At 45.5% G+C, this 72,089-nt stretch overlaps 1 protein-coding gene, 1 long non-coding RNA gene and 1 other non-coding gene across 5 annotated transcripts; 2 read left to right on the top strand and 1 right to left on the bottom strand.

Annotated features, from left to right (window-relative positions):
* The first annotated feature begins 1,748 nt into the window (after positions 1 to 1,748).
* On the top strand, positions 1,749 to 3,279 carry LOC124013734. Its single transcript, XR_006834920.1, has 3 exons — positions 1,749 to 1,918; positions 2,780 to 2,868; positions 3,224 to 3,279. It is a non-coding gene; the product is annotated as an uncharacterized LOC124013734 (long non-coding RNA).
* Positions 3,280 to 12,938: 9,659 nt separating this feature from the next.
* Positions 12,939 to 49,620, top strand: LOC124013629 (D(4) dopamine receptor-like). Of its 3 annotated transcripts, none has more exons than XM_046327966.1 (6): positions 12,939 to 13,427; positions 26,701 to 26,888; positions 34,534 to 34,865; positions 35,106 to 35,218; positions 39,501 to 40,211; positions 48,512 to 49,620. In XM_046327966.1, exons 3-6 carry the CDS (start codon positions 34,581 to 34,583, stop codon positions 48,720 to 48,722), a joined length of 1,320 nt encoding a protein of 439 aa, XP_046183922.1. In that variant the 5' UTR covers positions 12,939 to 13,427; positions 26,701 to 26,888; positions 34,534 to 34,580; the 3' UTR covers positions 48,723 to 49,620. The 3 variants fall into 3 exon arrangements, with proteins under 3 accessions (XP_046183922.1, XP_046183924.1, XP_046183923.1); XM_046327968.1 differs by having other exon boundaries at positions 39,501 to 40,207; XM_046327967.1 differs by lacking the exon at positions 26,701 to 26,888.
* On the bottom strand, positions 46,805 to 46,881 carry trnaa-ugc. Its single transcript has one exon. It is a non-coding gene; the product is annotated as a tRNA-Ala (tRNA).
* Positions 49,621 to 72,089: the final 22,469 nt, after the last annotated feature.

Consider the following 72,089-nt stretch of genomic DNA (forward strand, 5'->3'; position numbering starts at 1 on the left):
GAGAACAGAGAGGAAAGGGGGAGGGGAGGAGGGAGGACCTAAGGGGACAATTGGGGGTCAGTGAGGGAGGGAGAGGGGAGAATGAGAGAGGGGACAGGATGGGGAGGAGAATGATGGTGTATGCAGTCAGTGAAGACTATTAGAGGTGAGGAGGGTTGAGTGAATGAGCACATCAAATCTGCACTAAATCGAGAGAGTGAAGCAGAATCTACTGCGGTTGCCAAAGGGTCAAGTTGGTTTTATTCAGATGTTATTCAGATTGTCAAATTTGAGAACCTTCTTGCACATCAAGGACACAGAGGTCAGAGCCACAGACGACTGGCACATGATGTGAATGCTGAGAAGTGATTTCATTGTGAGAGTAATTTCACAGAGAGGTGAGACAGAGGAGATATAGAAAGAAACGGAGGACAGAGAAGGAGAAACAGATGGAGGCAGACAGAGAGAGAGTGAGAAAAGAGAGATAAACTGAGTGAGGAGGAGAACAGACAGACCCCTGAGATGCCACTGAAAGTTTGCTGGTGCGGAGAGAGGATGGAGGAAGCTTGCCCCGAAGCACTGGGCATCTTGTTATGACATGCATTATCTGAATTAGGCCCACAGAATTATACCTACGGAAGAGCAGCTTCTATGGAGGAACTTTGAATGTCTTTTTAACGTTGTACCACAGCAAACGTTAGCTAGCTAACAAGCTTGTGTGTGCAGAGCAGAACTAGAATTAAAAACACGTCTTACCTTTTGGGAGTTAATAAATCCAATGAGAAATCGTATCCTTAACTAGCATTGAAAAAGTGAATCCATTCTTTTAAACATCTATCCCTAATTTCTGAATCATGCTTGTAAAGTTGTCAGTAGACTACAGTAAACTATGCTTCAAAGGGGAAGGGCTGGTACCCTACATACTCCCACTGGGAAAGATTTCCAGCTGGCAGACAGACACTGGAATATGTTTCTGAGTGACAGAGTGAGGGCTTTGCATAGGCGCTTTGTTTGCGATTTTTGTGGAACTGGAAAAAAATGCCTGGAACATAAAAACCCAGTTATTAACCCCGTTCCCATGCTTTAAAATAGCAGTTAGGTTCCGGAACAGTATACTTTCGTTTCCGATTCGGGTTCTGTTCCTCAAATAACGTCGTTATTTTCCTGTTTTCGGGAGTGTTCCCTGAACCGGTTCCAACCCTTGCAATGGACCGAGGAGAAATAAAAGACTGAATGTCACACCCTGATCTCGTTCACCTGTCCTTCTGCTTGTCTCCACCCCCTCCAGGTGTCACCCATCTTCTCTACTTATCCCCTGGGTATTTAGAGATGTGTTTTCTGGCTGTCTGTGCCAGTTCATCTGGTTTGTTCAAGTCAACCAGCATTTTGTCTCAGCGCCTGCTTTTCCCTAGTCTCGTTTTTTTCCTCGCCCTCCTGGTTTTGACCCTTGCCTATCCTGCCTCTGAGCCTGCCTGCCGTCCTGTGCCTTTGCCCCTACTCTGGATTACCGACCTCTGCCTGACCTGACCCTGGGCCTGCCTGCCGTCCTGTACCTTGCCCCACTACTCTGGAATATCGAACCATGCCTGCCATGACTTGTCGTTTGCCTGCCCCTGTTGTTGTGATAAACATTGTTACTTCAACACAGTCTGCACTTGGGTTTGACCTGAAACCTGATACTGAACCGCTCAGCTGTCAGCTCCGACACCCAAGGGTAACCATGATGCCAAAGTCTCGACGCCTTCGCCACTGGAAGGACATGAGAACAGATGTAGGCCCAGGGACAGTGATCAATGCAAAGAGATGTGTGGCACTGTGTGTGTGTATACTGTATGTGTGCGCACGTGCATGCGTGTTAGTAGTAGTGTAGTGAAGAGAGGGGATTTTAATCCACTTTTTCCATTCAGCCGCGGCACACGACGTAAAGGCAGAGAGAAAGGTCAGTATCTAAGCAGCTGCAGAAGACAAAAGGTTGAAGGCACATTTATATTTAAACTGTTTATATAAATGTATGCTTCTAAGAATGAGAACACATTTTTAGCTCCAGTACTTCTCTGTGGAAATGTGTTGTGCCTTAACACAAACACGCAGTGCCATTGGTATATTTGAGCTGGTACTCTATCTGTAACCCAGTACGAAGCCTACGTTGCATCGGCTGTATTCCAGATTTGACAGAGGTTTTGATACCTCCATCCGTCAACTCTTCGTTCTACCTTATGAATGGGCATAAAAGCCCCTTTCGCTTTCATCTCTCTCTAAATGCAAATGCTAGGCAGAGCAGAGTGCCGTGTTCAGGGTGCCTTCAGAGCTGACCATTGGCATTGCGACTGTCACCGCGGCCGTGCACTCTAATAGAAACGTTCTAAACGGTGATAAAAAAAGACAGCGAAGACACAGATCAGCAGGAGACCCTCTGTAATAAGACAGGTTAGGACAGAATGCAACCTGACTTCACACAGCCTTCACATAAAGCTGCAGCAGGTATAAGAGTGAGTCGACTTGGCACATCTTTCTTGGGGAATCAGTGAGGAAAAAAATAAGGATTTGGATTCAAAAGCCACCGACTAAAAGGGAGGGACTCTGCTTTGGAAAATGATCAAATAAACAGAAAGAAAATGATTCTTATTGACACAAGACGAATTGATTTAAAATGCAGCCGGTGTGAGTCACTGAACACACACGACAACAGCAAGTAACAGTGTTCGTTAATCTCTCAAAGAAGGACCCTGATCTCTCCCCCTCTCCCTCTCTGTGGCTACAGATCTCATCTCCTCCTTTCTCTTTTTATCTGCCTGAACAGACAAAGGGAAGCGGCTGCCAGCCTAGATCAGAGGACTTCAACCACACAACCAGCCATTCAATCTGAGAGAGCTACAGTGCCTTCGGAAAGTATTCACAACCCTTGACTTATTCCACATTTTGCTGTGTTACAGCCTGAATTCAAAATGGATTAAATAGAATTTTTTCCTCTCACCCATCTACACACAATACTGAAAAAAGTGAAAACGTGTTTAAAAAAAATGAAATACAGAAATTTCATTTACATAAGTATTCACAGCCCTGAGTCAAAACTTTTAAGAAGTATTTCTGGGTACGTGTCTAAGAGTTTTGCACACCTGGATTGTGCAACATTTAACCATTATTCTTTTTTAAATTCTAGCTCTGTCAAATGTGTTGTTGATCATTGCTAGTGTCACGAATCCTGTTTCCTGAGTCTGTTTTTTGCCTGTGTTCTGTCCTGGAGTGTTTTTTCCGGCGTCCTGGAACGCACCCTGTCTGGTTGCCGGGCAATGTAGCCAGTTGGGAGTTCTGATTACCCGCACCTGTATCCCATCAGCTATCTGCACACCTGGTCATCTCTCCTCTTCATAAGCCCGGACCTGACATCCATTCCCTGCCGGATCGTTAGCCATGAACAGTATGTTGTGCCATAGTATCAGCCTCAAGTTGGATAGAATTTGTTTTGTTGTTTTTTACGTATTGCTTGCCTTAAACTTACCTCCGTTTGTTCTGTCTTCAGTTACTCACCCGGATCATTTACCCCATTCCCGCCTGGACGTCGGAGGATTCCGCTACCCCATTGGATCCACCTATTTACTCCCATCAACTCACCACCGCTGCCCGCTACGCCACCTGGATATATCTAGCCATTCACTTGTAAATAAATACTCACCTTCTTCCTACTCTCCTTGTCCTGGTCTGCTTCTGGGTTCGATTTTGAAAGAACGTGACAGCTAGACAACCATTTTCAGGTCTTGCCATAGATTTGTACGTAGATTTAAGTCATCACTGTAACTCGGCCACTCAGGAACATTCACTGTATTCTTGGTAAGCAACTCCACTGTAGATTTGGCCTTGTGTTTTAGGTTATTGTCCTGCTGAAAGGTGAATAAATATCCCAGTGTGTAACTAAGCGGGCTGAGAGTCGGGAAGCTCAGGGAAGTTCAGGGAGTGAGGGATTTAATCAAACAAAACAAGAAACACGAACAACGCACAGACATGAAACTTAAACTAAAACAATAACGCCTGGGGAAGGAACCAAAGGGAGTGACATATATAGGGAAGGTAATCAGGGAAGTGATGGAGTCCAGGTGAGTGACGACTTGAAGCAGTGCCTAACGGTGGTGACAGGTGTGCGTCATAACGAGCAGCCTGGTGACCTAGAAGCTGGAGAGGGAGCACACGTGACAGTACCCTCTCCCCGACGCGCGGCTCCAGCTGCAGGATGCCGACCAAAATGACGATCCCATGGATCAGGAGCGGACCGGTCACTTCTGCTGAGGCATGGGAAACCTTTCAGTCCGGCTGAGACGCGGGAGCATGGCGACCTAGAGCGCCGGAGAGAGCATACGCAACGGTATGGGAAGGAACCAAATGGAGTGACATATATAGGGAAGGTAATCAGAAGTGATGGAGTCCAGGTGAGTCTGCCGACTTGCAGGTGTGTGTAACGATGGTGACAGGTGCGCAGCATAACGAGCAGCCTGGTGACCTAGAGTCCGGAGAGGGAGCACATGTGCCACAGTGTCTGATCGCTGAACCAGGTTTTTCTCTAGGATTTTGCCTGTGCTTAGATCCATTCCACCTTTTTTTTATCCTGAAAAACTCCCCAGTCCTTAATGATTACAAGCATAACCATAACAAGCATACCCATAACATGATGCAGCCACCATTATGCTTGATAATATGGAAAGTGGAACTCAGTAATGTGTTGTATTGGATTTGCCCCAAACATAACACTCTTTATTCAGAAAAAAAGATGCTTTACTGCATTGTTTGCAGTTGACTTTAATGCCTTGTTGCAAACAGGATGCATGTTTTGATTTCTTTTCAATTCTGTACCGGCTTCCTTATTTTCACTCTGTCAATTACGTTAGTATTGTGGAGTAACTACAATGTTGTTGATTCATCCATCCTCTGCAATTACAGCCATTAAACTCTAACTGTTTTAAAGTCACCATGGTTTCCTTCCTCTCTGACAAATGAGTTAGGAAGGATGCCTGTAACTTTTTAGTGACTTGTTGTATTGGTACACCATCCAAGGTCTATTTAATAACTTCACCATGCTCAAAGGGATATTCATTGTCTCTTTTGAAATTGTATCTATCTACCAAAAAGCGCCCGTCTCTGCGAGGCATTGGAAAACCTCCCTGGTCTTTGTGGTTGAATCTGTGATTGAAATGCACTGCTCGAATGAGAGACCTTACAGATAATTGTATGTGGGGTACAGAGATGAAGTAGTCATAAAAAAATCATGATAAACACTATTATTGCACACAGTGTGTCCATGCAACTTATTTGGTGACTTGTTAAGCACATTTTTACTCCTGAACTTATTTAAGTTTGCCATAACAACAGGGTTGAATATTTTAACCTTCTCATTTTTATTAATTTGGAGGAGAAAAAAATATGAATGAAAAACATATTTCCACTTTGATATTATTGAGTGGAGGCCAGAGACACAAATCTAAACTTAATCAATTTTAAATTCAGGCTGTAACACAACATGTGTAAAGAGTCAAGTGGTGTGAATACATTCTGAAGGCACTGTAGGGGGTGGGTATCAGAAGTAGCAAGATGTATGAATTTATCTAACTAAAGCAAAGGGTTTATAAACTACTGGTAATTTACCAAAGTTACTGGAACTTTCAGTAATTTAGGTAATTATCAGGTAATCTATGGCAATCAATGGTAACTTTTGTAATGTATAATAATAATAATGTATAGTATTCATTTTGTACATGTGTCCATAATTTCCATGAGTTTCTAATGGACAGGCCATATGGTTCAAGAGAAAATGGCCTAATTAATGAAAAAGCATCTAATCAACAATGGAATTTTCAATGAACTCTGACACTCTTCCAACTACTGATTTTTCACAACTGCCACCAGTCTGGCGCCAGCTTTGTCATTCTATGTGTTGTATTTAAAATCATCTTATTTGCCTCCCGGGTGGCGCAGTGGTTAAGGGTGCCAACTGTGCCATCAGAGACTCTGGGTTCGCACGCAGGCTCTGTCGTAACCAGCTGCGACCGGGAGGTCCGTGGGGCGACGCACAATTGGCCTAGCGTCGTCCGGGTTAGGGAGGGCTTGGTCGGTAGGGATGTCCTTGTCTCATCGCGCACCAGCGACTCCTGTGGCGGGACGGGCGCAGTGCGCGCTAACCAAGGTTGCCAGGTGTTTCCTCCGGCACATTTGTGCAGCTGGCTTCCGGGTTGGATGTCTGCTGTGTTAAGAAGCAGTGCGGCTGGTTGGGTTGTGTATCGGAAGACGCATGACTTTCAACCTTCGTCTCTCCCGAGCCCGTGCGGGAGTTGTAGCGATGAGACAAGATAGTAACTACTACAACAATTGGATACCACGAAATTGGGGAGAAAAAGGGGTAAAAAAAATCATCTTCTTTGATTATTTTATATATTTTACATGTGATAAGGCCACACTGAGGGCCAGAGTTAATTACAGACAATCAGAAGTACCCCAAAAGGCCACCAGATATCAAGTGATAAAATTCCATAAACTTGAAAGTTATCAAAATTCTTGAAAGTTTGCAATCCTAACTAAAGCATAAAACATGGATGGAGCAATTAAAACACTGAAAAGAAATTCTAACAACATGTAAGAAGGAGAGAAGTAGAGGATAATGAGCTTCTAAATGGCTTTTTGCAGACATTGTGGGAGCCACTAATTGGAGTAAAGCTTGGTAAAGCAGGATGGCTTTGTGATGTGGCAGTCAGCGTAGCTGACACACACACACACACACACACACACACACACACACACACACACACACACACACACACACACACACACACACACACACACACACACACACACACACACACACACACACACACACACACACACACAGAGAGAGTTTCTAAACACAACAAATACACCCTAAATTATATTCAACATGAAAAGAACATCTGGAGTACACTGTTCAAATTGAATTAAGCATTTGGTAGTCAATGGATTCTGAAGGGTTCAATTACACATCACCTGTTCTGGGATATCAATGTTGATGAGACCAAGTTTTGGCACTTAATCATATGCTAGCCAAGGATGTAGTGTATTCCATTCAGATATGAACTGGCACCCATCTGACCATGGCCGCGGGCCACTTTAATAAGGAGCAGGGAGCCTGTCCAGGTGAATAATGATTTGAGTGACACACACACACACACACACACACACACGCACGCACACGCACACACGCACACACACACACACACACACACACACACACACACACACACACACACACACACACACACACACACACACACACACACACACACACACACACACACACACAGGACACACACATACTGACACACTAGCACGCACACCACGAAAACAAACTGAGCCAATTAGTGCGGGAAGTGAGAGGTTCACCTTGTAGCTGAGTAGACAACTCCATCACGTCCTACCTCATATATGTACAGTGTACCATTAGAGGGAACACACACGGAGCTGGTGCCGATACTACAGTGCAGAACCCATAGGACCAAAACAAATGCAGCAGAAGAGCTCCTAATACATCGTATTACGTGACCCTTGTTTCACAGTGACCTGCACAAAATGGACCGGGTTGTAGCATTTATCATTATTGAAACACAACGACCTTGAAAAAGCAATATCAGTAGAGCACCAACAGTGAACATGGTTGAAAATAGGTCGGCGTGTGGGAGGGGAGTATAGAAGGCAAAATATAGAAGGAGAAGATTGAGAAAGAGACGAGACGCGGCAGAGACACAGAGAAACAAATATGTGGAAAAGGGGACGTAGACACAGATATTGAAAAAGAAAGTAAGGGCAGCAAAGGACGGGAGAGAAAATGTCTGAAACAGAAACTATGACAACCATCAAGGGACCCAGGGAGAGAACTAGAAAATAAGAAAAAAGACACACATTAGCTATGTTTCCCTTTGATTGGCGATAGATTATCATGCAAATATTCTCAAATCTGCATAAAACTGAATGTACATATACCCCCCAGAGATGTTTTTCCATCAAACTGATTTATTGTGGATAAAAAGTTGTACGTGATGATGTATGCACATCACAGCATTTTTCGCAGAGCTCTTTTGCAGTTAAATTCCCATGTACCGGTTTTTAAAAAAGGTGTTAAATGGGTTTCCATCGCATTTTCAACTCAACTGACGGTCAAAAACTGTAGCGTTGTACACTGTGTACAAAACATTATGAACACCTGCTCTTTCCATGACATAGACTGACCAGGTGAATCCAGGTGAAAGATTTGATCCCTTATTGATGTCAATTGTTAAATCCACATCAATCAGTGTAGATGAAGTGGAGGAGACAGGTTAAAGAAGGGTTTTTAAGCCTTGAAACAATTGAGACATGGATTGTGTATGTGTGCCATTCAGAGGGTGAATGGGCAAGACAAAATATTTAAGTGCCTTTGAAGAGGGTATGGTCATAGCTGTGGGAAGTAGGGGTGCTGAGGTTGCTGCAGCACACCCTATTTATTTGTTTCTATATACTGTACATATTTATTAAAAATAAAAAAAATCTCCACAAAAGTAGTGCACTGGGCCTTTACTAGTCCTGTGTTAGCAGACTGATATAGCTGTCTGTGGAGTGGGGCAAAACAAATTCCTCTGCAAAGAAACCGAGGCAGGAAGCCAGGCAAGAGGCAAACAGACAGACGATAGAGAGCAATGGGGCAAGCCAAACACGGGCAATCTCTGTGGAAATGGCTTCAGCGGAGAGATAAAAGGGGTGAGTGAAGAGGTGGAGGAAGAGGAGGGCTCTGAGCTCCCCTGTCTGAGTGTGTGTGTGTGTGGGGGGGGGTCTGCAAGAGGATGGGGAGAGAGGTGGGTGAGCATTTTTCGCAGCTATGGAAGGTCTTCGCTCTCAACTCTTCCCCACATACAGTTTACATTTACAAGTAGTCGCATGAACCCTGCTCATCCCTCCATCTGTCAATTCAAAAGCAGAGCTCTTTAGAAGGGCAGGAAGTGATTTAACAGATCAAACACACTTGCCTGTCACTTTTACTTCTTCTATCTCTCCTTCTTTCTCACTCTCGCTAATTAAACCTTAAAGATGTAAAACGGCAGCGACGCGCGCATGTAACGTAACCTCCTGGCAGCCTCGAGCTGTGATAAAGACACTCTGGCGCACATTCATCTTCACACGTCATCCTTCAAACCAGAGATCAAAGAAGGAACAGGAGCTGCTGTTTGAAGTCTAATTAAACTATCGGTCCCCCCACCCCCACACCCTGGCTTGTGAGCAGCTGCCGGCCAGCAACACCGTTATACTACACAGAACAGGGCTCCATTTGAGACACATCCATTGTGTAGTCAGAGCGACAAACACACAGACCAATCAAAAACCAGACCCTGAGCCAACACACGGCGAGCAGAGAGGACACTGATAAGTTCATCCGACACAGAACAGAACAGAACAGAACCGGGCGAACTCTCCCAGAGTGAACATTAGGTACTCACACACACAGAATAACCCAAAATCGTAGAACTCGCTGTAACCTTCCTGTCACTGTAACCTTCCATTCTACACTTTCCCAGACAGATGAAGGCAACGTGGAGTACTGCAAGGTGACTTCAATCAGAACAGCTCCCAGTTTAATTCAATTCAAAGAACTCTCTTATCTACAGAATAGCCATCACCTAGAGCGGGGATGGTCAACCCCCCTTTTGTAGGCCCGTGGATCAATTTCCAAAAACTCAGTCGGGGTCCCAGCAGTTGAGAGTTAGAATAGTAGAAATGTGGTTGTGCGTCAGCAGTTTCTCTCTTGTGATGTTAGTCGCCGACTGTCATTCAATTAGCCCATGTCAGCTAACATTTTTAAGATTGGTAAGTTAGTCTAGCCAGTTATCTAAATTTGTAGTAATCATGCTTTAAATTACCAACAAGGGTGCCCCCATTGATTGTGTTAGTCTCTCTTACTCCGCCCTGTGGATTTTTTATTACAATTGCATGAAATGAGTTATACAATTGCAAAATCTTCTCTTTGGCCCATGGCAAAAGGTGTAGCATTGCAGAAAACGTTGCCCCATGGCAAATGGGAAAAAGTACTCGAAAACTTTTTTTCTTTCCGCTGTCAAGAGGGGGACCGCTAAGATGTTGTGCTCTCAAGGTGGGAGGAGCCCCCCAACAGGCTAGGGCCAGCTCTGACTGCATGTGTGTGTATGGATGTGGAGAAGCAGATCCGCGAGCCACACGGGAGGCAAGGGGTCAGAAGAGTCATCGTGTTACAGTTCTCATTTCCCTCTGTCACGGTGCTCTACAATGACATGCAGTGTGGTTACTCCCTCACAGCTTCATCTCAGGAAGCGGCGTCTGAGCCTGCCTGACATGTCCAGGGAAGGTCTGACTCCAGAATGAGTTATGTGTGATTGCATTCCAAGGCCAGGTTGAAGAAACATTAATGTGTTGAAAATTCCAAATGGTTTGCATAGTCAACTTACACACAGCACTGACACACCCACTTACCCTACCAGACATGTTACCAGGGGTCTTTTCACAGTCCCCAAATCCAGAACGAATTCAAGAAAACGTACAGTATTATATAGAGCCGTGATTGCACGGAACTCCCATCTCACGTTGCTCAAGTGAACAGCAAACCTGGCTTTAAAAAAACAGATGAAGCAACACCTCACAGCACAACACCTCTCTCCTAGTTCACCTAAATATTTTATGTGTCTGCACTGATAGATCCCACTGAATGTAAATTTAATGTAAGAAAATATAAATAATACATACAGGCCTAGAATAGTAGGTCTCTCTGTGTTTTTTTTCTCAGTGTTGAGTCAGTATAGAATCTTTTAGTTATATTTTCCATGTTTTAAATGTATGTAGTTCTGTCCTTATCTATTAATGTTCTGCATTATGTCATGTTTCGTGTTTTGTGTGGACCCCAGGAAGAGTAGCTGCTGCTTTCGCAACAGCTAATGGGGATCCTAATCAAATACCAATTCCACATTCCATCGGGTCTGACCAAGGCAGCCAGGGAAAGGTTAGGTTATCAACCTGTAATGGATTTTGCTGCCGTTTCTCAGTGTGCTGTTGTTCCTCTCTCCAGGTCTTCCTATAAGACTCGGAGCAGACTCCCTGCTTTATTTCTGTCTGCTTGGAGTATAGGACATCCGGAGGCTGGAGGGGCCAAAATGTTTAACACCCTTTCCCAAGTCCATTTCACACATGCCTGGCTGTGTCACGAGATAAGGCTGCAACCCCCTCTAACACACACGTCAATACAGGGGAACTCGGAAGTTTACATACACCTTAGCCAAATACATTTAAACTCAGTTTTTCACAATTCCTGACATTTAATCCTAGTAAAAAATGTCTGTCTTAGGTCAGTTAGGATCACCACTTTATTTTAAGAATGTGAAATGTCAGAATAATAGTAGAGTGACTTATTTCAGCTTTTATTTCTATCACCACATTCCCAGTGGGTCAGAAGTTTACATACACTCAATTAGTATTTGGTAGCATTGCCTTTAAATGGTTTAACTTGGATCAAACGTTTTGGGTAGCCTTCCACGAGCTTCCCACAATAATTTGGGTTAATTTTGGCGCATTCCTCCTGTAAGAGCTGATGTAACTGAGTCAGGTTTGTAGGCCTCCTTGCTCGCACACGCTTTTTCAGTTCTGCCCACTGATTTTCTATAGGATTGAGGTTAGGGCTTTGTGATGGCCACTCCAATACCTTAACTTTATTGTCCTTAAGCCATTTTGCCACAACTTTGGAAGTATGCTTGGGGTCATTGTCCATTTGGAAGACCCATTTGCGATCAAGCTTTAACTTCCTGACTGATGTCTTGAGATGTTGATTCAATATAGCCACATAATTTTCCAGCCTCATGATGCCATCTATTTTGTAAAGTGCACCAGTCCCTCCTGCAGCAAAGCACCCCTACAACATGATGCTGCTTCCCCCCGTGCTTCACGGTTCTTTTGGGCTTGCAAGCCTCCCCCTTTTTCTTCCAAACATAACGATTACCATTATGGCCAAACAGTTCTATTTTTGTTTCATCAGACCAGAGGACATTTCTACAAAAAGTACAATCTTTGTCCCCATGTGCAGTTGCAAACCTTAGCCTGGATTTTTTTATGGAGGTTTTGGATCAGTTCCTTGCTAAGCGTCCTTTCAGGTTATGTCGATATAGGACTCGTTTTACTGTGGATATAGATACTTCTGTACCTACACTCGTGAAAATGAATGAGCATACAGCTGTATGCATGTTTTCAAGAACTCTCTGGTTTTCCTATCACCATAAAGTTGAGTAATCCTGATTTCAATTGAGATGAATACAGGACTCACTACTCTCCTGAGGGTAGATCAGAATGAGTGACAGGCAAGTGCTACTCACACTTAAAGTGCTCACACTTAAAGCCAGTTCTATTAAGCTGTCATATTGGTGAGACTCGTTGGGATATACGTGTAGTTCATTTTCTATGGTTGGTTCCATGGAAAATCAAATAGAGTATAGAACCATGTCTATTCTACGAGCTCTATTTCTGTAGCTGGCAAGAAGCCCCGAAGCACTGATTTAGGTGCAGCGGCAGTAAGAGAAGGGGGGGAGTCAGAACATAGCGAGACCCAGTGATAGGGCAGTAGCTGTTCTGTGAGAGTAAAGGGAGTGGCGAGGGGTGCGCAGCAGCCTTTAACTGTTAACCAATCACAGGCAAATCATGACTAATTAAGCACGTGATAGTCCCTCAGCATCCAGAGAGAGAGGGAGAGAGATGTACAGAGACAGACAAAAGTGAGGACGAAAAAAAGAAAGAGAGAGAGAGAGAGAGAGAGAGAGAGAGAGAGAGAGAGAGAGAGAGAGAGAGAGAGAGAGAGAGAGAGAGAGAGAGAGAGAGAGAGAGAGAGAGAGAGAGAGAGAGAGAAAATAGAGAGACAGAGAGAGAGAGAGAGAGAGAGAGAGAGAGAGAGAGAGAGAGAGAGATAGGGAAAGAGAGAGAGCGAGGAAATAGTCAACTTACACACAGCACTGACACACCCACTTAAGAAAGAAAGAGAGAGTGAGACAGAGATACATTTAGAGAGTGAGAGGAGAGAGTTTGTGAGTTCTAGCACACTCACTGTGGCTGAGTCGTTGAAGAGGGAGACGATGTGGGCTCAGTCACGTTGTGTCATATCATAAATGTGAAGGCAGGGGACAAGTTTCTGACAGCTCAGTCATGGAATTTCCCTTCAGACAGATGGCTCATCAATAGTAAAACTCTGCACAGTTGCAGCGCAGGAGGAGATGGACTAGTGTGAGTGTGCGGCGGAGCGAGGGTGAAAACAGCTGTTGACGGACAGTTTTGTGGAGCTGAGAGAAGGAAAGCAGCGGAGCAGACAACATCAGGGCTGACTGAGACAGTTTGGACTGGGAACCTCGGAGTGACAGGGGTAACAGGATTGATAGACTTCATGGGGTCAAAGGCTTGATGTTGATGTGAGTACCTTTTTTGCCTTTTGTGCTATATTTATTTTGTTCTGTGTTTTTGGAATATTCTACTCTTGTTAGAAAATCAAGTCCTCTAATACCAGTAACAAATGGTGTAATTGACATAAACATGAAAAAAGGGAGTCTTAATACAAAAAGGTCAGCATGTAATGGTGAAAATGGTCATTGGGAAATGGTGATATGATTCTGCATAAGTATACATAATATGGTTGTTATATCCAAATGTTCAACAGTAATAAACAATTCATTTGAGTTTTAAATGGCAAATGCACACTATTGGCATAGAAGAAGAAATACAATGTCAAAGATTGTCATATTAAAGAGAATTTATAATGACTATAATCAAAACAGATCAGGCATGATTAGTATCAAGACAGATAGAACTGTTGTCCTCAATCTAATCATCTTAATGGTAACATCTCTATTCAACCACTGAGTTTGACATCAAAATATATCAGCTTCATTAAATTAAAACGAATAACAATTTTCAAAAGCTGGGGTGTCCAATTTCCATTAGCTTGACCATCCATGTTTTGTGCTACCTTTAAGTGGTAGTGCTTCCTGATCTGATGTGATGGGGTCGGGGTCATCTGGAGGTCATTTGGGGGAAGGCTGTTGACGTTTTATTCCTGTTGTTTATTTGAACCCTTACACATCTCTGTGAAGAGTGCATCCAATTAACCTTCGACCAATAAGAGGAGGCACTGCTGGCCTCCTCTGACCAGTGACACTTGAGGGGATGGGGGGGGGGTCATATCCTGTCTGTGAGATAGATCCCCCCCCCAGGGTGGCATTGTACCCAAAAGGAAATAACCACAGAGCCTTAAAGCCATCGAAAACCTGCAGTTACTCATTTAGTACTGCCCAGAAAATCACAGAATCATTCCACGCAGAAACGTAATTCATAGAACAGTTGTTCTCTATTAGTGTGAGTAGTGATAAAGACCAGCATCCCAACTATATCTCAGTATTTCCATTTCTAAGAAACCAATAGACTCTACTCTACTGAAACATGCTGTCATGACGTGCTCCTACTGCCTCCTGCTACACACTAAGGCACAGCCACATGTAAGGGCATACGCAGTATCATAACCTCTTGTTAATACGTCCTGGCTCCGCTGCTATCTTCTCTAAACCCAACGCCACCACCCTTCCTAGTCAGCAGCTGTTGGCACAGTTGGTCGCAGCGGCTTCGGGGGCTTAATTTGGACCCTCCACCACCCAGGTCACCACCAAACACCACCCAGCCCAGTCTGGTGAGCTCTGGATGGGCTCCAACACAAGGATAAAGACCTTGTGTCAGCCACAACTGGTGAGCACATGTGCAATGGATATGGAGCGATAACATGGGACAGGACAGGTAATAAGCAAAAACACAGTTAAAGGGCAATGAAAACACAAAAGAGGCTAGTTAAGTTCATTTTTGAAGGATATTCATAAACACAAAGTAAGATTTAATTTCTTATCTGTCAGACTGTCGGTAGACTATATAGAGCCGTCAATGAAACTGACGGATAGCACACCCTGGAAAACAGCAGTGCTTTTAATGGAAAAGACTACCCAGGTTACATAAACTACACATAATTCGACATCAGCTTCCCAAGGCACCACACTGTGCTGCTCTCTTCAACTGTCTCAGGTGTGAAATTACTTCCCTGACCCACCCTTTGTGTTTATACTCTTTAATCCTCCAACACCTGCCACGACGCTGTCCAATTTAAACCTTCATGGAAGGAAGAGTAGAGAAAGTGTTGTTGCCTCTCAAATGGCACCCTATTCCCTATGTAGTGCACCACTTTTGACCAGTCCTGCACTTTAATGGGAATAGGGCGCCTTTTGGGACACACTTTAAGAAACGCTCAAATCAAGCCCTCTATAAATCCATATGGCAGGCGAGCTACAGGTTAGTTTTAGAGCACAGAGCATCCTAATATGCCCGCCCGCCGTCTCGTTTGCTATCGTTTTGATGAACACGGCCATTTCAGAATCAATGGGAGGTGCACTGCTAACTTACATGCTATTTCTGGCGTCATTGGTATGCATGCAGCCTCCAAGTCAAGATTCAATCAAGCCACACTCTATACATTCCCAAACAGATATTCCCTGTCAGATACCCCTTACAAACGTTATCTTCCATTCACGACTATTGATAGATGAAAATATAGCCAGATATAGATATATATATATATATATATATATATATATATATAGAGAGAGAGAGAGCACTTATACCTTTCTCCAAGAAGACCTGTCAGATCGGAAGGCTAGCAGTGAAGGATGGAAGATGAGGTAATGAGGCTACTGGGACACAGACCTGTTGTGGCTGGTTTGGTGACTCATTGTAATGGTTGGAATTAAATGAATGGAACAGTATTAAACACATATCAAACACATTGTTCCTATGCAACGTGATACCATTCCATTAATTCCATTCCGGCCATAACTATGAGCTGTCCTCCCCTCACCAGCCTCCACTGAAACAGACCATGCCCCGTATTCAGACTGACTGGCTGAGACATGCCGCTCATTATGCTATTAGGTTGTATTTGAGCGTTTGCCACCTGTTGCAGACACTTTTTGTCATGTTTGTCATTTATTGTCATGTCTTGTCCCTGTGCTCCCCATGCTATTCGTTTCCCTCTGCTGGTCTTGTTTGGTTCTTTCCCTCCTTCTATCCCTCTCTCTCCCCCTCCCTCTCTCACTCTCTCGCTCTCTCTTCTCTCTGTCGTTCCGTTCCTGCTCCCAGCTGTTCCTATTCCCCTAATCATCATTTAGTCTTCCCACACCTGTTCCCGATCCTTTCCCCTGATTAGAGTCCCTATTTATTCCTTTGTGATCCGTTCCTGTCCCGTCGGTTCCTTGTATTGTATTCACCATGCTGTGATTGCGTTTCGCCCTGTCCTGTCGTGTTTTTGCCGTGATTGTGTATCACCCTGTCCTGTCGTGTTTTGTGCCTTCATCAGATGCTGCGTGTGAGCAGGTGTCTCAGTCGACTACGGCCTGCGCCTACCCGAAGCGACCTGCAGTCTGTGGCCGCTTCTCCAGTTGTTTCCCCTCTACAAGTCTAGAGGATTTCTGTTATTCCGTTTTGGACTTTAATAAACTCTGTTTCTGTTAAGTCGCTTTTGGGTCCTCTTTCACCTGCATGACAGAAGGAACCGACCAAGGAATGGACCCAGCGACTTCAGACGCTCGTTACACTGCCGTCGAGATCCAAGGAGCCATGCTCGGCAGACACGAGCAGGAATTGTCTGCTGCTCGCCATGCCGTGGAGAACCTGGCCGCTCAGGTTTCCGACCTCTCTGGACAGTTCCAGAGTCTACGTCTCGTGCCACCTGTTACTCCCTGGCCTGCCGAGCCTCCAGAACCTAGGGTTAATAACCCACCTTGCTACTCCGGGCAGCCCACTGAGTGCCGCTCCTTTCTCACGCAGTGTGAGATTGTGTTCTCTCTCCAACCCAACACATACTCTAGAGAGAGCTCGGGTTGCTTACGTCATTTCACTCCTTACTGGCCGGGCTCGAGAATGGGGCACAGCTATCTGGGAGGCAAGGGCTGATTGCTCTAACAGATTCCAGAACTTTAAAGAGGAGATGATTCGGGTTTTTGACCGTTCAGTTTTTGGTGGGGAGGCTTCTAGGGCCCTGGCTTCCTTATGCCAAGGTGAACGGTCCATAACGGATTATTCCATTGAGTTTCGCACTCTTGCTGCCTCTAGTGAGTGGAACGAGCCGGCGCTGCTCGCTCGTTTTCTGGAGGGACTCCACGCAGTGGTTAAGGATGAGATTCTCTCCCGGAGGTTCCTTCAGATGTGGACTCTTTGATTGCTCTCGCCATCCGCATAGAACGACGGGTAGATCTTCGTCACCGGGCTCGTGGAAGAGAGCTCGCATCAACGGTGTTTCCCTGCTCCGCATCGCAACCATCTCCCTCCTCTGGCTTTGAGACTGAGCCCATGCAGCTGGGAGGGATTCGCATCTCGAATAAGGAGAGGGAACGGAGGATCACCAACCGCCTGTGCCTCTATTGCGGAGTTGCTGGACATTTTGTTAATTCATGTCCAGTAAGAGGCCAGAGCCCATCAGTAAGCGGAGGGCTACTGGTGAGCGCTACTACTCAGGTCCCTTCATCTAGATCTTGTACTACTATGTCGGTCCATCTACGCTGGACCGGTTCGGGTGCTACATGCAGTGCTTTGATTGACTCTGGGGCTGAGGGTTGTTTCATGGACGAAGCATGGGCTCGGAAACATAACATTCCTTTCGGACCGTTAGACAGGCCTACGCCCATGTTTGCCTTAGATGGTAGTCATCTTCCCAGTATCAAATTTGAGACACTACCTTTAACTCTCACAGTATCTGGTAACCACAGTGAGACTATTTCTTTTTGATTTTCCGTTCACCGTTTACACCTGTTGTTTTGGGTCATCCCTGGCTTGTATGTCATAATCCTTCTATTAATTGGTCTAGTAATTCTATCCTATCCTGGAACGTTTCTTGTCATGTGAAGTGTTTAATGTCTGCCATCCCTCCCATTTCTTCTGTCCCTACTTCTCAGGAGGAACCTGGCGATTTGACAGGAGTGCCGGAGGAATATCATGATCTGCGCACGGTCTTCAGTCGGTCCCGAGCCAACTCCCTTCCTCCTCACCGGTCGTATGATTGTAGTATTGATCTCCTTCCGGGGACCACTCCTCCTCGAGGTAGACTATACTCTCTGTCGGCTCCCGAACGTAAGGCTCTCGAGGATTATTTGTCTGTGTCTCTTGACGCCGGTACCATAGTGCCTTCTTCTTCTCCGGCCGGGGCGGGGTTCTTTTTGTTAAAAGAAGGACGGTACTCTGCGCCCCTGCGTGGATTATCGAGGGCTGAATAACATAACGGTTAAGAATCGTTATCCGCTTCCCCTTATGTCATCAGCCTTCGAGATTCTGCAGGGAGCCAGGTGCTTTACTAAGTTGGACCTTCGTAACGCTTACCATCTCGTGCGCATCAGAGAGGGGGGACGAGTGGAAAACGGCGTTTAACACTCCGTTAGGGCATTTTGAGTACCGGGTTCTGCCGTTCGGTCTCGCCAATGCGCCAGCTGTTTTTCAGGCATTAGTTAATGATGTTCTGAGAGACATGCTGAACATTTTTGTTTTTGTCTATCTTGACGATATCCTGATTTTCTCTCCGTCACTCGAGATTCATGTTCAGCACGTTCGACGTGTTCTACAGCGCCTTTTAGAGAATTGTCTCTACGTAAAGGCTGAGAAGTGCTCTTTTCATGTCTCCTCCGTTACTTTTCTCGGTTCCGTTATTTCCGCTGAAGGCATTCAGATGGATTCCGCTAAGGTCCAAGCTGTCAGTGATTGGCCCGTTCCAAGGTCACGTGTCGAGTTGCAGCGCTTTTTAGGTTTCGCTAATTTCTATCGGCGTTTCATTCGTAATTTCGGTCAAGTTGCTGCCCCTCTCACAGCTCTTACTTCTGTCAAGACGTGTTTTAAGTGGTCCGGTTCCGCCCAGGAGCTTTTGATCTTCTTAAAGAACGTTTTACGTCCGCTCCTATCCTCGTTACTCCTGACGTCACTAGACAATTCATTGTCGAGGTTGACGCTTCAGAGGTAGGCGTGGGAGCCATCCTATCCCAGCGCTTCCAGTCTGACGATAAGGTTCATCCTTGCGCTTATTTTTCTCATCGCCTGTCGCCATCTGAGCGCAACTATGATGTGGGTAACCGTGAACTGCTCGCCATCCGCTTAGCCCTAGGCGAATGGCGACAGTGGTTGGAGGGGGCGACCGTTCCTTTTGTCGTTTGGACAGACCATAAGAACCTTGAGTACATCCGTTCTGCCAAACGACTTAATGCCCGTCAAGCTCGTTGGGCGTTGTTTTTCGCTCGTTTCGAGTTTGTGATTTCTTACCGTCCGGGTAGCAAGAACACCAAGCCTGATGCCTTATCCCGTCTGTTTAGTTCTTCTGTGGCTTCTACTGATCCCGAGGGGATTCTTCCTTATGGGCGTGTTGTCGGGTTAACAGTCTGGGGAATTGAAAGACAGGTTAAGCAAGCACTCACGCACACTGCGTCGCCGCGCGCTTATCCTAGTAACCTCCTTTTCGTTCCTGTTTCCACTCGTCTGGCTGTTCTTCAGTGGGCTCACTCTGCCAAGTTAGCTGGTCATCCCGGTGTTCGAGGCACTCTTGCGTCTATTCGCCAGCGCTTTTGGTGGCCGACTCAGGAGCGTGACACGCGCCGTTTCGTGGCTGCTTGTTCGGACTGCGCGCAGACTAAGTCGGGTAACTCTCCTCCTGCCGGTCGTCTCAGACCGCTCCCCATTCCTTCTCGACCATGGTCTCACATTGCCTTAGACTTCATTACCGGTCTGCCTTTGTCTGCGGGGAAGACTGTGATTCTGACGGTTGTCGATAGGTTCTCTAAGGCGGCACATTTCATTCCCCTCGCTAAACTTCCTTCCGCTAAGGAGACGGCACAAATCATTATTGAGAATGTATTCAGAATTCATGGCCTCCCGTTAGACGCCGTTTCAGACAGAGGCCCGCAATTCACGTCACAGTTTTGGAGGGAGTTCTGTCGTTTGATTGGTGCGTCCGTCAGTCTCTCTTCCGGGTTTCATCCCCAGTCTAACGGTCAAGCAGAGAGGGCCAATCAGACGATTGGTCGCATACTACGCAGCCTTTCTTTCAGAAACCCTGCGTCTTGGGCAGAACAGCTCCCCTGGGCAGAATACGCTCACAATTCGCTTCCTTCGTCTGCTACCGGGTTATCTCCGTTTCAGAGTAGTCTGGGTTACCAGCCTCCTCTGTTCTCATCCCAGCTTGCCGAGTCCAGCGTTCCCTCCGCTCAAGCGTTTGTCCAACGTTGTGAGCGCACCTGGAGGAGGGTGAGGTCTGCACTTTGCCGTTACAGGGCACAGACGGTGAGAGCCGCCAATAAACGCAGGATTAAGAGTCCAAGGTATTGTTGCGGCCAGAGAGTGTGGCTTTCCACTCGCAACCTTCCTCTTACGACAGCTTCTCGTAAGTTGACTCCGCGGTTCATTGGTCCGTTCCGTGTCTCCCAGGTCGTCAATCCTGTCGCTGTGCGACTGCTTCTTCCGCGACATCTTCGTCGCGTCCATCCTGTCTTCCATGTCTCCTGTGTTAAGCCCTTTCTTCGCACCCCCGTTCGTCTTCCCTCCCCCTCCCGTCCTTGTCGAGCGCACCTATTTACAAGGTACATAAGATTATGGACATGCGTTCTCGGGGACGGGGTCACCAATACCTAGTGGATTGGGAGGGTTACGGTCCTGAGGAGAGGAGTTGGGTTCCGTCTCGGGACGTGCTGGACCGTTCGCTCATCGATGATTTCCTCCGTTGCCGCCAGGATTCCTCCTCGAGTGCGCCAGGAGGCGCTCGGTGAGTGGGGGGTACTGTCATGTTTGTCATTTATTGTCATGTCTTGTCCCTGTGCTCCCCATGCTATTCGTTTCCCTCTGCTGGTCTTGTTTGGTTCTTTCCCTCCTTCTATCCCTCTCTCTCCCCCTCCCTCTCTCACTCTCTCGCTCTCTCTTCTCTCTGTCGTTCCGTTCCTGCTCCCAGCTGTTCCTATTCCCCTAATCATCATTTAGTCTTCCCACACCTGTTCCCGATCCTTTCCCCTGATTAGAGTCCCTATTTATTCCTTTGTGATCCGTTCCTGTCCCGTCGGTTCCTTGTATTGTATTCACCATGCTGTGATTGCGTTTCGCCCTGTCCTGTCGTGTTTTTGCCGTGATTGTGTATCACCCTGTCCTGTCGTGTTTTGTGCCTTCATCAGATGCTGCGTGTGAGCAGGTGTCTCAGTCGACTACGGCCTGCGCCTACCCGAAGCGACCTGCAGTCTGTGGCCGCTTCTCCAGTTGTTTCCCCTCTACAAGTCTAGAGGATTTCTGTTATTCCGTTTTGGACTTTAATAAACTCTGTTTCTGTTAAGTCGCTTTTGGGTCCTCTTTCACCTGCATGACACTTTTACAACATCTGTGGCCCCGCATCATTTGGCATGGGCAGAGAAATGACATTTACTGTATATATCGTGGAGAAATCATCTCTCAATAAATCTCTCACAGACCCATGATGATGCGAATGGTTCCTCGCCTCATGCAAAACGACAGGCAGCTCATTAGCCAAGTAAATTAAATCCGAGGCCCCGGATCAGCATCGTCGTTATGACAAAGGACGTTTCTAGGATACCGACCGGCTCGTCGTCTGTGTGGGGAGACCGGAGTGACCCAAGTGTCCAGTTGTTACCGCTCCAGTAGTACTAAAAGACAGCCTAATACTGACCGGCAGACATCACACCACAGTAGGCTGATGATGTAAATGTTTTGATTTTAGCCGGGTCGTTTGGCAAGGGTGTTGTGTTGGATAAATGGCACTAGTGGTGGTGTGGACTGTAACGAGTGGTGCTGGACAATGGCCACTCAGTCAGCCACGGACGACAGCAGCTCAGGATGAAAGCAGATAAATCCCTCGTGGAGCAGAGAGAGAGCGGGAGAGAAGAGAGAGGGGAAGAGAGAGAAAGACAAAAGGAATACGAGAGAGACCACAGAGGGGGAGAGAGAGCGGGAGAGAAGAGAGAGGGGGAATAGAGAGAAAGACAAAAGGAATAAGAGAGAGACCACAGAGGGGAAGAGAGAGCGGGAGAGAAGAGAGAGGGGAAGAGAGAGAAAGACAAAGGAATACGAGAGAGACCACAGAGAGAGCGGGAGAGAAGAGACAGGGGAAGAGAGAGAAAGACAAAAGGAATACGAGAGAGACCACAGAGGGGGAGAGAGAGAAAGACAGGAATACGAGAGAGACCACAGAGAGAGCGGGAGAGAAGAGAAAGGGGAAGAGAGAGAAAGACAAAAGGAATACGAGAGAGACCACAGAGAGAGGGGGGTGAGAAAAAAAGAGCGATAGGATCGATGAAAGGAAAGGAAAATATTGATATTGGAGGGAAAGGGTCGGGGGAGGGCGAGAGAGAGAGAGGGATAGAGGGCAAATACAGGTCAATGCTCCTGGGGGTATGGTACTGGTATGGAGATGCGCACACACATAGGAAAACGCACATCATACACACTCCATTCCAAGTCCATTCCAACCGCATTTGAGCTAATTAGTGTTGACAGGAATCTAACACATTACGCGTACACACATCTGCAACATAAAACGATTATCCCACAGAAAGATGCTTTAAGTATGGTGTTGCATTCTTCTTCTTCTTTGTGCGAGACTAAACTTAGCGTGTGGAACAACATCTCGTCCCAGGAGTCAATGCAAACACCCAAGCTGACAATCACACTATCCTCCTCTCCCAATACTCATTATGTAGTCTCCATGTTAGCTGTCGCCTGTGGTCCCGCCTGGCTAATTGACAGTTCAACACACTGTACAAGAGCATGCAAACAGAGGATAACCATTATTTTGACTGACTGGCGGGAACGGTGAAAACCGGGAGAAGGGTAGTTATCTTGGCTTGCAGTTGTTATCTTTCTGCACATACTGTCAACCCCCACACGGACGTACGCACACACGCACGCACGCACACACACACACACACACACACACACACACACACACACACACACACACACACACACACACACACACACACACACACACACACACACACACACACACACACACACACACACACACACACACACACACACATCGACTACTCACGCACGCACATCTGACCCCAGCATGTCTGTTTCTGTTTTCTAATTCCGACAGCTCCTTGCCCCATCTGCTATTGTTGTCTCTATTGTGTCCCGGCATGCTCTTTGGCCCAGCACTGATGGCTCCTGTGAACAGAAATGCTGTAAAAAATCTTTGTAAATGCATTTAAGCAACAGAAAAGATAATGTCACAGGCTGTCTTGTCTCCTGTTCTAGTATATCACAGACACAGCTAAAAACACCTTCTTATTAAGCCGTGTCTGCTCTCAAAATTTGGCAGCCAGAAAAAGTTTCAGGCTAGGCTTCGGTAGGAAAACAAATTGACATTCAGCATCATAAGGCATATATCTATGTTCTGCTGTCTAGGCTGCATGATTTCTCGCTTATATCTCTCTTCATCGCTTTCACGCTCTTTTCCTCCTCTCCCGGCCCTATTGCCTCCCTCTTTCTGTCTCAGTTTCTCTCTTGCCCTCTCTTCCTTTCTCTGCCACCTCTCACTCTCTCTCTCTGTGTGCTATAGGCAAAGCTGGCGGGTGATTTAATGGTGCTCTGCTGAATGTTTGCCCCCCCCCACACACACACACACACAGATACACACACACCCGCCAACTCCCACATTCAATTCCCTTCCACTCTCCAACCCACGGGATGTTTCGCTGACCCGCTCAGTGTGACAGTTTGTCTGTGCACTTGCCACCTCTAACATCATAATTGGCAACTAGCAGAATAAAGAGCTGGCTTGGGCAGGAAAGCACCGGCATACATTATTGATAACAAACCACAAACAGCATCAGTACATCGACCTAAGCCCTATGAGCACCACTTATCAGTGGCTGTCATGTAATGTAAAGGTGCAAAGTGGAGGTATATAATTACAGCATTCCATTGTTCCTTCTTAAGAAGAACATCCACCATGGATTAGACCTGTTGACTAAAACGACTGCAATGGTCTCGTGTTCAGGGGCCATGTTGAGGTGTGTAGGTGCTCATGTTGGCATGTCTAGAGGTGTGGGGGGAGTAGCTGTGGTTGCGTAATGTATTTTCTTACAGAGAGGGAGAAAACAAATCATCACCACCGAACAGCATCTCTGAACAATAGCTGGGAGAGAGAATAGAATAGGTATGACCTATTGTATGACCTCTCTCTAAAAGTTCACACGTTCAGTAATAGAGATACACACAATGCCAGTGGAAAGACATTCACACCTCCTACAGTATGTACCATTGGTACTGTAGTTGACCCTTTCCTGCCACAATCACAGTATCTGTAAGGAAATACTTGAAACTTGCAACAAAACAATACTTAGCCTACATTTGGAAAAAAAAATGATGTGCAACTTTATTTGACAGGGTATGAATGCAGAGATCCATCTTAACAAAATGACAGTAACACAACAAGCAGTTTTATGGTTACCTAAATGATTTGCTGTTTAAACGAGGGCAGCAGAAGTGAAAATGCACCAATAGGTTCCTCAGTAGCCGCTACTGTAATGTGTTTTCATGTAAGTCTAGCTCTCCCGACAATACTCACCTGAGGCTATTCACCTTGATAGTGGGATTTTGGTAGGTAATTAATCACAGTTGGGCTGTAGTGGCACTTCCAGAGAAATCCCAAGGCCAATTAAACAGGAATTGGAGCCGAACAATGCCCAACTCTGACAGCCTGACAGACAGATGACAGACAGAGCGAGAGGGAGGTTGCTTTGACTAATGATGTCTGGGCACAGTTCAATGTCTAGTTTTTATTTACATTTGGTTGAGCTGTCAATCTAACATGAATTCAATGTGAAATCAATAAAAAAAATGTCACAATGTCATTGGATTTAGGTTAAATGTTGGGTAAATTTTTTTTCACAATGTCATTGTTGGGTAAAACAAAAAATGCCCTTATGTTGATGACTTTTTCCAAATCTAATCCGTTTTCCACGTTGATTCAACATCATCACATATATATATATTTTTTTTTTGGGGGGGGGGGGGTTGAAATGACGTGGAAACAACATTGATTCAACACATTTTTGCCCAGTGGGTTGTTTGTGCACTGCAGAGTGGTTTTGCCCAGGGGGGATGTGGGGTTGTTCTAAGAGTGGTGATGACTTTCTACGTCCTTGCTCTGCTTTTTCAGTCCATTCCATCTGATCTGATAAACCTCAATAACTCCCACTTTATTTCGCTGTCTTGTTTTTTTCCCTTTCAGCCACTCTTGTTATCCTGCAAGCTCCCGCTTGGTTTGACATTTACGGCGGAACGCCGAGTCCGCCGACCACGCAGACGAATTACCTTGCTACACAGCAGGCCTATGCGATGTGCTTGTGTGCATGCGTGTGCACGTGTGTTCGTTTGCTTTTGTCCAGGTTGCTCTGTAGAATTTAAACCGAGATATTAAACACAGCAGTGAGCTTGAACACCCTTCCAGATGACAATCCATAGATCAAATTCAAAAGAGCAATCCGTCTCTGCTTGGGACAAACGCTTCTATTTGGCAATCTGTGGCTATTATCAGGAAGAGATCGCTGAGAAAGGAACATCATCAATATAATCACCAATGAATGCATCCGGACTGCCCAGATGTGAGAAGAAAATCATTTTTGGACCAGAGCCACAGGCACACAGAATATGACAAACTCTGTTTGTACATAATGTGTCAACCTATTGGGCAAAAACTGTTTGAATCAATGTTTTTCCACATCGTAAAAAAAATGTGATGACGTTGAAACAACGTGGAAAACTGATTGGATTTGCAAAAAGAAATTAACGTAAAGGAATTTCATGCTTTTTTTCACCTAACTTCTCACCTAAATCTAATGACATGGGACATTGTTTGTTGATTTCACGTTGAAGTCACATTAGTTGACAACTCAACAAACAAAGGTAAATCAAAACTAGACCAAACCACTCCAAAAATGGATAAACAAAAAACACAGCTTTCATATCTCATCTATACAAGTGAAATGAGCTGGATGAACAGTTCGAGTGGGTCTTTTTGTAGCTTGTGCGAGCTCTCATGGGTGTCATGGCAACCCTCACCTGTTGCCGCGGACAAAAAGACAGTTCCATATCACAGGAAAAAATGCTCTGATCTGGAGCACGCTCAGTGGGGAGACTGCGAGAAAACAAGATGTGTGTTTCAGAACAACATGCAAAACAACACACAAAAACAACAATACGACAGGGAGGGAGGCTGCATGTGATGAAATCTGAATTATAGCTAGAGTTAAAAATATGACACGAAAGAGGGAATAGTAATAAGCTTTCCTTAGAAAGCTTTCCTAAAACTGGCTGACGAGAGCAAAATGCATCATACGGGCCTGATTTCTGTATTTTGAAAGCTACATATCTTGAAAACTTCATTGCTGACATGCAAAACAGTTTGGGAATACATCAACAATAGACTAAATACCAAACGTTTTCGGGTGGAGTTTTCCTTTAATCCCCACTGATGTAAAAACACAGATGCCTACTGTACCATCACTTTGGATGAAAAATAGCAGAGGTCACTTTGGGCTACTGAGTTGCAGCAGAAGCGGGTTAAAGAAAATGTGTTTTTGTTACATCCCACCTCTTCCTCTTCCCTGGCAGGTGTGATCTGTGATGTCACTCAGGGAGATGAGCATGACTGAAGAGTCATCTCTATAAATCATGGCTGTCACGGGTCTCAGCGAGGGGAAGCAGTTGGCTGACACACACACGCTAAACACACTGCGTCTAGAACCAGTGGTCAGGACACACATCACGCTCTGCGTATCTCCCGGCCTCACTTCATGAAGGTAGGAACATCCGTCAGGGTCGTGAGGGAGTGATGTGATTACACACTTCCCTCTGTATTGATGGACATGATTTGCATGCACACACACACATGCACGCTCTCTCTCTCACGAGCCATAAAACAGGCAAAGCATCAATACAGGACTAAGATCGAATCCTACTACGGCAGCTCTGATGCTCGACAGATATGGCAGGACTTGCACACTATCACAGATTACATGTGGGTAAGACTATTAAACAGGTTAACATTAGCAAGGCCACAGGGCCTGATGGAATACCCGGATGGGTACTCAAGAGCATGCACTGATCAGCTGGCAAGTGTCTTCATTGAAATGTTCAACCTATCCCTTACCCAGTCTGTAATACCAACTTGTTTCAAGCAGACCACCATAGTCCCCGTGCCCAAGAATTCCAAGGTAACCCGCTTAAATGACTATTGCCCCGTAGCACTCACACCTATAGCCATGAAACACTTTGAAAGGCTGGTCATGGCTCATATCAACACCATCATCCTAGACACGCTCCAATTCGCATACCGCCCTAACAGATCCACAGATGAAGCCATCTCTATTGCACTCCACACTGCCCTCACCCACCTGAACAATAGGAATACCGATGTAAGAATGATGTTCATTGACTACAGCACAGCATTGAACACCATAGTCCCCTCCAAGATCATCACCAAGTTCAGGACCCTGGGACTGAATACCTGCCTCTGCATCTAGATCCTGGACTTTCTGATTGGCCACCTCCAGGTGGTGAGGGTAGGTAACAACACATCTGCCACTCTGACCATCAACATGAGGGCACCTCAGGGGTGTGTGCTTAGGCCCCTCCTGTAGTCCCTGTTCACCCACGACTGCTTGGCCGTGCATGACTCCCACCTCATCATCAAGTTTGCTGTTGACACAATTGTGGAAGGACTGATGACAATGAGGCAGCCTATAAAGAGGTGGTCAGAGACCTGGCAGTGTGGTGCCAGGACAACAACCTCTCCCTTAACGTCAGCAAGACACAGGAGCTGATTGTGGAATACAGGAAATAAAGGGGCGAGCACTAAAGAATGAACATGGACACACACACCCACACAGTTGTGAAGAGGGCATAACAGGACCTCTTCCCCCTCAGTAGGCCGAACAGATTTGGCATAGACCCTCAGATCCTCAAAAGCTCCACTGCTGCACCATTGAGAGCATCTAGACTGGCTGCATCACCGCTTGGTACGGCAACTGCAAGGCACCCAACCACAAGCTGCCCAGTACATTACTGGGGCCGAGCTCTCTGCCATCCAGGGCTTCTATATCAGGGGGTGTGAGAGGAAGGCCCAAATTATTGTCAAAGACTCCAGCCACCCAAGCCATAGACTGTTCTCTCTGCTACCTCACGGCAAGCAGTACCAGTGCAGCAAGTCTGTAACCAACAGGGCCATGAACAGCTTCTACCCACAAGACTACTAAACAAGACTGCTAAATAGCTAATCAAATCGCTACCCGGACTAGCTGCAAAGACCCTTTTTTGCACTAATTCTCTTGCACTGACTCTACGCACCCACACTAGACTCTACCCACACATTCACACATGCTTACACAAAAACGAAAAGCTGAAAGCTGAAATGCATTGAGTCAATAAGTATTTAACCCATTTGCTATGGAAAGCCTAAATAAGTTCAGGAGTACATATGTGCTAAACAAATCACGTAATAAGTTGCATGGACACACTGTGTGCAATAATAGTGTTTCACGTGATTTTGAATGACTACCTCATCTCTGTACCCCACACATACAATTATCTGTAATGTCCCTCAGTCGAGCAGTGAATTTCAAACACATATTCAACCACAAAGACCAGGGAGGTTTTCCAATGCCTCGCAAAGAAGGGCACCTATTGGTTGATGGTAAAAAAATAATAATAATAAACAGACATTGAATATACATTTGAGCATGGTGAAGTAATTAATTACGCTTTAGATGGTGTATCAATATACCCTGTCACTACAAAGATACAAACGTCCTTCCTAACTCAGTTGCTGGAGAGGAAGGAAACCGCTCTGGGATTTCACCATGAGGCCAATGGTGATTTTAAAACAGATTCAGAGTTCAATGGTTGTGATATGACATTATTACATTACATTACATTTAAGTCATTTAGCAGACGCTCTTAGCCAGAGCGACTTACAAATTGGTGCATTCACCTTATGACATCCAGTGGAACAGTCACTTTACAATAGTGCATCTAAATCTTAAAGGGGGGGGAAGAGGGAATACTTATCCTATCCTAGGTATTCCTTAAAGAGGTGGGGTTTCAGGTGTCTCCGGAAGGTGGTGATTGACTCCGCTGTCCTGGCGTCGTGAGGGAGTTTGTTCCACCATTGGGGGGCCAGAGCAGCGAACAGTTTTGACTGGGCTGAGCGGGAGCTGTACTTCCTCAGTGGTAGGGAGGCGAGCAGGCCAGAGGTGGATGAACGCAGTGCCCTTGTTTGGGTGTAGGGCCTGATCAGAGCCTGGAGGTACTGAGGTGCCGTTCCCCTCACAGCTCCGTAGGCAAGCACCATGGTCTTGTAGCGGATGCGAGCTTCAACTGGAAGCCAGTGGAGAGAACGGAGGAGCGGGGTGACGTGAGAGAACTTGGGAAGGTTGAACACCAGACGGGCTGCGGCGTTCTGGATGAGTTGAAGGGGTTTAATGGCACAGGCAGGGAGCCCAGCCAACAGCGAGTTGCAGTAATCCAGACGGGAGATGACAAGTGCCTGGATTAGGACCTGCGCCGCTTCCTGTGTGAGGCAGGGTCGTACTCTGCGGATGTTGTAGAGCATGAACCTACAGGAACGGGCCACCGCCTTGATGTTGGTTGAGAACGACAGGGTGTTGTCCAGGATCACACCAAGGTTCTTAGCGCTCTGGGAGGAGGACACAATGGAGTTGTCAACCGTGATGGCGAGATCATGGAATGGGCAGTCCTTCCCGGGAGGAAGAGCAGCTCCGTCTTGCCGAGGTTCAGCTTGAGGTGGTGATCCGTCATCCACACTGATATGTCTGCCAGACATGCAGAGATGCGATTCGCCACCTGGTCGTCAGAAGGGGGAAAGGAGAAGATTAGTTGTGTGTCGTCTGCATAGCAATGATAGGAGAGACCATGTGAGGTTATGACAGAGCCAAGTGACTTGGTGTATAGCGAGAATAGGAGAGGGCCTAGAACAGAGCCCTGGGGGACACCAGTGGTGAGAGCGCGTGGTGAGGAGACAGATTCTCGCCACGCCACCTGGTAGGAGCGACCTGTCAGGTAGGACGCAATCCAAGCGTGAGCCGCGCCGGAGATGCCCAACTTGGAGAGGGTGGAGAGGAGGATCTGATGGTTCACAGTATCGAAGGCAGCCGATAGATCTAGAAGGATGAGAGCAGAGGAGAGAGAGTTAGCTTTAGCAGTGCGGAGCGCCTCCGTGATACAGAGGAGAGCAGTCTCAGTTGAATGACTAGTCTTGAAACCTGACTGATTTGGATCAAGAAGGTCATTCAGAGAGAGTTAGCGGGAGAGCTGGCCAAGGACGGCACGTTCAAGAGTTTTGGAGAGAAAAGAAAGAAGGGATACTGGTCTGTAATTGTTGACATCGGAGGGATCGAGTGTAGGTTTTTTCAGAAGGGGTGCAACTCTCGCTCTCTTGAAGACGGAAGGGACGTAGCCAGCGGTCAGTGATGAGTTGATGAGCGAGGTGAGGTAAGGGAGGAGGTCTCCGGAAATGGTCTGGAGAAGAGGGGAGGGGATAGGGTCAAGCGGGCAGGTTGTTGGGCGGCCGGCCGTCACAAGACGCGAGATTTCATCTGGAGAGAGAGGGGAGAAAGAGGTCAGAGCACAGGGTAGGGCAGTGTGAGCAGAACCAGCGGTGTCGTTTGACTTAGCAAACGAGGATCAGATGTCGTCGACCTTCTTTTCAAAATGGTTGACGAAGTCGTCTGCAGAGAGGGAGGAGTGGTGGGGAGGGGGAGGAGGATTCAGGAGGGAGGAGAAGGTGGCAAAGAGCTTCCTAGGGTTAGAGGCAGATGCTTGGAATTTAGCGTGGTAGAAAGTGGCTTTAGCAGCAGAGACAGAGGAGGAAAATGTAGAGAGGAGGGAGTGAAAGGATGCCAGGTCCGCAGGGAGGCGAGTTTTCCTCCATTTCCGCTCGGCTGCCCGGAGCCCTGTTCTGTGAGCTCGCAATGAGTCATCGAGCCACGGAGCGGGAGGGGAGGACCGAGCCGGCCTGGAGGATAGGGGACATAGAGAGTCAAAGGATGCAGAGAGGGAGGAGAGGAGGGTTGAGGAGGCAGAATCAGGAGATAGGTTGGAGAAGGTTTGAGCGGAGGGAAGAGATGATAGGATGGAAGAGGAGAGAGTAGCGGGGGAGAGAGAGCGAAGGTTGGGACGGCGCGATACCATCCGAGTAGGGGCAGTGTGGGAGGTGTTGGATGAGAGCGAGAGGGAAAAGGATACAAGGTAGTGGTCGGAGACTTGGAGGGGAGTTGCAATGAGGTTAGTGGAAGAACAGCATCTAGTAAAGATGAGGTCGAGCGTATTGCCTGCCTTGTGAGTAGGGGGAGGGTGAGAGGGTGAGGTCAAAAGAGGAGAGGAGTGGAAAGAAGGAGGCAGAGAGGAATGAGTCAAAGGTAGACGTGGGGAGGTTAAAGTCGCCCAGAACTGTGAGAGGTGAGCCGTCCTCAGGAAAGGAGCTTATCAAGGCATCAAGCTCATTGATGAACTCTCCGAGGGAACCTGGAGGGCGATAAATGATAAGGATGTTAAGCTTGAAAGGGCTAGTAACTGTGACAGCATGGAATTCAAAGGAGGCGATAGACAGATGGGTAAGGGGAGAAAGAGAGAATGACCACTTGGGAGAGATGAGGATCCCGGTGCCACCACCCCGCTGACCAGAAGCTCTCGGGGTGTGCGAGAACACGTGGGCGGACGAAGAGAGAGCAGTAGGAGTAGCAGTGTTGTCTGTGGTGATCCATGTTTCCGTTAGTGCCAAGAAGTCGAGGGACTGGAGGGAGGCATAGGCTGAGATGAACTCTGCCTTGTTGACCGCAGATCGGCAATTCCAGAGGCTACCGGAGACCTGGAACTCCACGTGGGTCGTGCGCGCTGGGACCACCAGATTAGGGTGGCCGCGGCCACGCGGTGTGGAGCGTTTGTATGGTCTGTGCAGAGAGGAGAGAACAGGGATAAACAGACACATAGTTAACAGGCTACAGAAGAGGCTACGCTAATGCAAAGGAGATTGGAATGACAAGTTGACTACACGTCTCGAATGTTCAGAAAGTTAAGCTATGTAGCAAGAATCTTATTGACTAAAATGATTAAAATGATACAGTACTGCTGAAGTAGGCTAGCTGGCAGTGGGTGCGTTGTTGACACTACACTAATCAAGTCGTTCCGTTGAGTGTAATAGTTTCTACAGTGCTGCAATTCGGGGGCTAGCTGGCTAGCTAGTAGTGTTGTTTACGTTACGTTGCGTTAAAAGAACGACAATAGCTGGCTAGCGAACCTAGAAAATCGCTCTAGGCTACACAATTATCTTTGATACAAAGACGGCTATGTAGCTAGCTACGATCAAACAAATCAAACCGTTGTACTGTAATGAAATGAAATGAAAATGTGATACTACCTGTGAATGCGACCGGGTTATTGAGTTCTATTCAGAAGACGTTGGCTAGCGTTGGCTAGCTGTTGGCTAGCTAGCAGAGTCTCCTACGTTAAGGACGACAAATAGCTGGCTAGCTAACCTCGGTAAATTAAGATAATCACTCTAAGACTACACACTCTAAACCTAAACAACACAATTATCTTGGAACGAAGATACGAAGACAGCAAAGACAGCTATGTAGCTAGCTAACACTACACTGATCGAGTCGTTCAGTTGAGTGTAATAGTTTTCCCAGTGCAGCTAATCAGTGGACGTTAGCTAGCTGGCTAGTGAAGACTACGTTAGGACGGCGAAATACGATAATTACGCAATTATCTTTGATACAAAGACGGCTATGTAGCTAGCTGAGAAGAAATTGCTAAGATTAGACAAATCAAACCGTTGTGCTATAATGAAATATAATGAAATGAAATGTAAAAAGTTATACTACCTGCGGGAGCAAGCGCCGATGCGACCACTCGCTCCAAACCGGAACCGGAAAATGACAACAATGTAGTTACTTCACAACACTAACCTAAATGGCAGAGTGAAAAGAAGGCTGTACAGAATAACAAATATTCTAAAATATTAACATGTGGAAAAAGGCACTTTAGTAATACTGCAAAGAAATATGGCAAAGAAATTTATTTATTTTTTCTCCCCAATTTTGTGGTCTCCAATTTTTTTCATTTTTTAGTAGCTACTATCTTGTCTCATCGCTACAACTCCCGTACGGGCTCGGGAGAGATGAAGGTTGAAAGTCATGCGTCCTCCGATACACAACCCAACCAAGCCGCACTGCTTCTTTAACACAGCGCGCATCCAACCCGGAAGCCAGCCGCACCAATGTGTCGGAGGAAACACCGTGCACCTGGCAACCTTGGTTAGCACACACTGCGCCCGGCCCGCACCAGGAGACGCTGGTGGGCGATGAGACAAGGATATCCCTACCGGCCAAACCCTCCCTATAGGACAATGCTAGGCCAATTGTGCGACGCACCACGGACCTCCCGGTCGCGGCCGGTTACGACAGAGCCTGGGCGCGAACCCAGGGTCTTTGGTGGCACAGCTGGCTGCACCTTATTTTGGATATGCTTGTCTTTGGCAAGGACTATAGATGTTTTTTGGGATTAAAATAAATGTAACACAGCAAGGAACAGCCAAAATTCTAGAGGAAAACCTGGCTCAGTCTGCTTTCCAACAGACACTGGAAGAGGAATTCAGCTTTCAGCAAAATAATAAGGCCAAATCTACAATGGAGTTTGCTAACCAAGATGGCATTGAATGTTCCTGAGTGGCTTAGTTACAGTTTTGACTTAAATCAACTTGAAAATCTATAGCAAGACTTGCTGTCTAGCAATTTAATTTTATTTATTTATTTAACTAGGCAAGTCAGTTAAGAACAAATTCTTATTTTACAATGACAGCCTCCTGGGGAACAGTGGGTTAACTGCCTTGTTCGGGGGCAGAACAACAGATTTGTACCTTGTCAGCTCGGGGATTAGATCCAGGAACATTTCAGTTGCTGGCCCAATATACTAACCACTAGGTTACATGCCACCCCATATGATGATCAACAACTAACTTGACAGAGCTTGAAGAATAAAAATATATATTTATAATGGGCAAATATTGTACAATTCAGGTGTGAAAAGCTCTTAGAGACTTGATGAGACCCAAAGATTCACAACTGTAATCACTGCCAAATGTGTTTCTAACATGTACAGTGTTGACTCAGGGTGTTGAATACTTATTTTATTGAGATATATTTGTGTTTTATTTTTCCTAAATGTTTAATACATGTTCACATTTTTCTTTCTACTTTGACATTACAGAGTATTTTGTATAGATTGATGATAAAAAAAAATATAAAAAAATACATTTTAATCCCACTTTGTAACACCACAAAATGTGAAAAATTCAAGGGGTGTGAATACTTACTGAAGGCACACACACACAACACAATAAACACTCTCCTCTCGCTTCCTCCCTAGATGTTAACTTCAGAGCGACAGTGCAGCCCGGGGCCTCCATAATCGACATGGTCAACGTGACAACGTCACCCAGCAGCAATGCCACCCCAGAGGGTCTGACTGAGGGGGGGCTGGTGGTCCTGGGCCAGAGGGAAGAGTATGATTACAACTACTTTGCCCTGGTGCTGGGCGTGCCCCTCATCCTGATCATCATCCTGGGCAACATACTTGTGTGTCTGAGCGTGCTCACTGAGCGCTCCCTGAAGACTGCCACCAACTACTTCATCATCAGCCTGTCTGTGGCCGACCTACTGCTGGCTGTACTGGTACTGCCCCTCTACGTCTACTCTGAGGTGAGGGAGGAGTGGAGAGTGTGTGTGTATTTATGTGTGTATCTGTGTGCGTGTGTGTAAGTTGACCTTCCCTCCATGACCTCTTAAATTGAAGAAACACGTACACATACCCAAATACATGTTGTTTTGTTCAATTACCTGCCCTGTCTGTCTCTTCGTAGTTTAAAGTCCACCGCTGGCAGGACTGACAACTTGTTAACCATGTGTTGTTGTTGTTGTTGTTGCTGCTGTGTGTCCCAGTTCCTGGGTGGTATCTGGACCCTGAGCACACACATCTGTGATGCTCTGATGACCATGGACGTCATGTTGTGCACTGCCTCCATCCTCAACCTATGTGCCATCAGTGTGGACAGGTGAGTCCTTCTGTCTCAACTTCGCCTGGACACTATTTTAACACATGGCTGTCAGGTCACACTAGTTTTCAATACCACACCTGCCCTCTCTAACCTGTCGAGTTACGGTACACTGGACTCTGAAACATAGCAACACCACATGTCCATCCACAGGGCACAAACTGGTTGAATCAACGTTGTTTCAATGTAATTTGTCAACATATTGTGACGTGGAATATACGTGGAAAATACATTGGATTTGAAAAAAAGTAATTAACTGTTGTTTTGAGGGAGACATTTCTACAACAGGATTATGTCCTCATGGTAACCACATTTCAACATATGGAAACCTTGTATATAAACCTTGAATTTGTACCTTTAAAACAATGTCAGATCTTCAACGTTATACACACTATCAGAAGAAGAAAAAAACTATAGGCTGGGCAGCACCTTCTGGCTCCTACTAGAGAATTGATCTATCTACAGCTCCCCTATAATATTTGTCACTGACTATTACTAATGTGCTATCGTGAGAATGATTCCTTAGAGATGTCCACTTAAAAAAAGTGAAATAGATTCACTGTTGCTATCGAAGTCATGACAAAAGGGTAGGTTTAGCAGAGCAAATTAAATGTGACCATAATTAAATGTGCCCATCACTCATATACCATAAATCATGCTATTAAGGCCTACAAGCTATAGGATTTGCAAAGACATCCAAAGCTATCTCTTTATTTCAACCCAGAATTCAACAACAATATAGACAATACAATAGACCTAGGGTTTCAAGCTCTGGTTGATTTGTAATTGAATGATATTTAGTGGTATTTAATTGTGTGCTTGATTATCAACGCAACCAAATATCAACACTTGAAGGAGATGTGTCTTCTGCTTGGCTAGTTCCATTTGAGCATCTGCCTTAGTCTGCCTTTTAATTCCAGTTTGTCTACAAATGAATAATTGATATGTTGGATTCACGTCTTCATCTCAATCAAAATTTAAAGAATAAGATGACATCAAAACAAACATTATTGAAAGTGTTTTAAAAGTTTGATTTTATTTATTTAGCCAGACTAAGTTAGTGGCACAAATGGAACTATCCAAGCAGAAGATAATGTTGATATTTGATTGCGTTGACAAACAAACACAATTCAATATTACATTTGTAATACAGTAAATAGCCTAAAGTTAAGGCTATCGTAGAAACGAATGAAACTTTAACATGAGTAACACATCCATGGCCACATTGAGGTTACTGTAACTATGAATGTGTTCTTATGTAAAAATATAAAGTGTGCATATTCAAAATAGCATGGATAGGTCGTCACGGGTCTGTGGAGATGATCACAATTTCTGTAAACATCTGTGCAGAATCTCGAACGGCATTGGTCACTTGCACCGTGTACTTTTAATGCAATCTCAACTGCAATCCAGCTCATTTGGTTATGATGCACAGTGATAACACAATAATCTTTTCTATAAATAAACCACAAATCAGACATTGTTTGGCATTGGAATTTGTTTGTGCCTTTAGATGGTTGAAAGCGTAGTGATGACCCAATGGATATGCAACTAGCTTTTGGCTGTCTTTTTGAGTGGGTGAACATAGGTTGTAATATCTTTGATCGACGTGTCGACCAATTATGACCCAATTATTCATGTTGAAATGACATTCTGTGCCCATTGGGCAGTCTCCAGTATGATTTGAGTTCACAGAGAATTGCAAAGAACTACCGCAATATCTCTGAATTATTAGGAAAAGATTGATAACGCAAGTTCTTCTTCAAAACGTTTCTTCAAGAAATACCCTGGGTGTACCCTTTACTCCCACTTTTCAAAGTAACAAAGAGAGCCATTGAAAAACACCAAAAAACAATATCTTCAACTTGCAAGTTCAATATGTCCTTCTAATATCTGTAGCGAGCTCTGTGGCGAGCTCTGTAGCGAGCCCTGTCACTCATAGTAATCCCCCAAAGCATTCTGCCAGACTGTGAGAAGAGCGTAGCGAGACCATTAGCAGACATCACACAGTGAATGCTAACTGGTGGCTGTGGTCTATAGGAGGCTAATGGAACCGTAACTCTGGAACCCCCTCATCGACCCACTCATCAAGGCCCGCTAATTACTCAAAACAGAGAGAAGCAAACTCACGCCAACCACCCAGGGGACTCTACCCCAAAACAACATCTAAGGGCTAAGTGTGACCGAGAGCTTCTAAGGCAAAGCAAAAACAAACCGACTGTAAAATAGAAGATAAGCATTAAATAGGTTCCACACAGCACACACTTCTTGCTAGTTAAATGTTGTATCCCTAGTGTTTTGCGGCTCATGAGTCTGACAGGTTCTATAGCATTGTGGTGTTATTACATTTCACAATGTAATAATACGACATGGTATCTAATCAATAGATTGAGATTAATTGGATTTATAAGACAGGAGAAGCAGGGTAGAGCCAGGTTGTGGGGGTTGGAATAGAGTGGAGTTACAAATGAAGGTGAATATTATTGTAACTTCATCTGTGGCCTTCCAGTGTCTCCATATCTAAGTTTACTTTGAACCTGTAGGACCACAGAACAGCTTTGAACAACTTTGAGGTTTTTCAAATGTTTCCAGAACAGCCGCCATGTCCTCTGAGTACTTCCCTGCTGTGTTGGCCTGTTGGAAGCCCCTCCATGTTAAATGTATGTATTGATGTATTTTAAATTTAGACTATGTCATTCGCTTTGATCCGTGTCTCAGCAGGTACAGTTGAAGTCAGATGTTTACATAAACCTTAGCCAAATACATTTAAACTCAGTTTTTCACAATTCTGACATTTAATCCAAGTAAAAATTCCCTGTTTTAGGTCAGCTAGGATCACCACAATGTGAAATGTAAAAATAATAGTAGAGAGAATGATTTATTCCAGCTTTTATTTCTTTCATCACATTCCCAGTGGGTCAGAAGTTTACATACACTCAATTAGTATTTGGTAGCATTGCCTTTAAATTGTTTAACTTGGGTCAAACGTTTCAGGTAGCCTTCCACAAGCTTCCAACAATAAATTGGGTGAATTCTGGCCCATTCCTCCAGAGCTGGTGTAACTGAATCAGGTTTGTAGGCCTCCTTGCTCGCACACGCTCTTTCAGTTCTATCCACAAATGTTCTATGGGATTGAAGTCAGGGCTGTGTGATGGCCACTCCAATACCTTGACTTAAGCCATTTTGCCACAACTTTGGAAGTATGCTTGGGGTCATTGTCCATTTTTAAAGACACATTTGCGACCAAGCTTTAGCTTCCTGACTGATGTATTGAGATGTTGTTTCAATATATCCACATAATTTTCCATCTTCTTGATGCCATCTATTTTGTGAAGTGCACCAGTCCCTCCTGCAGCAAAGCACCCCCACAACATGATGCTGCCACCCCCGTGCTTCACGGTTGGGATGGTGTTCTTCGGCTTGCAAGCCTTCCCCTTTTTCCTCCACACATAATGATGGTCATTATGGCCAAACAATTCTATTTATGTTTCATCAGACCAGAGGACATTTCTCCAAAAAGTACAATCTTTGTCCACATGTGCAGTTGCAAACCGTAGTCTGGCTTTTTTTTAATGGCGGTTTTGGAGCCATGGCTTCTTCCTTGCTGAGCGGCCTTTCAGGTTATGTCCATATAGGACTCATTTTACGGTAAAATCGCTCCCAAGGATGACCCAGACTTGTGGAAGTCTACAAAACAATTCTAAGGTCTTGGCTGATTTCTTTTGATTTCCCCATGATGTCAAGCAAAGAGGCACTGATTTTGAAGGTAGGCCTTGAAATACAATTCAATTCAATTCAATTAAAGGGCTTTATTGGCATGGGAAACATGTGTTAACATTGCCAAAGCAATACATCCACAGGTACACCTCCAATTGACACAAATGATCTCAATTGGCCCTATCAGAAGCTTCTAAAGCCATTAAATAATTTTCTGGAATTTTTCAAGCTGTTTAAAGGCACAGTCAACTTAGTCTATGTAAACTTCTGGCCCACTGGAATTGTGATGCAGTGAATAATAACTGAAATAATCTGTCTGTAAACAATTGTTGGAAAAATTACTTGCGTCATGCACAAAGGAGATGTCCTAAACGACTTGCCAAAACTATAGTTTGTCAACAAGAATATTTGAAAATGGAGTTTTAATGACTCCAACCTAAGTGTATGTAAACTTCTAACTTTAACTGTACATAGCCATGGTGGCAGCATTGCCCCTGAAGTACAACAGGTGTGCTCCATGTATTTTAAATTTATTTTATCCCCTGTGATTTGTGTGTCCCTGCAGGTACATAGCGGTGGTGGTGCCCCTGAAGTACAACAGGAACCAGTTCAGCTTGCGGCAGCTGGTCCTCATTACGGCCACCTGGGTTCTCTCCCTGGGCGTCGCCAGTCCTGTCATCTTCGGCCTCAACCAGGTGCCGAGCCGCGACCCCACCGTGTGCAAGCTGGAGAACGACAGCTTCGTGGTCTACTCCTCAGTGTGCTCCTTCTTTGTGCCTTGCCCAGTCATGCTCTTCCTGTACTACTGGATGTTCCGGGGGTTGAGACGCTGGAGCTCAGGCAGGAGGCGCTCCCAGCTGACGAGGGGAGGAAAACAGGGCCTGTCCCTGCGCCTCAGCTCCGCCCTGCAGAGGGAGAACGCAGGGGTTAGGGCGGGGGCCAAGGAGAAGGTGGTGTACCTCATGCCCTCAGGGCTCAGCCCAATGTCACCGTCGTCCGTATCAATGGCGTCGCCCACAGCGACCCCGGGGGTGGAGGACAAGCAGCAGGATGGTGTGGGGGCTGGCATGGCGGAGAGCGACCCCATGACTACCCAGATAGAAAGCGTTTCGGACGCGGACCCCACGGAGAAGCTGCCTAGGCAGGGGAGGAGCCGGAAGGAGAATGGGCTGGCCCACGCTAAGGCCACCAAGAGGGGGCGCCGCAACAGCAAGAGTAGCAGAGTGAGTGGGAGGGAGCGAAAAGCCATGAAGGTCCTTCCTGTTGTAGTTGGTAGGTATGTGTAGTGTGTGTGTGTGTGTGTGTGTGTGTGTGTGTGTGTGTGTGTGTGTGTGTGTGTGTGTGTGTGTGTGTGTGTGTGTGTGTGTGTGTGTGTGTGTGTGTGTGTGTGTGTGTGTGTGTGTGTGTGTGTGTGTGTGTGTGTGTTTGCATGCATGTGTCTTCCAAGGTCTAATATTTACACAAATCATGTCAACTAAGGACATTTAGCATCGTTGGGGTAAGGAAACAGTGGGTTGCGGTGAGCTTAAAAAGTATTAATTACATAAGCATGGAGGGGTATGGAAATGAGGGGTTTCCCACTCAGAATACATAACCTCATAACCTGCAGCTGACTGTTGACACATCAACTATGATTAAAGTGCAGGGCAGTTTGTGATTGTTTGTGATTTTGGTAATCAGTGCCTGGAGGGTGAGTGGTTTCACCTCTTCTCTGAGTATACAGTATATCCAGCTTCTCAAGCTCCAGTTCAGTGTGTTTCAATCTAGAGCATGACGACTCCTACTCTCTCCAGGAGAGAGAAGAATCATTTTTGTCTTAATTTGTTGTTGTCTAGTATTGTCTTTTGCTAGCTAGGGCCATCTACTTTACGTACTATCCTCCCTTTCTGTATCGTATGACACTCACTGTCCCCTTTCCTCCCGGCTGGCTTGCCCTATCCTTCTGCTCGGTGGCTGAGTATGTCAGGTGAGCAAAAATGGAGGAAAGTTAAACTAAACTCAAATTAAACTTCCATCATCATTTCACTCCCTCCTCTCTACCTTCCCTTCCTATGTAGCCACTGCTAACACCACTTCCTATCACCCCAGATTTCAGGTTCCTGCATTTAACCTTAGGAAACTCTTTGCCACCTTCTCCTCCCTCCTTAATCCCCCCCCCTCTCTGCGGAAGACATTGTCAACCCCTATGAAAAGAAGGTAGACAATATCCACTCAGTCAGCCTATTGAGTCCACTGGTATGACTCACACAGAACTGCCCTACACCTTGACCCCTTTCTCCCCTCTCTCTACAGATGAAATTCTAGTGCCGTCTGGCCGCTCGATAACCTGCCCATCCTGACCCCAACCCCTCCTCCTTTCTCCAGACCATCTCATTCCTAACTTCCCTCATCAATTCTTCCCTGACCACTGGCTGCATCCCCTCTGACTCCAAAATGGCTAGAGTCACTCCCCTCCTCAAGAAACCAACACTCAACCCCTCTGACATAAAAAATGACAGACCGGTATCCCTTCTTTCTTGTCTTTCCAAAGCACTTGAGCGTGCAGTCTGACCATCACTCTCGTTATCTCTTTCAGAAAAATCTTCTTGACCCTAACCAGTCTGGCTTCAAGACGGGTCACTCAACAGAGACCGCTCTCCTCTGTGTCACGAAGGCTCTCCGCACTGGCAAAGTTGACTCTCTCCTCTGTCCTCATCCTCCTAGATCTATCAGATGCCTTGGACACAGTGAACCATCAGATCCTCCTTTCCACCCTCTCAGTGCTGGGCGTCTCAGGCTCTGAACACTTTTGGATTGCATTCTACCTGGCAGGCCGCTCCTACCAGGTGACTTGGAGAGGATCTGTGTCTGCACCACATGCTCTCACTACTGGTGTCCCCCAGAGCTCGGTTCTAGGCCCAATCCTCTTCTCTCTATATACCAAGTCACTCAGCTCCATCATATCCTCACATGGTTTCTCCTATCATTGCTATGCAGATGACACTCAACTACTTTTCTCCTTCCCTCCTTCTGACAAATAGGTGGTGACACGCATCTCTGTGTGCCTGGCAGATATCTCAGCTTGGATATCGGCCCACCACCTCAAGCTCAACTCCGACAAGACGGAACTACTCTTGCTCCCGGGGAAGGCCTGCCCACTCCAAGACCTCTCCGTCACAGTTGACAACTTCACAGTGACCCCCTCCCAGAGTGCAAAGAACCTTGGCGTGACCCTGGACAACACCATGTCTTCCTCTGCAAATATCAAAGCAGTGACTCGCTCCTCCAGGTTCTTGCCCTTTAACATCTGTAGAGTACGACCCTACCTCACACAGGAAGCAGTGCAGGTCCTAATCCAGGCACTTGTCCCGTCTGGACTAATGCAACTCGCTGTTGGCAGAGCTCCCTGCTTGTGTCATCAAACCCCTGCAGCATATCTGGAACGTCGCAGCACGCTTGGTGTTCAACCTTCCGAAATTCTCCCATGTCACCCAGTCCTCCGCACACTCCACTTGCATTCACTACAAGACCATGGTGCTTGTCTACGGAGCAGCAAGGGGAACTTCCCCTCCCTACACTCAAGCTATGCTCAAATCCTACATCCCAACCCGAGCACTCAATTCTGCCACCTTTGGTATCTTGTCCATTCCAGCTCAACCCAGTCAAACCTCTTCTCTGTCCTGCCACCTCAATGGTGGAATGTGCTTTGCCCTGAAGCTAGGACTGAAGAGTCCCTGCCCATCTTCTGAAAACACCTGAAAATCTACCTCTTCAATGAGTATCTTAATATAAGATATCTGTCTTATTCCCCCCCCCCCATAAAAAAAGAAATAGTATTTTCCAGCTAGCATTGACTTTGCTGAACATTTCTGTATCGTGGGAAAATGTACTTACTACGACTGTGATATGTGGTTGTCTCATATATCTATCTTAAGATGAATGGGGTCATTTCCATGTAAAAGGAGCCATGAGCACCAACATGTGAAGTTCATAGGAGAATGTCAAAATGTGTCACACAAAATACAACTGAAAGAGAACGCACAAGCGCGCAGCATCCCAATACCACTCACGCAGAAGGTGAAAGAAGAGCTGTGCAGGATGGAGTAAAATGAAATCATGGAGAAGGTGATGCAGCCAACAGATTGGTGTGCACCCATGGTGCCTGTCCTGATGGAAAATGGAAAAGTGTGAACATGTGTGGGTTTGAAAAAGAATAACGAAATGTTGAAAAGATAGTGAAAAGAACGGTTTATTCTACGCACCTCGGATGAGATGCTGGCAGAGCTGAGCAGAGCCAAAGTATTCTCAACAAAGGGATGCAGCAAGTGGGTTTTGGCAAATAACCCCTACGCTGTGACAAGCAGAAAGTTGGCAACCTTTATTACACCTTTTGGCAGGTACTGTTTCCGCCGTTTGCTATTTGGGATCTCGAGCCCTCCAGAAATCTTCCCCCCAAAAAATGATGTAGACATTGCAAGGCCTTGAGGGAGTCACCGTTTTATGGATGACATTTTGGTATATGCAAATACCACGGAGGAGCACGACGAGTGACTAAAAAGAGAATGAGTCAACCAGACTAAAGTTGAACAAATTAAAGTGTGCCCTCAGTCAAATACAGCGACGTTTCCTGGGACACCTCATTGATCCAATCAGACCTGATTCAGAGAAAGTGGGGGCCATCTGGCAGCTTTTCCCCACCAGGGAAATTGCAGGAGCTGAATAGAGTTATTGGGATGGATAAATACCTAGGGTAGTATATCCCCAACCTGTCCACAGTGGGTCAACCACTGCATGAGCTCCTGAGGTCAAAGACGGCATGGACATGGGATCACGCACACCAGGCAGTGTCCCAGTGCCTCAAAGAACTTCTGAAGACTTCCCCAGTCCTGACGTTCTATGACAGCAACAGAGCCATTGCAGTCTCAGCAGACGCAAGCAGCTTTGGGCTTGACAGTGTACTACTACAGCTCCATGGTGAGGAATGGAAGCCTGTGGTTTACTGCTACAGCTCCACGGTGAGGAATGGAAGCCTGTGGTGTACTACTACAGCTCCACGGTGAGGAATGGAAGCCTGTGGTGTACTACTACAGCTCCACGGTGAGGAATGGAAGCCTGTGGTGTACTACTACAGCTCCACGGTGAGGAATGGAAGCCTGTGGTGTACTACTACAGCTCCACGGTGAGGAATGGAAGCCTGTGGTTTACTGCTACAGCTCCACGGTGAGGAATGAAAGCCTGTGGTGTACTACTACAGCTCCATGGTGAGGAATGGAAGCCTGTGGTGTACTACTACAGCTCCATGGTGAGGAATGGAAGCCTGTGGAGTACTACTACAGCTCCACTGTGAGGAATTGAAGCCTGTGGTGTACTACTACAGCTCCACGGTGAGGAATGGAAGCCTGTGGTGTACTACTACAGCTCCACGGTGAGGAATGGAAGCCTGTGGTGTACTACTACAGCTCCATGGTGAGGAATGGAAGCCTGTGGTGTACTACTACAGCTCCACTGTGAGGAATTGAAGCCTGTGGTGTGCTACTACAGCTCCACTGTGAGGAATTGAAGCCTGTGGTGTAATACTACAGCTCCATGGTGAGGAATGGAAGCCTGTGGTGTACTGCTACAGCTCGATGGTGAGGAATGGAAGCCTGTGGTGTACTACTACAGCTCCACGGTGAGGAATGGAAGCCTGTGGTTTACTACTACAGCTCTATGGTTAGGAATGGAAGCCTGTGGTGTACTACTACAGCTCCACGGTGAGGAATGGAAGCCTGTGGTTTACTACTACAGCTCCATGGTGAGGAATGGAAGCCTGTGGTGTACTACTACAGCTCCATGGTGAGGAATGGAAGCCTGTGGTGTACTACTACAGCTCCATGGTGAGGAATGGAAGCCTGTGGTGTACTACTACAGCTCCACGGTGAGGAATGGAAGCCTATGGTGTACTGCTCCTTGTGGCTCATGGAGGCAGAAACCAGATAATCACAGATGGCGCTGACAGAGACGGTCGCCTCACGTCGCATTCTTAGGTGACAGACCACAGGCCCTTGGTCCCACTAATGAACAGCAAAGACTTGGATAACGTGCCTTTACGGTGCCACTACTCATGAGGCCGATGGGGTTCAAACCCACAGCGGAGTACGCGCCAGGACAAACTATGGTCGTGGCGGACACTCTTTCAAGGAGTCTGTCGATACTCACAGAAAAGGAAACAGACACACACACACATACATGGAGTGTTACATTGCCGCCATGATCAACAACATACCTGCTACAAAGACAAAAATGGAGAGCAGAGTTTCCGCCGCAGCAGATGATGAACTACAGACAGTGATCAAGTACAGGTTCAGGCTGGCCAGAACATGTGAGTAAAACCCCAGTCACGGAGAGTTTTTCCCAGTGAAAAGTGAACATTCAGAGTACAATGGTATGGTCACAAGGGGGAACCGCATACTAGTACCACAGACACAGAGGGCGGACATTCTTGATAGAATACACGATGGACATCAAGGTCAGACTAAATGCAGAGAGAGGGCCAATGCCTTGGTATTGTGGCCGGGGATCTCAGAGAAGAAAAAGGTCATGTCAGTCTTGGCCCAGCAAAAGGAGCCACTAATCTCAACACCGCTCCCTGGCAGGCCATGGAGAAGAATTGATCCGGATCTATGCGTGCATAACAAACAAAACGATCTGATTATATCTGACTACTACTTAAGATTCATAGAAATACTACACATGCCTACAACCACAAGCACACAGGTTGCCCTTAAGCTGAAAGGAACCTTTGCAAGGTATGGGATTGCAGATGAGGTCGTTAGTGAAAATGGGCCCCAATTCTCTATTTCCCAGTTCCAAGAAATGGCAAAGCAGCTTGACGTTAGGCACATTACGTCCAGCGCTCAGAACCCTCCGGGTAACGGTCACACAGAAAGGGCAGTGCAGACCGCAAGGAGGATTCTGAAGCAGAAAGACCAGCTGACTGCTCTAGTGGGCTACAAGTCAACCCCATGCACAACAACAGGGAATGAGCCCAGCAGAGTTCGTCATGGGTAGAAGAATCTAAACGACGCTCCCAACCTTGGTGAGAAACCTGCAACCTAAGTGGCCCAACAACAAACAAAAAACACATCAGGATACAGCAGAAAAGAGGAAACGAGCCTTCTACGACAACCAACGTCAACGGGGCTAGACCACGACAGTTGCTACCGCCAGGAGAAACAGTGCTCACCAAGCTCGATTGCCTAAAAGAGTGGACAACACCTGCAGTGGTAACAGGTGAAAGCGCCACACCTAGGTTTTACGACGTCGAGATGCAGAAATGAGGAACACTACGACTTAACTGTCGCCACCTCCGGGCAGTGTCCACTCCAACTAAAGGCATTACGCCTGCCTCTCCTGAGAGAAGAGTAAATACTGCCAGACAAGGGTCAAGAAGAGGATGTTTGAAATCAATGGTTTTTGTTCAGCGTTACATAATAACATAGGTTTATAGCAACACAAAACAAGGATCAGATTTTTGCAATCTGAGACCACAGGGGATGGCATCAATATAACAAACCCTGAATGCTTGAAAGAGGCTGCATGCTGAGAAGGGGCTAACATTTTGATTATGTGAGAAAAAGGCTCACACTCCTTTGCTATGTATTCAGCGTTTGAAAACACAAGACTGTTAAAATGCAACGAGGGGAGACGGTGATGTTAGACGGTGTTGATGCTCCACAGATTTAGTAGGATGTGTTGAGCGTTATGCTCGTGCTGTTGTGAAAAATAGAGGAATGAATAATGGCACCCTCCACAGCATAGTCTCTTCCCACAATAATATATCCCATTTAGCAGACGCTTTTATCCAAAGCGACTTACAAGTCGGCTGGGGCCACTACTTTCACATATGGGTGGCCCCAGCGGGAATCGAACCCACGACGCTTGGCGTTGCAAGCGCCATGCTCTACCGACTGAGCCACACTGGACCCAATGCTGGGCCTGTTTGCTTACTAATGCAGGACCACATCCACTGACAAACCAACTCCCGCTGTGTCTGAACGGACCAAGCAGAGAGAAGTAGAGTCCGCAGTCTGCTGTGGATCTAAGCTATATCATACCATATGTGTGCGTGTGTGCACAGGTGTGAGTGTTGGCGCGTGCTGAATGAACGGAAGGAAAACATGACATACGCACCCCCATTGTCTACGTACATCTATGCAGGTCTATTCTGAGAGAGTCGTTCACGCCGAAACTGGCGCAGGCCAGGTGTACAGGCAGTGCTGACTAACTTTACTCAGTGTGACAACGTTATCATGGCACATTTGCTGGAAAGGTGTTAAAGTGTTGCCAGCTAATTAGCTAACGACCAAATATAGAGTTAACACATGGTATAAGTGTCTGCAAGGTAATGCAGCCTGGTAATGGTAATGCAGCCTGGAGTAGAAGTAGAGGAGGAAACAGCCACTCGATTGCCATCTTCTACCATGGTTCACATGATCTATGCAAACACTTTTTTGTGCCACATGCATTTAGTCTACATACCCACAAAACCAGTAACTCTATATGCAGTGAGCTACAGTCTGCCTGTCAAAGACAGCTTTTTCTCAATGGGACACCACATGATATTTACCATCTCACATTATACCAATATACCGAAATTATACAAAACCAGTAACTCTATATGCAGATTCTGTCATAAACACCTTTTCCTCAATGTCATATCACATTGATGTTTACCATCTCAATTTATAGTAATTCTTGTGTCTTCGGCTATGCCGGATTAAGTGATACGACATGCTATTCTATAAAATAATTTCTCCGTAATTAATATTACCTGATTGAGCTAATCATGTAAATGTAATTAACTAGAGAGTTGGGGCACCATTAAATAATATTTCTAGAGCTGTTATCTTCCAAATAAACTCTTAAAGACCTAGTAATATTTTACATCAATAGCAGTCAATATTAATCGTCACCTTAATTCAGTCTCATCTGAAAGCTGTAAATTCTTGGTTATCTGCATGAACCCTGGCTAACAATTTGAATCAGCAATACAAAATTGGATAGCATAGCCCTCACCTTATGAAAACCCAAATCTCACATTTTAGAAGCTAAAATCACATTTCATCCCATCACGAATAATTTCATATTCAAACATTTAAATTGAACAACAATTCCATGTGAATCCGATAACTCTGATGTGTAGACTTTCCACTGTATGCCATCTTATCATTGATGAGAATGTCTCAGATGACAACCGAACTGACATCATATTCATTAAGTACCACCGCATATGTTCAATTGGTCGGATAACCAGAATATAGTTCATTTCCGCCCACCTTCTGATGTTCCCAGAATCTCTATGTTAACCAAGGTGTTTGCAAATGTAACATCAGTAGGGTAGAGAGGAAAAAGGTGGGAAGAGGTATTTATGACTGTCATAAACCTTCCCCCAGGCCAACGTCTTGACAGTAATATACTGTAGTTATGTATCCCTTGCCATGCATTCATTTATTGAAAAGACTGACTGCGTCACCTTTCCCCTCTTCCTCCCCCTTTTCCTCCTCACCACCCATCCTCCCTCTTCTTCTCCTCCTCCCCTCCTCTCACCTATACCAGGTGTGTTCCTAGCCTGTTGGACACCTTTCTTTGTGGTACATGTGACCAACGTGCTGTGCGTGTCCTGCAAAATCAGCCCTACTCTGATCTCCGTGGTAACGTGGCTGGGCTACGTCAACAGTGCTGTCAACCCCATCATCTACACTGCCTTCAACGCAGAGTTCCGAAATGTCTTTCACAAACTTTTCTGCTGTCGAGCATGAAGGCCTGAGTTCTGCAACCTCTTTGACAAACTATTCATCGAGATAGAAGAACAACTTTCTTTAAGGTTCAATCTGAGACCTGAATTCTAGAATGTTACACTCGGCCATGAGACCTGAATTAAATTATCTTTCACAAAACTCCTCGTTTGATGGATGTGAGAGTGACTTTCTTACCCAAAGGGGTTTTCCTGGATCTAAGTGCTGGCAGAAGGTGAGGTTGTCAAAATGGATGAACCATACAGGGGACAACCTGACAGAATTCGACTGATGCCTTAGTTGACATATTGTGAACTGAAAGACAGTGGCACACTGTATCTGATGTTTCTACATTGAAGTTGATACTGTGTGACGGTTTTTCATCCTGTACAATATTGCTTGGATAAAGAAGACGGTGAATACTGTTAATATCATAGCCCAAAGTCATAAAATATGTGAACAATGTGCACATTTAAGAACACGTAACTATTTGATATGTGAGTTTTGATTTCTCTCAGAATTAAATGTTAATGGTTCTCTGTTTTGATTTAATAATGTGCAGGTTTTCTGTGAAATTTCATGGTATTTTCTTTATAATATACTTTGTCTCCTTTTATCCTGAGGACGTGGGAGACTTAAGGGACGTAGTGTGGCTCAAGAGAAACTTACATTATACAACAAACATGACATATTCTATCTTGTGGATTACGGACGTTGCCTGTAGATAATATCATGAACATTTACGCCACAAGAAGTGATTACAGACTTCAGGGCCAACATTGTGGAAAGAACTATTTAAGATGATATCATTCGTAAAGTTATACTTTGACCTATGTTGATCAAGTGCTACAAAAGTGCTGTGAATTAACTGAGGTGAATGTGACAAATGTAAACAATTCTCTTTGTCGTTGATCGAATAGTAATAAAACATGTTCCACATAATATGAATGCCGTATTTCCCCTATGTAAGAAACTGAGAACACTCGTCACAATCAGAATGAAATCCTTTGAAATGACATAGATACGATCTATTTTTCCATGTCACTGAGAGCGATACGGAATGTTGGTCGATCCCCTCATGTCAACAAAAGCCACCGAAGACACTGCCGTATTACACCCACAGGAAATGATCATTACAGGTGAAATGATCCTTGTCCGCAAGACATATGTTGCCAAGGAGGCTTATCGTGTTATCCACAAGGGGGAGAGAAAAACGCAATCATGCAATTTCACCTCAAGCGTAAAGGCCTGAGCGCTGAGCTTAATGAGCCGTCTTTGCTGTGGCTGGCGGACGCGGCTCTCACCCAGCTAGAGGAACATGTACACCCAGAGATGGAGAGCTGAGATGTGGGGCGGCAGGGTAGCCTAGTGGTTAGAGCGTTGGACTAGTAGCCGGAAGGTTGCAAGTTCAAACCCCCGAGCTGACAAGTTGCAAATCTGTCGTTCTGCCCCTGAACAGGCAGTTAACCCACTGTTCCTAGGCCGTCATTGAAAATAAGAATGTGTTCTTAACTGACTTAACTAACTGCCTATTTAAATAAAGGTACAAAAAAAAGAAAGTGGACCAATGAGCCATACTTAGTGACCAGCCACCATGTATGGAAACAATCTATGTAGATCTGATCCACAGCCAGCCACTGACCACACTAGCAATTGTCCCCACAGCTTGCCTGAAAGCCAAGGCAGAGTGCCAAGAGTGATACAATCACAGTTGGATGTTTTAATCTCTGGCCATGCTATGATGACCTGACACAAGGAAATGTGACTCTTCTTAAACCATAAAGGCAGAGGCAGTCTGAGGGGAAAATGGCCCACAACTCTGTTGTCGGACACCAGGGGTTTGCTAGAGCGTTATTGCACGAAAACACCCATAAACGGAAGGGATCGCTGCCGCTATCTGCCTTTCCAACCAAGGTGCATGAATATAGGAGCAGACTGAGGTACAGAGGATATTCAGCAACTTTTGGAAAACAATGGAGTTAAATAAAAAGGCTTCTTTAATTGTTAAAAGTAGAACCAATGGGTTTCGGCTTATGGCATTTTAAAAAACGGACAGAGGAGCTTTTAAATACAGTATTTATCCTTTGAAGACGGCATTGATAAATACTGAATCAAATGAAGGAAGGAATCCTATTTCTTCCATCGTTTTCATTGTTGATGCATTGTGCATCACGGAGATAATCTCTTCCATCTGCTGTCTTTGTCACGGACTAAATAAGACAGAGTAATGAACGGAGAAAATGGGTGAGAAAATCTATTCCGAACTGTTTAATCTCCTTCTCTCCAATCCCTCTTTATGCCCATTAATACTGCGTTTTGGAGAGCTTTACCTTTCAGTCTCCTTTCCTTTCAAGACCCGTGGCCCTCTTCAGATTGACAAAAACTTGAATACATCACCAAGGATTTGGTGATGTCCATTTTCACCTTACTTAGATCCATCCATTTCATTCACACAAAAAGTTATGTCCTATTACCCCAAATTCATATCTTCAATATGGGGAACATTTTGAAAGGCAATTTCTTTCCAAAGAGGTTCTTCAATATTCTCTTAAAAGGAGTCTAATTTCACTCCCTATTCCGAACCCAAATAGACCATCAGTAACAGAGTGAAATGATATATGATGCTGTCAGAGCACACCAGGTGAAGTGAAGAAAAGCAAAGTTAACAGGGCAAAGCATGTACAGTTAAGCAGTCAGAGGGATTGAAGTTCAGCGGATTGAAGTCCGGAATGGTTGCACACATACAGAGAAGATATAACGGGAGAGTCGGAATGCCTCACAGCTGTTATAAATCAAAACCCCGGCCCTCAGCATCTAATGACAGAAATAATTCACCCGACAGTATACATTTGTAATTTCATGGATTGGATGTTCAATGTACAAAGCCGAAAGTAAAAATGGAATCAAAGTATGATCAAGGATACAAGGATACAAGACTTCCAACTGTATCGATTTATATGTCAAACAAACTGGGCTGATATGTGATAAATGGAGAAGGAGGAGAAGGGGGGGGGGTCGACAGGTAGAGGAGGCCGTGTTTTGTTGTGGAGAAATGTGAAAAAGAAGGACAAGTAATAACATACCGTATGTATGGATTTTCTCAAAAGCTCAATGTCCTGTCTGTCTGTCTGGTTTCTGTATGTCTGTCCATCTGTCCGTCATTCTTTGTGTCTGTCTTCCTGTCTCCCATCTGTAAGTTAAAAAGGTCCTTTCTTTTTCAAACTTGAAAACAATCAGAATATTTAGCAATTCACTTCTTCATTGAAGTATTCTCTCAACTGACAGCTGTGCCTAAAACATTAGCATTCGTTCACACTTAAATCAACAGGAATGCATGAATGGAAGGTGAAATAGACCGTTTAAATGAGTCTCCAACTAGTTATTGTCATTAGTTAAAATGCGAAGCAAAATGAAATCCTTTCCTGGAAATCAACCAAGATGTTGTGACTTTTTACTTGAAATGAATTGAGAAGTAATTGCACATGTTGTCCTGAAACATGTGGATGACTGATTTCCCTAGTTAACTCAAGGAAGGCTGATTTAATACCTGGGTACGTTGACATTGGACTCGAGTGTCTGCGAACTCGTTTCAAACTCATAGCAAAGCGGCCTGCCAGTTTCTCACTGTGAAGCAGAAACAGATATTGCAACCAGCTCAACAACTTTGAGTGTTATCCAAAAAAAGTATACTGGAAGGACTTTTGAATCAATCCACAGCGGTAGAAGCAATTTACAAGATGTCCCAGCTATGGTGGTGAAACCTAAATCCATTGGAATGCTTTACATTCAGGTTTCATTTAATATCCATTATCTCTGTGCCTGTCCTGGCTGGACCGGGGCCAGGGCTAAAGGACAGGACGCTACGTTCTCACTACAGGGTCTGTTAACACAGTGAGGCTTTGCGCCCACTGCTGAGTGGGTTAAAGTGGGTTAAAGAGGGAGAGATATGAAGCTGTTTTCTGTTTTCCCATTGATTCATGCTCCTCCTTATCCCCGGCTTTGTTAGAAAGACAATCCAACGTATTTTCTCGCTCTTTCATTCGCACTCCACTCCTCCTGAAATAGATTTGCGAGGATGGTGGAGCGTTGCCTAAGCTCTCTTAGAGTCTGTGAGGAGCAAAGGGGGTGAGTCATATGATCTGTCAAGCACCCCTCTATCTTAACTCCCTCCCTACTCCTGTTTTTCTCAATCAAACGCAATCGATCAGTTTAACAAAACACACCTATTTCATTGCAAAATAATTTATTTTCCCTAGATCAAGTTGTACATGACTGATTAATTATTTTTCCCCAAATCAAGTTATACAGGTACTTTTACTTTTAATCAAACTACACAAATTGATCAGCACGTTCGAACGCACAGCATCATCAACATCACAACTCTTATTGGCGCCATGGTGTTGGTCCACTGAGAACTACAGTCAGTCAGTGATTACATCTGCATTATCTAACAATCTCCCTATCGACTGAATGGACAAACAACAGCTGAGAGGCATATTGAGCAGAACACAACCCCACCGCAGGGGGACTTATTATGCAACTGATTATAGTCTACTCTACTGTACGTCACCACCACTCAATCAGTGTCCCTAGGAACTCGTTATTAAACATACAGTGCCTTGCAAAAGTATTCATCCCCCTTTGGAGTTTTTTTTTGTTGCATAAAAACCTGTAATTTAAATTGATTTTTATTTGGATTTCATGTAATGGACATACACAAAATAGTCCAAAATGGTGATGTGAAATTAAAACAATAACTTAAAAAATATATATATTTAAAAAATTTAAAAAATTGTACGTGCATATGTATTCACCCCCTGCAATACTTAGTAGTCTGCAATACTACTAAGCAAGGGGCACCATGAAGACCAAGGAGCTCTCCAAACAGGTCAGGGACAAAGTTGTGGAGAAGTACAGATCAGGGTTGGGTTATAAAAAAAGATCAGAAACTTTAAACATCCCACGGCGCTCTGGTCAGACGTGAAAAAAATGTAGCTTTTTGGCCATCAAGGAAAACTCTATGTCTGGCGCAAACACAACACCATCCCCAGAGTTTTTCATCGGCAGGGACTGGGAAACCGGTCAGTATTGAGGAATGATGGCACTAAATACAGAGAAATTCTTGAGTGAAACCTGTTTCAGTCTTCCAGAGATATGAAACTGGGATGAAGGTTCACCTTCCAGCAGGACAATGACCCTAAGTATACTGCTAAAGCAACACTTGAGTGGTTTAAGGGGAAACATTTAAATGTCTTGGAATGGTCCAGTCAGTGGAACCCATCCAACTTGAAGGAGCTGGAGCAGTTTTGCCATGAAGAATGGGCAGAAATCCCAGTGGCTAGATGTGCCAAGCTTATAGAGACATACCCCAAGAGACTTGCAGCTGTAATTGCTGCAAAAGGTGGATCTAGAAAGTATTGACTTTGGGTGGGTGAATAGTTATGCACTCTCAAGTTACATTTTTTTGTCTTATTTCTTTGTTTGTTTAACAATAAAAAATATTTAGTATCTTCGAAGTGGTAGGTATGTTATGTAAATCAAATGATACAAACCCCCTAAAAATATATATATTTTAATTCCAGGTTGTAAGGCAACAAAATAGAACAAATGTCAAGGGGGGGTGAATACTTTCGCAAGCCACTGTAGACCTAACATAATCACAGGCTCTTCCACGCACCTTTTTCTCACCAATCAAAACATGGTTACTTGCGATTCAATTCCATATGCTGTATTGTCCAACATAATTTCATAAAACAGAAAATTGTAAAGACAGGATCATGTAAGGACACCGTTTTTATGTATCAGACAGGGCCCTTGAGTTTCGAGCCTGGGGCCTTCAAGAAGAAGCTCTGAAAATATGTGGAACACTATAACTATGGGAGGGGGAAGGAGCCCTGAAGTTGTTATCAGCTTGGTATTTGAAGCCACAACTGCAGGCAGACACTGGCAAGGTACTATGATTAAAGTTGGGGGAAACTTTAGTTTGTTGCTAGGTTACAGTATATACATTGAGGGGGGAAAAGTATTTGATCCCCTACTGATTTTGTACGTTTGTCCACTGACAAAGAAATGATCAGTCTATAATTTTAATGGTAGGTTTATTTGAACAGTGAGAGACAGAAAAACAACAACAAAAATCCAGAAAACGCATGTTAAAAATGTTATAAATTGATTTGCATTTTAATGAGGGAAGTAATTATTTGACCCCCTTTCAATCAGAAAGATTTCTGGCTTCCAGGTGTCTTTTATACAGGTAACGAGCTGAGATTAGGAGCACACTCTTAAAAGGAGTGCTCCTAATCTCAGTTTGTTACCTGTATAAAAGACACCTGTCCACAGAAGCAATCAATCAGATTCCAAACTCTCCACCATGGCCAAGACAACCACCAAAAACCCGATATATGTAGAGGAGGTGGATGAACAGGGTCATCGACGAGTTTCTTGACCATACCTTCTCTGTTAGAGAGTACAATAGATATTACAGGTCCACATCCGATCTAGGAGAGCAAATGATCATGCAGAGAAACTGATGTGACCTTTTGTTTGGCCATAGCTCCTCTCATCCCTGCAGCATTATAATTAATGCAAGACTGACTGTATTTTCCTCTCAGCGAGAAATCGTGTTTAATCCCTCGTCTCTCCTTTTCTACCTAAACACACAGATTTTTGTTAAAAGGTAGTTCTGAAAGTTTTGATGAAAAATTGGAATGAAACGTTTTACTCTCAACTCTCACCTCTCAACTCTCACTAAGGTCACAAGCTTGATGTAATCATGTGTGCAGTGAATATGGGACCAAATACTAAACTTTTGACTATTGTATTACTGAATTTGTCAAAATACTTATGACTTCTTCCAAAGGGAGGAGTAAATACAGAAATTGCTTCAATTTCTAAATGGTAAAACAAATATGTATGAAAATACCCTCAAATAAAAGGTGGCATTCTGTACTGTTGCCTCATATGAAACATTTTAATCTTAAATCCAAAATGCCGAAGCATAAAGCCAAATGTAAACATTTTAGCTTCAATGTCCAAATAAATACGGAGGGGAGTGTAGTAGCAGTGACACATATTTCATGAAAAAAGTATCGAACTTGCAAAGTATACTGCAGGAAACAACTCCTATTCTTCTGACTTCAACGGATCTCATTAGAGTGCATTTTTCCCCCCGAAAGTAAAGAACATTGTTATCGAAGCCTTCTTAAAAGTTTAGTTAGGAAGATGAAGGTCAGGTGAACAGAATGCATTCATAAAACAGTGAGAGGCTTATGGCCATAATATTTAATAGCTAGACAGAGAAAACATACAAAACACCCTTAAAAAAAGTGACACTTTTAGTGATACACTGAATGTCTGTATACTACCTGAAAAAACATCAGATCAGAAGCTGTGAGGAATTGAAGAGATTTAACAAAACAAATGTTACTCTACTAAGGGATGCTGTCCACACTCAAACAAAAATATTCAATAGTCTTTGAAACAATGTGTCAAAGTCAAAGTTGAACACTAAACAGGCAGAGAAAGCTTCCTGAATTCATCAAGGGGCCCGAGGGTTCAAAGTTTCATCAGGCCAAATCAGAACTTCTGAACAACATGTGCATCTCCAATACTCCTGCTAATCCTACACTGATATCAATACATGATCATCGGGAAAGTTTGAGTTACAAGTACATAATATCTGAAGTTATTATTCGACCCCTGAGGTGAAAAATAATGAAAGATTGATCCAACAGTTGACTGAGCTGACAGTGAATAAAAGCCTACGTGATGGGATTTCACACTGAGCATCGTCTTGAAACATGCACATGGCTGAGGTGTCTGAATCAGGGGCGCAACTTTCACTGGGGACAGGGGACGGAGGGGACGGGGGGGACGGGGGGGGGGGGTACAAAACGAGAAAACGTTGTGTTTTAGGACCATGTGGTTGTCTCCGAGCGGTCGGGTAGGCTGTTTGGAGTGTTGATCTGACTGGATAAACTAAAATAACAACAATAATAATAATAATGTCACCCCCACTTCTAAAACCAAAGTTGGACCCTTGGTTTGAATCAAGACTAAAATGAGAGTCTGATCTGAGGAGCGCTGTAAAAAAAAAAAATGCTGCCTGTGCTTGGATTTCAAATTGCTGTGTATGAAGACTGATCTCCTGTCAGACTGTTGCGCTGCGTTTTATCAAGTGGAGCCTTGACGGCAGCTTTCATTCCGATGATTGATGGTACAAAAAATATCACCCTACGAGTGCTACACAACAATCTATCATTCAGCAATCACTACTCTTGAGAGAAAGTAAAATGACTGGTTTGAAAACAAAAACAGCCCGTTAATTATGATTGAAATAGGATCCCAATGTAGATATGAGCCTAGTTTCCATACTCATTTCTCTCTCTCTCTCTCTCTCTCTTGCACTCTCTCTCTAAATCTCTCTGGCTGAGAAAATGTTTCCGCCTGGGCATCGGAGTAGCAGTGTATGACGTAACCATGGCATGACTCCAATGTACAACATTGTGTTTTTTAAAGTGACACCTCTCTCCCACTGGTGAGCTTGCCAAGACTATTTGTGGAGCTCTAATGATGTTCCCCACCTGTTTTGCTGAGAAACTAAAGGTGCTAATCCGACAGACACAAAGTGTCAGAGGATAGATAAAACAGGGGGGAAGAGAGAGAGAGAGAGAGAGAGAGGGAGGGAAATAAAGGGAGAGAGGGGGAGTGGGAGAGCAAGTGAGTGAGAGAGAGAGATGAGTAAGTGGCAAAATTTTCAAAACAGGAAAGGAGCTCACTAGCTAAGGACACACACATCACATTACCCTCTCTCTATCGCTCTCTCTCGCTCTGTCTGTCCCTCTTTCCCTCTCTCTCTCTCTCTCTCTCTCTCTCTCTCTCTCTCTCTCTCTCTCTCTCTCTGTCTGTCTGTCTGTCTGTCTGTCTGTCTGTCTGTCTGTCTGTCTGTCTGTCTGTCTGTCTGTCTGTCTGTCTGTCTGTCTGTCTGTCTGTCTGTCTGTCTGTCTGTCTGTCTGTCTGTCTGTCTGTCTGTCTGTCTGTCTGTCTGTCTGTCTGTCTGTCTGTCTGTCTCTCGCTCTCTCTCACACACACATACCACTAATTATCCATTCTGTGGGAAATAAATATGTGTTTCATTAGCATCTAAAATAGACACTCTCAGAATGTACATGACATCAATCGCATGTTCCTCAACACCTCTCCTGCTCTATTCACAATATAACTCCCCTTCATTCCCAACAGAAGGTGTTAATGCATAATAACGAGGTAATTTACACCTCCACACTAGTGGCCAACTCAGCGGGAGGGAACACGAAATCAGACCCCAATAAATGCAGCCTTAGCGCACCTTGGACAATAACATCATGGGTTTTTATAATAATATATGCCATTTAGCAGACACTTTTATCCAAAGCGACTTACAGTCATGTGTGCATACATTCTACGTATTTATGTCAGGCTCTTGTGATACATGTAGGGAAGCTAAAGGAAACTAGAGATTCATTAACATATTCCAGACTACTGCTGGCACAGCAGCTCTGTTTCATTGTCGTGACATCTAGCCCTGAGCCTGAGAAAGGTAAATGGATGAGAACAATAGCAGAACGGTCACCAGGTGTAGAATCGGGTCAATTTGAGATATTGGCCCTTAAACAGGAGGAGGGAGAACGAGATAGAGAACAAGTAAGTAAAGAGTGCAGAGGTGGGATGTTGATCATTTTCTAGAGAGAGAGATACACAGACATACAGTCTGATAGAGTGAAAGAGAGATGGGCACATACAGGGAGAGAGGAAAGGCAAAACATTCCCACCACATCCACAGACCCCTGTCCCCGAATACTGTTCTTTCGGGTCTTCCATATCGCAAATTTTGCTGCCCATAACACAAAATTAAGCAGCTGGTCAGCTGTCCTCTTATCAATAGGCAGTTTGTATAATGATCGCCAACAGCCTTTTGGAGAGGCACCTGGACCAAGCACACCCGCCCACCTCGTCGATTTTACCCCTTCCAGGGAAGAGGCATGGGACACATTTACACATATCCTGTACATGGCCTTCTTTCCCACCTCCTTGAACTCCCCCAGCTCCGGGGTATCGAAGGAAAGCAGCATCCCCACGTCCTCCTCAAATGCCCCCATCGCAGCACTAACAATCAGTGCAGGGAACACATAATCCAGACCCTCCTTCCACCGATCAGAATTGGAAGTGTCAGTCATATACTGCAGATGAAGCACTGGCAAGGAGTCGCAGACCTCAGCAACGACCTTCCTCAGTAGGCGAGATGATCGGATCCCTGCTCTTTCTCCCAGCTCCTCCAACGATCTGCTCCTGTTCCGCATCAGATGACCCAGCTTGGTACACCCCATGCCTAACAGGCATGAACGTAGGCTAGCTGAACCCAAAACACGGGACTGGATGGCAGTGTTGTGAAAAAGAGGTTCTTCAAAAAGCCACATCCCTGGTGGCATGCAGGCCTTACTGGACTTGACAAGGACTCTCCAAGCCTGCATAACAGACTCATAAAATGTATTCAGGCAAGCAAATCACCCCCCTCCAGCTTTAAGAGGAAAAGGTGCTTGTCTAAGCCCAAACAGCCCGCTCTCCTCATCAATGTGTAGGCTGTTTCGACCCATCTAGAACCGTCTCTGTACAACAATCTCTGGGCTGCTTGAAGCCGGAAAGCCATGATTCTAGAGGAAATGTCCACCAGGCCTTGCCTACCCTCATGCAGTGGCAGGTACAGGGCTGCAGTTTAAATCCAGTGTTGTACAGACCAGAAGAAATTGACAAGGGTCCTCTGAAGCTCTTGTATCAGACCCCTGGTGGCTGCAAAATCATTAGTCGGTGCCACAGGGTAGAAGCAGCAAGATTATTAGCTACCAGGACCCTTCCCCTATAAGACAGCTGGGGCAGCACTCATTTCCATCTTGACAGTCTGGCACACACTTTCTCCAATACACCCTCCCAGTTCTTTTTCTGAAAGACATCGGAGCCTATAAAAAAACAAAGTCTTCATCCCATCTCTGCCCCACTGAAGCACCCCTAGTAACCGTGGAGCGGACCCCGTTTGAAGCTGACCTGCCCACAGCACTTCACTCTTTCCCCAATTGACTCTAGTTGAGGAGAACCCCTCAATACACCTTTAAAGCATTTGAGAGAACCTTAACATCCACCCCCTATAATAAAAACTGTGACATCATCTGCATACGCAGACAGTGCTATCGTGGGACCCTTCATTACACCTGGCACGGAGAAACCAGTAAGCTTCGCTCTTAAAAAACAAAGCATTGGTTCAATCGCCAAACTATATACAGTGGGGCAAAAAAGTATTTAGTCAGCCACCAATTGTGCAAGTTCTCCCACTTAAAAAGATGAGAGAGGCCTGTAATTTTCCTCATAGGTACACTTCAACTATGACAGACAAAATGAGAAAAAAAGATGACATTGTAGGATTTTAAATTTATTTATTTACAAATTATGGTGGAAGATAAGTATTTGGTCACCTACAAACAAGCAAGATTTCTGGCTCTCACAGACCTGTAACTTCTTCTTTAAGAGGCTACTCTGTCCTCCACTCGTTACCTGTATTAATGGCACCTGTTTGAACTTGTTATCAGTATAAAAGACACCTGTCCACAACCTCAAACAGTCACACTCCAAACTCCACTATGGCAAAGACCAAAGAGCTGTCAAAGGACACCAGAAACAAAATTGTAGACCTGCACCAATTGTGGACCTGCTGGGAAGATTGAATCTGCAATAGGTAAGCAGCTTGGTTTGAAGAAATCAACTGTGGGAGCAATTATTAGGAAATAGAAGACATACAAGACCACTGATAATCTTCCTCAATCTGGGGCTCCACGCAAGATCTCACCCCGTGGGGTCAAAATTATCACAAGAATGGTGAGCAAAAATCCCAGAACCACACGGGGGGGACCTAGTGAATGACCTGCAGAGAGCTGGGACCAAAGTAACAAAGCCTACCATCAGTAACACACTACGCCGCCAGGGACTCAAATCCTGCAGTGCCAGACGTGTCCCCCTGCTTAAGCCAGTACATGTCCAGGCCCGTCTGAAGTTTGCTAGAGAGCATTTGGATGATCCAGAAGAAGATTGGGAGAATGTCATATGGTCAGATGAAACCAAAATAGAACTTTTGGTAAAAACTCAACTCGTCATGTTTGGAGGACAAAGAATGCTGAGTTGCATCCAAAGAACACCATACCTACTGTGAAGCATGGGGGTGGAAACATCATGCTTTGGAGCTGTTTTTCTGCAAAGGGACCAGGACGACTGATCCGTGTAAAGGAAAGAATGAATGGGGCCATGTATTGTGATATTTTGAGTGAAAACCTCCTTCCATCAGCAAGGGCATTGAAGATGAAACGTGGCTGGGTCTTTCAGCATGAAAATGATCCCAAACACACCGCCCGGGCAACAAAGGAGTGGCTTCGTAAGAAGCATTTCAAGGTCCTGGAGTGGCCTAGCCAGTCTACAGATCTCAACGCCATAGAAAATCTTCGGAGGGAGTTGAAAGTCCATGTTGCCCAGCAACAGCCCCAAAACATCACTGCTCTAGAGGAGATCTGCATGGAGGAATGGGCCAAAATACCAGCAACAGTGTGTGAAAACCTTGTGAAATCTTACAGAAAACGTTTGACCTCTGTCATTGCCAACAAAGGGTATATAATAAAGTATTGAGATAAACTTTTGTTATTCACCAAATACTTATTTTCCACCATAATTTGCAAATAAATTCATAAAAAATCCTACAATGTGATTTTCTGGAGAAAAAAAAATATAATTTTGTCTGTCATATCTATGATGAAAATTACAGGCCTCTCTCGTCTTTTTAAGTGGGAGAACTTGCACAACTGGTGGCTGACTAAATACTTTTTCCCCCCAATGTAACTGCCCTGAAATTGGGCATCCCTGCCTGATGCCCCTTTGGACAGGGATGGGGCAACTCAAACCACCCTCCACCGTCACCATATACGAGGCCCCAGCATACAGTAAATTCATTCAAGACAAAAAAACAAGTACTGGTGGTCCCAATTTGTAAGTCCCTCTGGATAAGAGCGTCTGCTAAATGACTTAAATGTAAATGTAATGTAAATGTCCACACGATCAAAAGCCTTCTCCTGATCCAAAGAAAGTAAACCCACATTTACATCAGACAGTTTACAAATGTCTAAAACATCTCTTAACAGAAACAAGTTGTCAACAATAGAGTGATCAGGTACACAGTTGGACTGGTCCTTGTGGACCAACAATCCCAGATACTCTTTCAACCTGTTTGAGAGACATTTAGAAACAATTTTGTATTCAGCATACAGCAAAGCAACAGGTCTCCAACAGCCAAATCCCCCTTTTTTGGCAACAGTGAAAGCACCACACGTTAACAGGATACAGGAAGAGAACCCTCATGAAAAGATTCACACACCACTTCATAAACATCCTCACCAATAGACCCCCAAAAGTGCTTATAAAACTCAGATGGTAAACCATCGATGCCAATGGCTCGGCCTGTTGAGAGCTGCATAACTGCTGTGGACAGCTCCTGCAGTGTAATGTCCAATGCGACTCTCTGCTCAGGTCCCAATTGAGGAAGATCGTGTAACAACTGTTCAGTACACAGAGAGTCACAATCCTCCGCCTTATAGAGGGCCGAGTAGAAATCCCACTGCATTTTCACTGTCATCCGTGGTCACCTTCCCATCAGGGAGACCAAGGCAGACCATCTGTTTACGTTGCAATGTCGACTGTCCTAGGTTTTTTTTTAAGCGCTAGGAGCATCCATATCCTTGAGGGAAGCGAAATGAGACCTAATCAAGGCACCCTTCACTCTTTCATCCAGAAACGACCTCAGTTCATGTCTCTTGTCCAGTAAAGTTCATGACTAGTCCAGGGTCGTTCTGAGTGAGCAGCTTCAATTCAATAGACTTGATGTACTGTTCAAGGGCCTTGATAGTCTAGACAGAGCAGTATACTGTTATAATTGTATTTGGGCCTTCCCAACCTCCCACCATTGTCTCAAGGACTCAAAATTCCCTTTTGTAACCCTCCATTTTTCCCAAAACAACAAAAACCTTTCACAAAACATGACATCATGTAACAATTTAACATTAAAATACCAGTAAGGTGATGACCTTCGTGGACAGGACAAGTGAATATCAACAGTAACAATATGATGATCAGAGAAACCCACTGGAGTAATGGCACACCTTCCAACCCTACTACAGTATTGCTCAGATACATACAACCTGTCTAACCTTGCCGCACTGACACCACCTTCATTAACATTTAGCCATGTGTACTGCCTAACTTTTGCATTCCTTACTCTCCACACATCCGAAAGCTCAAACTCAGTTAATAGGCCAGGTTCTTCAGCGGTGCGATCAACAGTAAAATCCACTGTACAGTTCCAGTCCCTCCCTAAAACCATACACCCCTCTTGGTCACACTATCTTAACGTTTCCTTTATTTGATCAAATACAGCAATACACTCTGTACCCTCATTAGGAGTATAAACATTTTTTTTAAATACTGTATATAAAAAAAAACATAACATCCACCTTGACCAATAAAACCCGACCCTTGACAATAGTAGTGGGCATCTCCTCCACTACCTGGGAGCCTAGCTCCACATGAACCACAGCACTCGTAGTGGGCATCTCCTCCACTACCTGGGAGCCTAGCTCCACATGAACCACAGCACTCGTAGTGGGCATCTCCTCCACTCCCTGGGAGCCTAGCTCCACATGAACCCCCTCCTGTACCCCATTACTCGTAGTGGGCATCTCCTCCACTACCTGGGAGCCTAGCTCCACATGAACCCCCTCCTGTACCCCATTACTCGTAGTGGGCATCTCCTCCACTCCCTGGGAGCCTAGCTCCACATGAACCTCCTCCTTTACCCCAGCACTCATACTGGGCACCTGCTCACCAGTCTAAGGAACTGGCTCTTCAGATACATCCTTACCTTCTACAACAATATTTTTCTGCTGCATATCATTTCCCTCTAATACAAGTTGCAACTCCGTGCCCTCAACACGGATAACTTGTTCCTCAGCAACAGGTGCTTGTGGCTGCTCTACCGCTGTCGGCCCACCTCTCCCTACATCAGTGGGCCCAGGCGTTACGATGACCACCGGCGCCCCTCCCTCGGCCTTCTCCCTTTTCGCTTATGACCAACATCCCCACACTCAAAACACTGTTGATTACCCGTACTAGCATAAGCCATATACAGTCTATTGTCATACTTGATTTTAAACGATAACTCTAAAGTCTGCTCCGGTGAGTCCAAAAACATAAACACCTGTCGCCGAAATGACATAACCTGTTTCAACGCCGGGTGTTTGCAACCCAACGGGACCACCTTAATGGAACTGGCGAACTTCCCAAAGCGCAATAACTCACGCTCCAATAGCTCATTTGGAATAAACGGTGGTACATTTTAAATCGTTACCCTTGTGTCATGTTTTGTCATATATTGTCATGTCTTGTCCTTGTGCTTTCTCTTCTATTCGTTTCCCCCTGCTGGTCTTATTAGGTTTCTTTCCCTCTCTCTCTATCCCTCTCTCTCTCTATCCCTCTCTCTCTCTATCGTTCTGTTCCTGCTCCCAGCTGTTCCTCATTCGTCCTAACTACCTCGTTTACTCTTTCACACCTGTCCCCTATTTTGCCCTCTGATTAGAGTCCCTATTTCTCCCTCTGTTTCTGCGTCTGTCCTTGTCGGATCCTTGTTTGATGTTTGCTGTGTTCTTGTTCCGTCGGGTTTTTGCCTTCTTCAGATGCTGCGTGTGAGCAGGTGTCTATATCAGCTACGGCCTGCGCCTTCCCGAAGCGACCTGCAGTCTGTGGTCGCATCTCCTGTTGTTCCCCTCTACTGACTAGAGGGTTTCAGTTTTCCTGGTTGGACTTTACCTGTGATAGTATCCAGGATTATCGTTTTTGTTAAAGACTGGAATAAACTCTGTTTCTGTTAAGTCGCTTTTGGGTCCTCATTCACCTGCATAACAGAAGGATCCGACCAAGAATGGACCCAGCGACTACGGATTCTCTATACTCTGCTGTCGAGTTCCAGGGAGCGATGCTAGGCAGACACGAACAGGAATTGTCTGCTGCTCGACATGCCGTTGAGACCCTGGCCGCCCAAGTCTCCGGCCTCTCGGAGGAGATTCACAATCTCCGCCTCGATCCACCGGTTACCTCCTGGGCTTCCGGGTCTCCGGAGCCCAGAATTAATAACCCACCGTGCTACTCTGGGGAGCCTACTGAATGTCGCTCGTTCCTTACCCAGTGTGATATAGTGTTCTCTCTCCAGCCCCACACGTACTCCAGGGGTATTGCTCGGATCGCCTACGTCATATCACTCCTTACTGGACGGGCTCGGGAGTGGGGCACAGCTATCTGGGAGGCAAGGGCTGAGTGTACTAACGAGTATCAGAACTTTAAAGAGGAGATGATACGGGTTTTTGATCGTTCTGTTTTTGGGAAAGAAGCTTCCTGGTCCCTGTCTTCCCTATGTCAAGGTAATCGATCCATAACGGATTACTCTATAGAGTTTCGCTCTCTTGCTGCCTCCAGTAACTGGAACGAGCAGGCGTTGCTCGCTCGTTTTCTGGAGGGACTCCACGCTAAGGTTAAGGATGAGATTCTCTCCCAGGAGGTTCCATCCAGCGTGGATTCTTTGATTGAACTCGCTATTCGCATTGAACGACGGGTAGATCTTCGTCACCGAGCTCATGGAAGAGAGCTCGCGTTAACTGTGTCCCCCCTCTCCCCGACACTACCATCTTTCCCCACTGACTCAGGTGTTGAGCCCATGCAGCTGGGGGGTATTCGCATCTCGACTAAGGAGAGGGAACGGAGAATCACCAACCGCCTCTGTCTCTATTGCAGTTCCGCTGGTCATTTTGTCATTTCATGTCCAGTTAAAGGCCAGAGCTCATCAGTAAGCGGAGGGCGACTGATAAGCGCTACTACTCTGTCCTCTCCGTCAAGTACCTGTACTACCTTGCCGGTCCATCTACGCTGGACCGGATCGGCAGCTTCCTGCAGTGCATTAATAGACTCTGGGGCGGAGGGCTGTTTTATGGACGAAGCCTGGGCTCGGGAACATGACATTCCTCTCAGACAGTTAGGGAGCCCACGGTCATGTTCGCCTTGGATGGTAGTCCTCTCCCCAGTATATTATGTGAAACACTACCTTTAACCCTCACAGTATCTGGTAACCATAGTGAGACCATTTCTTTTTTGATTTTTTGTTCACCTTTTACACCTGTTGTTTTGGGTCATCCCTGGCTAGTGTGTCATTATCCTTCTTTTGATTGGTCTAGTAATTCTATCCTTTCCTGGAACGTTTCTTGTCATGTGAAATGTTTAATGTCTGCTATTCCTCCTGTTTCTTCTGCTCCCTCTTCACAGGAGGAACCTGGTGATTTGACAGGAGGGCCGGAGGAATATCATGATCTGCGCACGGTCTTCAGTCGGTCTAGAGCCACCTCCCTTCCTCCTCACCGGTCGTATGATTGTTGTACTGATCTCCTCAAGAAGCGTTTTGCATCTGCTCCTATCCTTGTTGCACCTGACGTCACTAAACAGTTCATTGTCGAGGTAGACGCGTCGGGGGTGGGCGTGGGAGCCATTCTGTCCCAGCGCTCCCATACTGACGATGGGGTCCACCCTTGCGCGTATTTTTCTCATCGCCTGTCGCCGTCGGAACGTAACTATGATGTGGCTAACCGCGAACTGCTCGCCATCCGTTTAGCCCTAGGCGAATGGCGACAGTGGTTGGAGGGGGCGACCGTTCCTTTTGTCGTTTGGACTGACCAAAAGAACCTTGAGTACATCCGTTCTGCCAAACGACTCAATGCGCGTCAAGCTCGTTGGGCGTTGTTTTTCGCTCGTTTCGAGTTCGTGATTTCTTATCGCCCGGGTACTAAGAACACCAAGCCTGATGTTTTATCCCGTCTCTTCAGTTCTTCTGTAGCGTCTACCGACCCCAAGGGGATTCTCCCTGAGGGGCGTGTTGTCGGGTTGAATGTCTGGAGAATTGAGAGACAGGTCAAGCAAGCACTCACTCGCACTCCGTCGCCGCGCGCTTGTCCTAGTAACCTTCTTTTCGTTCCTGTCTCTACTCGTCTGGCTGTTCTTCAGTGGGCTCACTCTGCCAAGTTAGCTGGCCACCCCGGCGTTCGGGGTACGCTTGCTTCTATTCGCCAGCGGTTTTGGTGGCCTACTCAGGAGCGTGACACGCGCCGTTTCGTGGCTGCTTGTTCGGTAACTTTCTTCCTGCTTCTGCTCCTGGCCTTGCTGGGTCTCAGTCTGTCCCCAGCCACCGCATCTCTCCTGCCCTTGCTGTGTCTCAGTCTGTCCCCTGCCACCGCATCTCTCCTGGTCCTGCTCCTGCACTTGCTGTGTCTCAGTCTGTCCACAGCCATCGCCTCTCTCCTGTTCCTGGTCTTAGCCTTGCTGTGTCTCACTCTCCTGGCCTGTTTGGTCCTGATTGCTCTAACGCTTACAGTTCTCTACCCGTGTCTCATTTTTATAAGAGTTATTGCCCTAGATTCCCTCTTCATCGTCTCCCGTTACGGTCCTGAGGAGAGGAGTTGGGTTCTTTCTCGGGACGTGTTGGACCGTTCGTTGATCAATGATTTCCTCCGTTGCCGCCAGGGTTCCTCCTCGAGTGCGCCAGGAGGCGCTCGGTGAGTGGGGGGGTACTGTCATGTTTTGTCATATATTGTCATGTCTTGTCCTTGTGCTTTCTCTTCTATTCGTTTCCCCCTGCTGGTCTTATTAGGTTTCTTTCCCTCTCTCTCTATCCCTCTCTCTCTACTGACTAGAGGGTTTCAGTTTTCCTGGTTGGACTTTACCTGTGATAGTATCCAGGATTATCGTTTTTGTTAAAGACTGGAATAAACTCTGTTTCTGTTAAGTCGCTTTTGGGTCCTCATTCACCTGCATAACACCTTGTTGACGGAGAAAAAAAGCGGGGTATCTTGAATAAACATTCCTTTAAGAAGTACGCCATGCTCAACCATACGATCTACAAGGCGCTCTTCTTTAAGAAATACCACTACCTCTTTATTCACCCGGGATGCATAAGCAACATTCTCGTATCCTACCTTCTCTCCTACGGCGACCAGAAACTCCTCCACCCGTGACAGTAGCTTTCTTTCGGTTTCCTATTTCTTGGTGGCAAGAAGGCATGATTAAGGTTATTATTTTTGTTGTGGTAGAATTAAGTTTTTATTTTATTTTGTTTTTCGTATCGAAATTACCCTGATCGTGGCGGGGATGGCAGCCCGAATGGGGATGCCGTTACAGCCGAAGTGACAGGTCTGATACTGTTATTAACAGCTTTACTGTTTGTTCCACCAGAGTGCCTGACTGCCTCCTATAACCAGCATGAGGAGTTAGGGAAACACATTTTAGACAGACCGACGGACAGAAACGAGGACAGACAGACGAAAGGAGTTTTTTGTCGACACCGCGGTTGTAAGTTCATCTGCGTCCACATCACAGAGGACTTGACATGGACCAACAACATCACCACTCTTGTCAAGCGGGAGTAACAGGTAGGCTCTACTTCCTAAGGCAGCTGAAGAAATCCGGCATGCCATCCCAGGTCCTCTCCAAATACTACCGCTGCACCATCGAGAGCGTCCTGAACGGTTGCACCACGGCCTGGTACGGGAATTGCTCTGTCAATGACCGCAAGGCCCTCCAGCGGGTGGTGGCCCAGTACATCCCTGGGACCGTGCTCCCACCTATCCAGGACATCTAATCAAAACTGTCCCTGGGGAAGGCGCGCATCATCATCAAGGACCCCACACACACTAGCCACGACCTGCTCACTCCCTTACCATTGGGCATATGGTATTAGAGCATGAGGTCTGATACCAACAGACTAAGATACAGTTTCTATATACAAACCATCAGTCTGTTGAAACCTTGAACTGATCACCTGCACTGACTCTCTGCACCTTAGCGCGCGCACGTACACGTACACGTACGCACACACACACACACACACACACACACACACACACACACACACACACACACACACACACACACACACACACACACACACACACACACACACACACACACACACACACACACACACACACACACACACACACACACACACACACACACACACACACACAGAGTATACCAAATGTTAGGAACACCTTCCTAGTATTGAGTTGCACCCTCCCCTTTTGCTCTCAGAACAACCTCAATTCTTCAGGGCATGAACTCTACAGGTGTCGAAAGCGTTCCACGGGGAACTGGCGTATGTTGACTCCAATGCTTCCCACAGTTGTGTCAAGTTGGCTGGATGATTTTGTCTTGCACATTCCCCCTCTGAAGGGCACACATACACAGTTAATGTCTCAATTGGAAAGAACAGGTGTTCTTAATGTTTTGTATAGTCAGTGTATATACATACATTCATGTGACACACACATCATAACTGCTGCTACCGGATTTTTTTATGATGGCTAAATAGTGCACAATTTAAACACTTGCTCCCCAATTCCCCTTCCCCAAAACACGTGTAAATATTGAACTATACATTGTGCCTTCCTGTATTATACTTATGCTAAAATGTTTATTATATTCTACTTTATTATATCGGTTGTTCTGCCCCTAAACAAGGCAGTTAACCCACTGTTCCTAGGCCGTCAATGGAAATAAGAACAATGACAACCTACCAAAAGGCAAAAGGCCTCCTGCGGGGACGGGGGCCTGGGATTTAAAAAAATAAAAATAATAATACAATATAAATATAGGACAAAACACACATCAAACAAGAGTGACAACACAACACTACATAAAGAGAGACCTAAGACAACAACATAGTAAGGCAGCAACACATGACAACACAGCACGGTAGCAACACAACATAACAACAATATGGTAGCATCGCAACATGGTAGCAACACAAAACATGGTACAAACATTATTGGGCACAGTCAACCACACAAAGGTCAAAAAGGTAGAGACAAAAATATATCACAAAAAGCAGCCACAACTGTCTGTAAGAGTGTCTATGATTGAGTCTTCGAATGAAGAGATTGAGATAAAACTGTCCAGTTTGAGTGTTTGTTGCAGCTCGTTCCAGTCGCTAGCTGCTGTGAACTGAAAAGAGGAGTGACCCAGGGATGTGTGTCCTTTGGGGACCTTTAACAGAATGTGACTGGCAGAACGGGTGTGGAGGATGAGGGCTGCAGTAAATATCTCAGATAGGGGGGAGTGAGGCCTAAGAGAGTTTTATAAATAAGCATTAACCAGTGGGTCTTGCGACGGGTATACAGAGATGACCAGTTTACAGAGGAGTATAGAGTGTAGGGATGGCAAATCTGATGGCCGAATGGTAAAGAACGTCTAGCCGATGATACTATTCTCTCTATACAAAATATACAGTTTCAACTTGTGTTTCGAGGTCTTTTCACTCCATGCTTCAGGAGTGAAAATAAAGCAGGATCACTATTCAAATTGCACAAGTTACAAAAAACTGTGGGGTCTGAGGGGGCTCCGATATATAAGGCTTCATTAAACGACATGATCAGGACACAAACATGTGTATGTCATTGTCATTACACGTTACACAATGCTTATTCTGTATTCACACAGCAATCAATCAAAAACATACACCACAACATCAAAGCGTCATTCATTTCTTTCAATTCCCTATTTCTACAGTACATGGATACCCCCCCCCACCGAGGCTTCCCTTTAACTCCATGCACATGTATTGGAGCAGAGGCAAAAGGCAAACCTTGCTCTTGCCCTTATCCCAGTAAGACCATGCCTTGGCTACAGGGAGAGAGACAGGGAGAGAGACAGCGTTCTGTTTAATCTGAGTGCATCCAGCCTTGTGGCTAGTCAGTCTGCTGCTTCTCGATTAGCAAAGGTCGTAGAGCAACATCACCAGGACTCTACTGCGGGGGGGGGGGGGTTTAAACGTTGCCACGCAGCCAGAGTCACAAGGCCTTTTGTTTGGGGTTCAGAGAGGTTTGGTTTTAGCCTACGGACTGAAGTAACTGAATGAATTCACGCGAGAAGAACGAAAGTGCCCATCTAAGGCAGTGCATCATGGGCTGTCAGTTGGTCTTTGGCATGGGCGGATGGTGGTTGGTGTAGTGAATATTCGGAGCTTTACTGTATGTGGGATGATGAGGAGGTTGGTACTGGGCTATACTAGAGCAACGGTGGTGTCACTACAGTCAAGCATCACCTTTCTCTTCCTTTTATGTTGTTTGTGTAGTGGGGCATGCAGAGGCTATAGCCTGCCACTTGCTTCAGACAACTGTTAAAGATGCTGATAACGAAAACAATTTGCAGAGCCTTCCACACAATTCCTCTGACAAAGTTGACATTGTCAGCTCCCACACAGAGAGGATACATTCACTGCCTCCACAACACTGTCACCCTCAGGTGAAAAAGAGGAACACTGCACCTTTTAAAGAGTCCAATGGGGCTTACTGATATGTCCCAAAGGATTTATGCTAAACAAAAATATAAACGCAACATACAACCATTTCAATGATTTTACTGAGTTACAGTTCAAATAAGGAAATCAGTCAATTAAAATAAATAGATTAGGCCCTAATCTATGGATTTCACATGACTGGGCAGGAGCGCAGCCATGGATGTTCTTGGGAGGGCATAGGCCCACCCACTGGGGAGCCAGGCCCAGTTAACCAGAATGAGTTTTTCCCAACAAAGTGCTTTATTACAGACAGAAATACTCCTCAGTTTCATCAGCTGTCCGGGTGGCTGACCTCAGACGATCCCGCAGGTGAAGAAGCCGGATGTGGAGGTCCTGGGCTGGATTGGTTACACGTGGTCTGCAGATATGATGCTGGTTGGACGTACTACCAAATTCTCTAAAATTATGTTGGAGATAGCTTATGGTAGAGAAATGAACATTGAATTCTCTGGCAACAGCTCTGGAGGACATTCCTGCAGTCAGCATGACAATTGCAAGCTCCCTCAAAACTTGATACATCTGTGGCATTATGTTTTGTGGCTAAACTGCACATTTTAGAGTGGCCTTTTATTGTCCCCCCAGCACAAGGTGCACCTGTGTAAAGATAATGCTGTTTAATCAGTTTCTTGATATGCCAGACCTGTCAGGTGGTTAGGTTATCTTGGCAAAGGAGAAATGTTCACGAACAGGGATATATGTCATGTTTTGTCATTAATTATCATGTCTTGTCCCTGTCCTTCCCCTTCTATTCGTTTCCCTCTGCTGGTCTTATTAGGTTCTTTCCCTCTTTCTATCCCTCTCTCTCCCCCTCCCTCTCTCACTCTCTCGCTCTCTCTTCTCTCTATCGTTCCGTTCCTGCTCCCAGCTGTTCCTATTCCCCTAATCAATCATT

The sequence above is a fragment of the Oncorhynchus gorbuscha genome, linkage group LG25 (genome assembly GCF_021184085.1).
Source record: "Oncorhynchus gorbuscha isolate QuinsamMale2020 ecotype Even-year linkage group LG25, OgorEven_v1.0, whole genome shotgun sequence".
NCBI classification, from domain to species: Eukaryota; Metazoa; Chordata; class Actinopteri; order Salmoniformes; family Salmonidae; genus Oncorhynchus; species Oncorhynchus gorbuscha.

Coding starts and splice junctions, on each gene's coding strand:
- LOC124013629 (XM_046327966.1), top strand. CDS start 34,581: ATGGTCAACGTGACAACGTCACCCAGCAGCAATGCCACCCCAGAGGGT. Junction 34,866..35,105: donor CCCTCTACGTCTACTCTGAG/GTGAGGGAGGAG, acceptor TGTGTGTCCCAG/TTCCTGGGTGGTATCTGGAC. Junction 35,219..39,500: donor TGTGCCATCAGTGTGGACAG/GTGAGTCCTTCT, acceptor GTGTCCCTGCAG/GTACATAGCGGTGGTGGTGC.